The 70217-nt window shown below is 48.9% G+C and overlaps 2 protein-coding genes and 1 long non-coding RNA gene across 12 annotated transcripts; 1 reads left to right on the top strand and 2 right to left on the bottom strand.

The window, feature by feature from the left end:
* The first annotated feature begins 15928 nt into the window (after positions 1-15928).
* On the top strand, positions 15929-44484 carry B3GALT4 (beta-1,3-galactosyltransferase 4). Of its 9 annotated transcripts, XM_053296934.1 has the most exons (4): positions 15929-16056; positions 16936-17455; positions 36248-37655; positions 42950-44484. In XM_053296934.1, exon 4 carries the CDS (start codon positions 42996-42998, stop codon positions 44034-44036), a length of 1041 nt encoding a protein of 346 aa, XP_053152909.1. In that variant the 5' UTR covers positions 15929-16056; positions 16936-17455; positions 36248-37655; positions 42950-42995; the 3' UTR covers positions 44037-44484. The 9 variants fall into 9 exon arrangements, with proteins under 9 accessions (XP_053152909.1, XP_053152915.1, XP_053152918.1 ...); XM_053296935.1 differs by lacking the exon at positions 15929-16056 and having other exon boundaries at positions 16864-17455; positions 36248-37061; XM_053296936.1 differs by lacking the exons at positions 15929-16056; positions 16936-17455 and adding an exon at positions 23198-23669.
* Positions 28339-36320, bottom strand: LOC128345259 (uncharacterized). The gene is made up of 3 exons (XR_008316343.1): positions 35689-36320; positions 33392-33574; positions 28339-29899 (listed from the first exon to the last, which is right to left on the bottom strand). It is a non-coding gene; the product is annotated as an uncharacterized LOC128345259 (long non-coding RNA).
* Positions 44485-46004: 1520 nt separating the features above from the next.
* WDR46 (WD repeat domain 46) lies at positions 46005-69749 on the bottom strand. 2 transcript variants are annotated; one of them, XM_053296930.1, is made up of 16 exons: positions 69548-69749; positions 66387-66527; positions 66090-66170; positions 65886-65998; positions 59763-59850; positions 59595-59656; positions 58740-58844; positions 56148-56298; positions 53465-53600; positions 51996-52095; positions 51742-51895; positions 50169-50316; positions 49902-49996; positions 49278-49373; positions 47868-47981; positions 46005-46298 (listed from the first exon to the last, which is right to left on the bottom strand). In XM_053296930.1, the coding sequence occupies exons 1-16, from the start codon at positions 69608-69610 to the stop codon at positions 46182-46184; spliced, it is 1764 nt and encodes a 587-aa protein (XP_053152905.1). In that variant the 5' UTR covers positions 69611-69749; the 3' UTR covers positions 46005-46181. The 2 variants fall into 2 exon arrangements, with proteins under 2 accessions (XP_053152905.1, XP_053152904.1); XM_053296929.1 differs by having other exon boundaries at positions 66387-66530; positions 69548-69748.
* Between the last annotated feature and the right edge of the window lie 468 nt (positions 69750-70217).

Here is a 70217-nt window from a genome sequence, read left to right as displayed (position 1 = left end):
CTGGCTGAGTTGCCAGTGGAGGCTGCAAGAGAAGGGAAAGAGTCTGCTTCAACCCACCATGGGGTTATGGTTTATGAGGCTGGCTATGTAAGATATATGTTTATGAAATTGTGTTGTTGTGTATGTTTGCTTGTAAACCGCCCTGAGTCCTATGGGAGTAGGGCGACATATAAATCTAACTAAATAAAATCCCTGGAATGCCTCTGCCAGAGTTAAATGAGAAGTGAGGCCTCTTGCGTCCGCCCCTCTTCCTTTTAGCCATCTCTCTTCCTTTCTTTGAGGCAGAAAAAGATCAGAGTCACACAGAGGTCCAACACAGAGAAAGCCATGGTTTTGCATGTCTAGAATCCTAGAGCTAGAAGGGGTCTTCAAGGCTGTCTAGTCCAACCCCTGGCACAATGCAGGAAACCCAGCGCCAAAGCATCCTCAACATCTGTGAAGTAATTACTTGTCCAGTGAGGCCGTCTGTCCTTACCTCTGAGGACGGAGTGGTGAGAGGGCCCAAGGCGGCAGGGACGGGTGGCAGCCAGGGAGAGATGGAGGAAAGACTGCCAAGGGGCAGGAACTCAGCTCCAGTGGAGGAGGAACTGAGTCCTGATAAGACCAAAGGGGAGGCATGGGAGGATAACATCAGCAGCATGCCTCCTGAAGGAAGGGGGTCTGAGCAGGAGGAAGGAGAAGAGCGAGAGGCATTGGCAACAGCAGTAAGGGGTAATCAGTTACACAGGTAATAAAGAGGGGCGTTGGCTCCATAATTGGGGCGGGCGATGCATAGCCTGTGAGGAGGCATATAAGGAGCCGGCCAGGGATGAGAGAGGGGCTGGTGGAGAGTGTCAGGGGCCCCCTGAGAGGGGCAGACACAAGGAAGAAGCAGCCCGGCACAGAGGAGGCACAGGGTGACGCTCAATCCCCTCCCTGTCCCTGCTCTGAGGCTGGTCCCGATAAGTCTAGCCAGGCTAGATACATAAGAACATAAGAACGGACCTTCTGGATCAGGCCCAAGGAGGCCCATCTAGTCCAGCATCCTGTTTCACACAGTGGCCCACCAGATGCCGCTGGAAGCCACAGGCAGGAGCTGAGGGCATTCTCTCTCTGCCAGAGGCATACCTATAGTAGGGCAGGCAGGGCAGGCAGGGCATGTGCCCCGGGCACCCCTTGAAGGGGGGCGCCAAATTCTAAAATTAATTTTTTTAAAAAATGGGCCACCAAAAATAAAATGGCCACCTCGCATGCTCAAATGGCCTCTGTGGTGCCCTAGGCCATGCCAATCCTCACAGAGGCCATTTGAGCATGCGTGGCAGCCTCCAAAATGGCCACCATGCCGATCTTTGCAGGCCCGGACAGGACCAAAATCAGCCCAGGACGGGCTGCGGTGGTGAATTAAGAGGCCAGCAAGGAGAGGGGGGACCTTTGTAGACCCTCCCCCATGGCCTTTAGGAAGCCCCCCGAAGGGGCTACAGGTATTTTTTTTAAATTTAATATAATATAAGTCACTGTACACATATTCAGTTTGGCACTATGTACAGAGAATCAGGGTTTGTGAATACTGAGCTGAATGGTGAGTTTGTCTTTGAATCAGTGTGAAATCCTTAGTATTAAAGCTCACTGGGAGTTCCTTGCTCTCTTTCTCTCATTTTAACTGTCTTTCTGAAATACTAGAATATATTCCAAGCAGTGACACAGTTTACTCTGCATATCGTTTAATTATTTTCAGAGTATCTGGGGAAAGTCAAATTCTCCATTTATTTTTAAAACTTATGTAATAGTGATGCTGCAATGCAAAGTAGAGAATTAGACAGGCACTTCTGTTTAGTTTTCCAAGTATACCTCCACATAATATTTGGGTATTTCATGAGGCCCAGCGTACTGAAATTTGTAGTTTTCCAGCATTTTTGGTCTGGCTATGTCCAGTGCTAAATAGTTTTTGAAATATTAAAAGATTAACTAGCTTCACTTGTATTTTTGAGCTGATACTATGGTAAAGGTATCTGAAAGATCAGTGTCAGATGTCTGGACAGGGGGCGCAATTTCAGTGCTTGCCCTAGGCACTATTTTCCCTAGATATGCCTCTGCTCTCTCCTGCTGTTACTCCCCTGCAACTGGTACTCAGAGGCATCCCGCCTTTGAGGCTGGAGGTGGCCCACAGCCCTCCAACTAGTAGCCATTGATAGACCTCTCCTCCATGAAGTTATCCATAAGAACAAAGGAGACAGGGACATGTAGCTGGACATCACTCCTTCCCATTATGTGTTATGGTTTGTTTTTCAGTTTCTTCTATTCCCTCCAAGCTCTACAGGGGTTAAAAGGTAGCAATCACTTTGTTTTATAGCTGCTGCCTTCATTCGCACAAGGGAATCTTAAGTAGATTTAACTAAAGGTTTATTCAGCAACAACCTCATTTTCTCCTTCTTTGCCTCCCTTTTCCTATTGATGTGCCTCCCCCAGCACCCTCTACAGGATCCCTCTTAGGACAAATGTCCAAAAAAACAAACTTCAAAAGATTACTGAATACAACACTCTTACAGCCAGGTCTGAGGTAAAAGTTGTCTGCTACAAAGTTTTGGAGGGAAATTTACAATTTGTTGTGATTGGTTGTCTCCAGGCAGAGACAGAAGGTTCTGTCTGCCTGAAGGGGAAAAGAAACTCCCTGATAGGGATGTACATTAATCACATTGGCAAGTGTAAAGTGATGCACATTGAGACCAAAAAACCCAACTTCAAGCATACACTGATGGGATCTGAGCTGTCGGTGACTGACCAGGAGAGGGATCTTGGGGTCATGGTGGACAGCTAGTTGAAAGTGTCGACTCAATGTGCAGCAGCTGTGAAAAAGGCCAATTCCATGCTAGGGATCATTAGAAAGGGGATTGAAAATAAAACGGCTCATATTATAATGCCCTTATACAAAACTATGGTGTGGCCACACCTGGAGTACTGGTCACCACATCTAAAAAATGACATTGTAGGACTGGAGAAGGTGCAGAAGAGGGCAACCAAGATGATCAGGGGCCTAGAGCACCTTTCTTATGAGGCAAGACTACAACACCTGGGGCTTTTCAGTTTAGAAAAAAGACGACTGTGGGGAGACATGATAGAGGTCTATAAAATCATGCATGGTGTGGAGAAAGCAGATAGAGAGAAATTCTTCTCCCTCTCCCATAACACTAGAACCAGGGGTCATCCCACGAAATTGATTGCCAGGAAATTTAGGACCGACAAACGGAGGTAGTTTTTCACACAATGCATAATCAACTTGTGGAATTCTCTTCCACAAGATGTGGTGACAGCCAACAACCCGGATGGCTTTAAGAGGGGTTTGAATAACTTCATGGAGGAGAGGTCTATCAACAGCTACTAGTCAGAGGGCTATAGGCCACCGCCAGCCTCAAATGCAGAATGCCTCAGGAGTACCAGTTGCAGGGGAGTCACAGCAGGAGAGAGGGCATGCCCTCAACTCCTGCTTGTAGGCTTCCAGCGGCATGTGGTTGGCCACTGTGTGAAACAGGATGCTGGACTAGATGGGCCTTGGGCCTTATCCAGCAGGGCGGTTATTATGTTCTTATGTTATGTCAATAGAAATCAAAACACAACAGGATGTAGTCAATATTAATCCTGTTTAGAGTAGATTAGTCATGATAAAGACTGCAATCCTATAGCTGTGGCATAGTGAAATGAGCAGCAAGTTGTATTTCTGGTGAAGCAATCATATGGTTAAATCATATGAGGAGGAGAACAAGTCCTTTTACCCCAATTAATCGACTCCCCACCTTTCCTCTCTCTCTATGCTATTCTTGAAGCACTGAGAGCATTGGGTGGGTGGGTGGTGTTTTACATGAGTGACTCAGAAGGATTCCCTTGAACCAAAACTGTTATTCAGTAAGAAAGCTAGAGAAAGCTTATTTAGGTATGAAAGGGATTATTAAGGAGGATAAGGAGATTTCAGAGAAGTTGAAAGAGTTCTTTGCATCTGTCTTCACAGTGGAGGATACTGACCATTTACCCTCTCTCCAGAATTGAGTTTTTCAGGTTTAGCGGCTGAGGAACTGGGCCAATTTGCAGTGATAAGGGAAGATGGTCTAAACTGTCTCAAAAAGCTAAAAATTAACAAATCATCAAGGCCAGATGGCATCCACTCAAGAGTTCTGAAGGAACTCAAATGTGAAATTGCTGATCTCCTAGCAAAAATATATACAGTAACTTGTCCCTACAATCAGGCTCTGTACCAGAGGGCTGGAAAAGAGCCAATGTGACTCCCATTTTCAAGAAGGGATCCAGGGGGGATCCAGGGAATTACAGGCCGGTCAGTTTAACTTCGGTGCCAGGTAAATTGATGGAAAGCATACTTAAGGAAAAAATTGTTAAGCATATAGAAGAACAGACCTTGTTGAAGGAGAACCAGCATGGCTTCTGCAAGGGAAAGTCTTGCCTCACTAACCTTTTGGAGTTCTTTGAAAGTGTCAACAGGCATGTGGATAAAGGTGATCTGGTTGACTTAGTATACTTGGACTTCCAAAAAGCTTTTGATAAAGTTCCCCACCAAAGGTTCTTGAGTAAATGTAGCAGTCATGGAATATGGGAACAGGTTCATGTGTGGATCAGTAACTGGTTGAAGGACAGGAAATAGAGAGTAGGAATAAATTGACAGTTTTCACAGTGGAGGTAGGTAGGAAGTGAGGTCCCTCAGGGATCAGTACTGGGACCAGTGCTCTTTAACTTGTTCATAACAAATCTAGAAGTTGGGGTGACCAGCAAAGTGGCCAGATTTGCAGATGACACGAAACTATTTAGGTTAGTGAAATCCACAACGGATTGTGAGGAACTCCAAAAAGATCTCTCCAAACTGGGGGACTGGACAACAAAATGGCAAATGCAGTTCAATGTAAGCAAGTGTAAAGTGATGCACATTGGGGCAAAAAACACCAACTTCACATATACGCTGATAGGATCCGAGCTGCTGGTGACTGACCAGGAGAGAAATCTTGGGATCATGGTGGACAGCTCATTGAAACTGTCATCTCAGTGCACGGCTGCTGTGAAAAAAGCTAATTCCATGCTAGGAATCATTAGGAGGGGGATTGAAAATAAAAATGCTATTATAATGCCCATATACAAATCTATGGTGTGGCCACGTCTGGAATACTGTGTACAGCTTTGGTCACCGTATCTTAAGAAGGATATTGTAGAACTGGAAAAGGTGCAGAAGAGGTCAACCAAAATACTCAAGAGCCTGGAGCACCTTCCTTGTGAAGCTAGGCTACAGTATATGGGGCTCTTTACCTTGGAAAAGAGGCGACTAAGGGGAGGCATGGTCAAAGTGTATAAAATTATGCATGGAATGGACAGGGTAGACAGAGAGAAATTTTTCTACCTCTTTCATAACACTAGAACCAGGGGTCACCCCATGAAACTGAAGGTTGGGAAATTTTGGACCGACAAAAGGAAGTACTTTTTCACACAGCGCATAATTAATCTATGGAATTCCTTGCCATGGGATGTGGTGATGGCCACCAGCTTCGATGGCTTTAAATGGGGGTTAGACAGATTCATGAAGGACAGGTCTATCAATGGCTACTACTCTGGTGGCTGTGGGCCATCTCCAGCCTCAGAGGCACGATGCCTCTCAATACCAGTTGCAGGGGAGCAACAACAGGAGAGAGTGCATGCACTTACTATACCTCTTGCCTGTTGTGGTGGGCCACATCTGGTGGGCCACTGTGTGAAACATGATGCTGGACTAGATGGCCTTGGGCCTGATCCAGCAGGGCTGTTCTTATGTTCTTACGTTCTTCTAGTTTATATACAAAGATTTTTTTTTATATCCTCCTACAAATCAGAAAATAAAGAAGATTCTAACTGCCCCATAAGCCAGTGTGGTGTAGTGATTAGGTTGTTGTTTGATGAGGACTGGGAGACCCAGGTTGAAGCCCTCACTCAGTCAGATCACTGGGTGATTACCTCAAAGGATTGTTGTGAGGATAAAATGGTGGAAAACAAACCTGGGATAATGTACATGGAGTCATCTGCTCCTGCTAATCAACCTCTCTCTCTCTCTCTCTCTCTCTCTCTCTCTCTCTCTCTCTCTCTCTCTCTCTCTCTCTCAATTTAAACAACTTTACAGGCTGTTGTAAGGAAAATGATGGCTTTTAAAACTTTAGAAGCATTTTTAGTCCAGTATAAGCAAGCATGGCTGCTAGATTTCCTGTATGGTTTGGGGTGGATGATATCATCACAAACTATGCCATTGAGGTGTCCCTATGTGTCACTCACTACAACTGTACCAATTTTGGTTCAAATTGGTGAAGTGGTTTAAAAGTTAGCCCACTTGTGCCTCAAAAGTTTATGTGTCCACCATCTTAAATTGGGATGGATGACATCATCACATACTACGCCACTGAAGTGTCCCTATCTTTCACTACAGCTGCAGCAATTTTGGTTCAAATCGGTTAAGCAGTTCACAAGTTAACCCACTTGCGCCTCCAAAGTTTACACATCCGCCATCATTAACAATTGGTTAGACAGTGTATGACACCACCACAAACTACGCCACTGAGGTGTCCCTGTGTGTCAGTTACTGCAGCTGTACCTAATTTGGTTTAAATCGTTTAGACAGTACACAAATTAGCCCTCTAGCGCCTCAGATGTTCATGCGACTGCCATCTTGAATTGCAGTGGATGACACCATCACTCACTACGCCAGTTGGGCATCCCTATGTGTCCCTACAGCTGTAGCAATTTTGGTTCAAATCGGTTAAGCATTTCTTAAGTTAGCCCACTTGCGCCTGAAAAGTGTACTCATCCGGGAGAGTCCCCATCCCCCGCAATGTTTTTGCTCGCATGTTTGTAAAGTAAGTAGCTGGGGTGGGGGGTGGGGGGCTGCGGAGGGAGAGTTCATGAAGCCTAACTCAGTGTCCCAAAGGGAGGTACAAACCCATCTCTCCTTGCCTCGCAGCAGCGGCCAGGCGATTGACTTTAGTTGAAAGCGAGTGAGCCAGCTTCAGCCTGCTGCCTGGCCCTGCCTGCTTGCACGTGGCTGGAGACAGAGACTTTCGAGGGAACTGAGAGGCAGTCGGGACTCGGGAGGGACTGGAGTCCGTTCGTGTTTGTTTGCTCACTCATGCAAATTGAGGTGGGTGGTCAGCAGCCTGTGAATGAACAAAATGGAACGGCAGCAGCTTCCTTCCAAAGTATCATGATGTCTGTTAATTCCTCTAAAAATGGATGTGCCCTCTCTCACCGAATCCGTCTCTCTCCAAGTGTCCTTTTAAAAATGGTTTTTAGGTCCTCAACACTTAAATATGTGTTCAAACATATTCAAAATATGTTTGAATCAGGGGCGCAGCAAGGTTGGAGGGGGCCCAGAGACGAGATTTTAAAATGGGCCCCTCGCTGATATACACACACAAACACACTTCACAATATATCGTGCACGCACCCTCACATCCCCATTATGAATACGGTGAATATCTAGTTCGCATTGAATCTAGGTTTTTTTTACTCTCTGCTCCTGCCAATCTCCAAGAGACTCAACATAATTCATAGGGGGTGCAACATGGGTGGGTGGGGAGTCATGTGATGTGCCTCTGGGGGGCCCCTTGAGGCAGTGGGGCCCCAAGACGACTGCCTCCCCTTGCCTAATGGTAGTTATGCCCCTGGTTTGAATATAACCTCAATGTTTGCAAACTGTTTGCCACTTGCACTAATTGTATATCAAACATAGGCTTTTACAAAAGAGGAATGCTCCCGGCAGCTGGGCGGGGGTGGGGTGGATGAGAGGCTCAGTTCCTGCTGTATGATAATAAAATGAAGGTGCGAGGCTGAATCAATAAGTATGTTAATTCCTCTGGATGTGCCCTCTCTAATCCTCCTCTCTCCAAGGTAAATATGTTCCTTCTGCAAGAATCCAAGGAAAATCAATCCAGGGGTGATTTTCTAGGTAAAAACATAGCTTTAAAGATCACACAAGCCCCAACCCACCCCTCCCAAAATCAATACTAGTTTTACATTACTAGTGTACATTACTAGTATTAGCTCCATCTGATCAGATTAATCAGATTAAAAAAAAATAAACCAGAGCAAAAGAACCAAAGACATTCCTGCTCTTCAAAGTTGCTGACAAGGCTTTGCACTGTCAAGGGCCATTTGAAATGTGAAGGTTTTTAACATTAGACCTGAACAAAAGCTGGTTGCAACATGAAAATAATATGCACATCTAGAGAGATTATATTGTTTTGTGTTTCCTCTTCAGTCACTGGCTGTGATTTTAATTGTGCTGGAGAATCCCCGTTACCGTAGTATTCGCATATGGAGAGATTTCACAAAGCTGCTTCATTAGGTGATGGTGAGGGGGCTTGGCAGACTAGGTCTTTTTGCATGCAATGAGAATGTCAGCCTTACAATGTCAGCCAACATTAATAATAATGTTAGGGGGAAGTTGAGAACAGTCAATTAGTTTAGAATTATTAGGAAAAACAACACCAAAACCTAAGAATAGTCATAATATATTATGACAGTATAAGACTTTTGGACACAGACCTAAAAGTTGCTTCGCTGACAAGGGCATAGAATAAGGTATACCATGTCAGCGGCTACCTTTGTGCTGTCTCAGAAGCATGATTTTGGGGACTTCGTAGGGCAACAATATGCCCATTTATAGACAGCCATATATACCCCAGACAAAACTCATTTACTTTATCCAGTAATGAAACATTACATTACTCCCCACCCAAATGCCACACTTTCCCTTCTGCAAATAACTTTTAACAAGAAATCTTCTGGATCATTAGAGAAATCAAACACTACCTCTCTCAATTCACTGGAAAGCAATCTATTGATTTTTGGCTTCAATTAGCACTTTAAAATATAGTACAACCCACTGATGTCATCTGTAGTCCAAATCAAACGAGATTTTTTTAAGATAAATGGTATCTGTCTTTTGGTACCAACAGCTAGCATGAACAAACTAGTTCTACTAAGACACAGACAAACATTTATTATTATTATTTTTACATTTTATATCCCGCTCTTCCTCCAAGGAGCCCAGAGCAGTGTACTACATACTCAAGTTTCTCCTCACAACAACCCTGTGAAGTAGGTTTTACCCCTGTTGTAGCGTGTACTCTGGAAAATGCCCAGGTCAGGCTAACAAAGAGTGACCAGTTGTGAGTATACCTTACAACCTTACCTAGAGGAATTACAGCATTACATTACAGCAGCTACCTATTAAACCCATGGGCAGTGTTAACTGCATATATTTATTTATTTGTACATTTATATCCCACTCTTTCTCCAAGGAGCCCAGAGCAGTGTACATAGTTATGCTTCTCCTTATCACAATCCTGTGAGGTAGGTTAGGCTGAGAGAGAAGTGGCTGGCCCAGAGTCACCCAACAAGTATCATGGCTGAATGGGGATTTGAACTTGGGTCTCCCCCATCCTAGTTCAGCACTCTAACCACTACACTCTGGCTCTGAAAATGCTTATTATAATATTATTTTAATATGCTTATTCAGCAACAGCACAGACAGCATGATGCAGTCTGATCCCCTCTGGAAATTGTTAGTACAGAAGAGCAGTAGCCCAACTTTTAAAAGTGTGATCATCTTGATTGCAGTCAAGATTCAGAAGTCTCTTATCTTGACTTAACAATTTAATGGATTTTGTATTTGCAATCAAGATGATCACACTTTAAAAAGTTGGGCTGCTGCTCTTCTGTAGTAACAATTTCCAGAGGGGCCATGCTGTCTGATGCAGTAAGAACACAAGACGTCTTGTGGCACTTTAAAGATTAACTCACAGCACAGGCTTTCATGGACTAGATGAAGTGAGCTCAAGTCCACAAAAAGATTAGGCTACAATTGCCATGTTAGTCTTCAAGGGGCTGCAAGAACTCCTTGTTTCTTCTGAATTAGTTACCTAGCTATGTGAATTTAACAGTGGCGTAACTAGGGAAAACGGCGCCCAGGGCAAGCACTGAAATTGCACACACCCCCCCGCTGCACCCCCCGCCACCCCCCCCCAACATACATCTGACTGACACACATGTTTCAGAAAACTTTTATTTTAAAAATTTAAAAAATTACAAAAATTACCAATATCATACATGTGGTCAAGCTCCTATCTACCACTTCAGATTTATTTTTTAAAACTATCCAAATTGTGGGGCTATCATTAATTTGTTTGGATAGCTCAGGTTAAAATGCTGGAAAACGACAAATTTCAGTATGCTGGGGCTCACAATATGCTGGGGCTCACAATATGCTGGGGCTCCCAAATATTATGCGGAGTTGTACTTGGAAAAACTAAAAGAAGTGCCTGTCTAATTCTCTGCTATGCATTGTAGCATCACGATTACATAAGTTTTAAAAATAAATGGAGAATTTGACTTTTCCCAGATACTCTGAAAATAATTAAATGATATGCAGAGTAAACTGTGTCACTGCTTGGAATATATTCTAGTATTTCAGAAAGACAGTAAAAATGAGAGAAAGAGCAAGAAACTCCCAGTGGGCCTTAATACTAAGGATTTCACATTGATTCAAAGACATACTGACCATTAATAGCCATATTATTAAGACATCACATTTAACTCACTTATCACAAGAAGCAAAGTAAGAGCAAATGGATACAATCTTAGCTCATATTCAGCTCAGTATTCACAAGCCCTTATTCTCTTTACATAGTGCCAATCTGAATATGTGTACAGTGACATATTATATTAATTTTAAAAAAAAATTACCTGTAGCCCCTTCGGGGGACATCTTAAAGGCTGGGGGGGTCCTGCAAAGTTTCCCCCTCCTCCCACTGGCCTCTAGGGCCTCACAGGCACCATTTGAGCATGTGCGGTGGTCATTTTTTAAAATATATATATTTTTAAAAATGGCTGCTGAAAACAAAATGGCCACTGTGCATGCTCAAATGGCCTCTGCAAGGTGTGGCATGCCCTAGGGCCTCACAGAGGCCATTTGAGCATGCCCAGTGGCCATTTTGTTTTTGGTGGCCATTTTTTAAAATTATTTAATTTTAAGAAATTGCGCCCCCTTCAAGTGGCGCCCGGGGCACTTGCCCCCCTGCCCCCTATAGATACACCCCTGGAATTTAAGCAATTTACTTCTCATATACAGGTGAAACTCGGAAAATTAGAATATCGTGCAAAAGTCCATTAATTTCAGTAATGCAAATTAAAAGGTGAAACTGATATATGAGACAGACGCATTACATGCAAAGCGAGATAAGTCAAGCCTTAATTTTTTATAATTGTGATGATCATGGTGTACAGCTCATGAAAACCCCAAATCCACAGTCTCAGAAAATTAGAATATTACATGGAACCAAGAAGACAAGGATTGAAGAATAGAACAATATCGGACCTCTGAAAAGTATAAGCATGCATATATATTCAGTACTTGGTTTGGGCCCCTTTTGCAGCAATTACTGCCTCAATGCGGCGTGGCATGGATGCTATCAGCCTGTGGCACTGATGAGGTATTATAGAAGACCAGGATGCTTCATTAGCGGCCTTCAGCAATTCTGCATTGTTTGGTCTCATGTCTCTCATCCTTCTCTCGGCAATGCCCCATAGATTCTCTATGGGGTCAGGTCAGGCGAGTTTGCTGGCCAATCAAGCACAGTACACTGTATACTTTTCAGAGGTCCGATATTGTTCTATTCTTCAATCCTTGTCTTCTTGGTTCCATGTAATATTCTAATTTTCTGAGATTGTGGATTTGGGGTTTTCATGAGCTGTACGCCATGATCATTACAATTATAACAAATTAAGGCTTGACTTATCTCACTTTGCATGTAATGCATCTGTCTCATATATCAGTTTCACTTTTTAATTTGCATTACTGAAATTAATGGACTTTTGCATGATATTCTAATTTTCCGAGTTTCACCTGTACAAGGTACCTCTACAGTAATAGCTTCTCTCTCTCTCTTTTTTTTAAGTAGATGGGTATCATCAATCAGATAAGGAAACTATGGCAGAGGGCAGCTTCTGGCTTTGCACAGCAGTAAGCACAGGGAGGAGCAGGGTCCAATCTAGCTTTCCTGGCAAACATACCAGAATGGTTGTATATATGCCATGTAATGTGAAGCAGTGCTAGACTAGGACCGGGGAGACCCGAGTTCAAATCCCCATCCAGCCATGCAGAGGCGTAACTAGGGAAAACAGTGCCCGGGGCAAGCACTGAAATGGTGCCCCCCATGCCCCCCCGCCCCCCCAACATACTACATTATACTTCGGTTTTTCCTCACAAGTGCCCGCCGCCGCCGCCAAGCCAGGCCACTGACTGACCGCCAGGTGCCAGCAAAGCAATGGGGGAGGCGCGGGCAGCACGGAAGGGACCGCTCGTGGGGGAGGGGGCACCGACGCGCTCCCTTGACTGCTGCAGCGCTGCTGCACTGAGCAGGAAACATTTGTATTAACAAAAAATTAATAAAAAATAAAAAGAAAATTTGTCATGGCGGCGCCCCCCACATGACCAGAAAAGATGGCGCCCGGGGCACGTGCCCCCCCTGCCCCCCCTATAGTTACGCCTCTGCAGCCATGAGACTTGCTTGGTGGCTCTGGGCCAGTCACGTCTCTCTCAGCCTAACCTACTTCACAGGGTTATTGTGAGGAGAAACTTAAGTATGTAGTACACCGCTCTAGGCTCCTTGGAGAAGAAGGAAGAGCGGGATATAAAAAACGTAAAATAAAATAAATACTTGTATTTGAACTGATATTATGGTAAAGTTATCTGAAATATGGGTGTCAGATGTTTGGACGGGGGGGGGCGCAATTTCAGTGCTTGCCCTAGGCGCTATTTTCCCTAGATACGCCTCTGGTGAGAGAGTGCTGCTAAGTGTTGTCTAAGTGGCTGGAACCCCAGCAGGGGAGGGTCGAACTGAAACTACCAGGGAAGGTAGCAGTGAGGGAGTTGGTCCTACTGGAACCTGCTAGGCCTTGGGAGAGAAGGCTAGTGAGAACTTGTCATTTTATATTGTGTACTTTGTCCTTGCCAGCTGAACTTTTCAACTTTTGTTCCTGTACTTCTGTTGTTTTTTTTAATGTTTGCAACCATTTCTTCTCGTAAACATGTTCTTGTTTTATACTAGTTTTCTGGGTGGGGCGAGAGCTGAGTTAAAAGCAGCCTCCCCACGTCCTCCCCACCCATGCTCTGTGACTGTGAGAATTGCCTCGATGTGTCCCATTGTGTCCCAATGTGCTTCTGCCGCCCCCACCCCAGCACCTGCCCTGAGCAATATGGTTCTAACAACACTTAAATTACTTTGCTGGGCTGCCCTGATACTGATGCTTCCTCTACCACAATCTCTCCCCTTGCAGTGCATGGATACAGGGCAGGCAGGAGAGAACCAGAGTGAAAATAGTTTACAACCCGCTCACCCTCCTACAATGAATCCAAGTTATTCCAGCCCCACCAGACCTAAGAGTAAGAACATAAGAACAGCCCTGCTGGATCAAGGCCCATCTAGTCCAGCAGCATCCTGTTTCCCTCAGCAGCCCACCAGATGCTTCTGGGAAGCCCATGGGCAAGATCTGAAGGCATGCCCTCTCTCCTGCTGTTGCTCCCCTGCAACTGGTATTCAGAGGCATCTTGACTCTGAGGCTGGAGGTGGCCTATAGCCACCAGACTAGCAGCCATTGATAGACCTGTCCTCCATGAATGTGTCTATGCCCCTTTTAAAGTCATCCAAGCTGGTGGCAATCACCACATCCCCTGGAGGCTTTACAGACAGGGCTGCTACCCCGAATCTCCTCCGGAAGAGAGTGTGTGCGTTCAGACACCAGCCAAACATACCCCGAAGTCCATTCAAGATCCTTGGAAGCACTCCACACACACAGGGCTTTGTCTTCCAAATTCTAGCTTGTCTTAATGTATTTCCGGATATTTAAAATGCTGTTTTTAAGGAGTTTTTCTGAATATGTTGGAGCAAATAGGGAGGGGCACTGACGTAGAATCATTAACATGATAAGAGGGATACACTCTTTTAGGAATGCAGATATAGGCTTTAGAAATCTCTCTCCCCCCACCTACCCATTGGCTAGAAGGAAAATCGAATTAATAATAATAATAATAATAATAATAATAAATTAATTAATTAAAAAACACACGAAGGCATGCGATGTGAATCTGCATCAAAATAAAACCTGAGAGCAGGGCGGGAGGTGGAGGCTGCTTCCCTCAATGCCACGAGTGTAATTTGAAGTGGCTTCGCTCACCATTTACCCCACAGCATGAAGCCATGTGTGAATAACTCCCTGGAAGATTCAGTTCGGTTTATTGCGATCTTTGATCAAATACACAATCCAGATCAAATAAATCTACCCTGAGGGTAGATATCAATATAAACACACACACATGCATATACATGTTAAAAAATCACTTACATAGAATATGAATATATATATATATGTAACTGATTAAAAATAAATTAAATTAAAAAGAAAAAGGAGGGATGATTAAAATTAACCATTTCTGACACACCATGAGCGAATTTTAATCACAGCTGTACATAATTTGGCTACTGAGTGCGAGACATAAGTGTGTTTATCAGAAAGAAAGAAATTTACATAAAATTCATCCAAATTGTCAGGGTATCTAAGAATGAGAGGAGCAATATATTTGGAACGCAGCTCGCAATAGAAAGAACAGTACAGAAGCACTTGGCCAGCCGTCTCAATATTCCCACTTCCACAAGGGCACAGTCTCTCCAAATAAGGAACTCTCCTATACCTACCCTCTAGCACTGCAGAGGGCAGCACATCCAGCCAAGCCAATGTCAGGGCTCTTCTGTGTGCTGGATCTATCAGGTCATACAGGTATTTAGCTGGTTTTTGTGAGAGCTTGGTGGCTCCAAAGCTTACGAGGCTTGGTGCCTGGCTTAAATCTGACTGGCACTCCATATCAATAATACTCCTCTTAAGGATCACCAGAGCATTATCATAGGCCAGAGGGAGAAGCTATTCCATTGACAGCCGATATGATTTTAGCTTTTCTGTAATTAGATGCATCCAATGATTGGATTCCAATCAGAGGGATGTTCATCCTTGAAAATTAAGGGAGATAGGCCAGAAGGGGAATAAATCAGTTTCAACCAAAAGTTGAAGATATAAGTCCAAGCACAGGACTCCAAGCTTGACAAGCCTGCTTCCAAACGCAACTTAGCATTTGACACACAGCAGGGGGTTGAAAAGATGGCCCTAAGGAATTTAGAATGGACCCCCTCAAGTGAACGGAAATCACTGTATATACAGATCTGAGAGCCATAAAGAAGCTGGGGGGAACTCCCTTGGAAGAGAATTCCATCGATCAATTGTGTGCTGTGTGAAAAGGTCCTTCCTTTTGTTGGCCCTAAATCTGTACCGCAGCATGGGGCCTTCATACCTGCATGGCCATGAGTGACCACCCCACCACCACAGCCTCTACCTTCGGAGAGGCCTGCATGGATTGTATTTGGACTGGCAGAATTTTTTAAAAATGTTTAACAAACATGCAGGCCACATTGTTCATGTGAACTAGGACCTGCCCTCTGTCTACAACCACAGCTGGGAGAAGCGGGGTGAGGCCTAGAGAGAGGAGCGTATGACGACCCTGCAGTGCAGGGCAGTGTGGTTATCCAGTCTCTTGATATTTGGGGATGTCTCTGGGGAACAGGGGCAGCTTCTTAAGAAGTGTACGTGGTTCACAGCACACCTTTGTTCCCAGAGTGTTTAACCTCTTTCTTACAACACTGTATAAACCCTAAGGGGTGTTTCAACCCTTTCTTTCCTGCTCTCATTTAGCTGCCTCGGGGAAGAGTCAAGGGGCTGCCTAGGAGCATGTCTGGAAAGGCCACCCATTGGGCTGGTGCATTCGTTCTCCATTGGTCTCTAACCTCCCCTGCCCACACACCCCTCCCCCACCCTGGTCTTCACTGACAAGATGGCTGCTTCCTTGCTGGCTTCGGCCTATGGTTCTTAATGGGCCCCTTTGCCCTTCGTTTGGGGGCTGTTCCATGCAGGCAACTGCTTTATTCCTGAACTTTTTGGATTACTGCTAGACGTGAGTCAAAGGTTGGTGATTTGTTATCCGGTGTCTGGTAGCCTACAATCTGCTCTTCATTTAAAAACACACACACACAACCAAATCCTGGCCTGGTGTTGCAAAAGGCCCCAGTGGCCCTATGGAGGCTGCAACTGGGCCACCTGAGTTGAGGCTTCATGGCCTGCCAGGCCTCCTCAGGGGATTGAAGGCAGCGTTTGAAACTGGAAGGGGTTTAACACAACAGCAGCAGCAGCAGCATTTCAGAAAAGGCATTTAAAGTAAAGAGTGGCATATGCCTTATACAAATGTATATGCACTCCTGGCAGAAATTCGCAATCTTAATTCCTTACTGACCTTCAAGAGAGCCCTTAAAACCCTTCTGTTTGGCCTGGCCTTTCAGGGTTTTAATTAGTTTTAATTGTTTTAATGCTAACCTGGTTTTCAGGGTTTTAATTGTTCTGATAGTTTGTTTTTTAAGATGTTTTTAACTGGTGTTCATATTTATATTTCTGTTTTAATTGTTATTGGTTTTAATGGTTTCTGTTTTTCATTGTAAACTGCCCTGAGCCATTTCGGAAGGGCGGTATAAAAAACGAACGAATGAATGAATGAATGAATAAATAAATAATAAACGTGGTAGAGGGTACTGAGAAATCAGTTTAGTGGGCGGGGAGGGAAGAAATGAACAGGGACATGGCAGGAAGGAGAAATTAAATTAATCCAGAGAGTGTGGAGAGAAATGGAGGGGAAGGGCAGGAGTGGAAATCAGGACAAGAAAGAAGTGGGGAGATGCAATTTGTAGGTGGAAAGGCGGGGTGGGGTGTGGGGTGGGGACACATGTTTACCAGCAGCAAGCCCTGCTCGGTCCAGTGGACGTTGACATAAAAGTACAACCTTGAAACTTCTAGATTTTAGGCAACTTGCCAAGTTGTGTCAGCCGGGAGAGGCAGACTTTGGAATCCTATTTACAGAGGACAAGGGCAGCCCTCAGGCGCTCTGAAAAAGCCTGAAGTGTCTGCCTGCTTCCATCATGGCCCCCTACGGACTCCCCCTTCCACCAGAGGCAGCCTGTATGCATGAGTCTCAGTTGACATCTTGTTGGAGAGAGAAGCTGTCCATTCTGAGCTTGTGATGAGGGACTTCCTCCAACTCATGAGAAGCTGGTGCAAGACAGAGATCCCCAACTACGATCTCAGCACTGCTCCTCACGTGCTTTCAGCAAGACCCTGTCTCACACCAGCAGCCAGCCTGCTACCTGCAGGAGGACTGTCCTTGGAGAGCCCTGGTAGGGTGTGAAACCTGAGGAAATCCGCCAGTACGGGGCCGCCTTCCCCTTGATTTTAATGGGGATTAAAAGAGCCCTAAGGACAGACCAGCCTCTGCACTGTTTGTCTCCTGAAGAAGCAGAACTCCCTCACTTGAGGACAGGTGAGTCTCTAACTTGCTTTTCTATTAAAAGGAGAGGGACGGGTAGGAAAGGAGTAGAATATGAGCCAGCTGGGGTGGTCGGTACCATCTGGGGGAGACGAATGCACAGTGTGATTTTCGACATGGGCTACAGGTTGCCAGGAGTCGACACCGACTCGACAGCCCCCTAGAGATGGAAAAGAGGGGATAGCCTTGCAATAGTTTCAGCTTTCAGTATATCCTCATCCATTTTTGTCCTGACCATTGGGCCTGCAGCAGCCAAATTTATCATGGCTTTTTAAAAGCTTTGAAAAGTTTAAAAAACACAAAGACTACTATAAAATTGTATTAGTGTTGTCGCAGGAATGGAAATGGAAATTGGTAAGAACATCCTCCAAAGATTACTCCATTGAGAGAATACAAGTAGTTCAGTGTTACCCTAACCCTGACCCTAACTCTTATCTCCGTGATAAAACCTGTAGTTTTATCCCAGTGGTTTGGGGGTCAGGATAAAGATGCTGTAATTGCAACAATGCAATCACCAATTTTCCATCTTGGGGAGTGGGGGGCGGGGGGACACATTGCCAAAAACCACTGTGAGCATTTGTCTCCTGGGATAGCACCAACGGCCAAGGTTTGTGGGCCTGGCTCATGGACTATGGCTCCTGTGTTTTCTTTAAAGTGGGTGTTGGGTTATAGCAGCAAATGTTGGTTAAAATGAGAGGCCCTGTATTTAGGACCCAGAAGTCTATCCTTCTAACTATCCTTGTTGCATAACTTCAAGACTTGTGCAAGCAAATGGAAAGTGCAAGGTAGTGTGCAACTGTCTATATCCATACAGGTACATGACTTTCTTGTGTATGTGGAACTTTCTTGTGTTAGGGCAGCATTAGACTGGATGTCACCCACTGAATTCTTGAATCCTTGAATTCAGTCTGTGGCCTTCAGCAAGTCGCAGAATCCTAGAGTTGGAGGGGTCTTGGAGACCATCTAGTCCAGCCACATGCTTGATGCAGGACATCCAGAGTTAGAGTAACCCCAAGAGAAGTCTGGCAGGCTTCTGCCTGAAGACTGCTAGTGAGGGAGAGTTAGTGGGCCCCTGGCTTCGATGGTACCATAGGTTGATCCTGTCCCAGTTGGACTCCTGCAAAGTCTGTTCTATACGTGTCTGCCTTGGAAGATGGTTTGGAAACTACAGTTGTCACAGAACGCCACCACACAGGCAGGGGCGTAGCAAGGTTGGAGTGGGCCCAGAGACAAGATTTTAAAATGGGCCCCTCCCCTCACTGAAGCTCAGCTCATGAAGTAAAGAAATCTTAAATGAGGCTGAATAGTGGTAACAAAAAGCAGTAAAATTTGATCAGAGTATGTATGTATATATATAAATATAAATATATATATATATATATATATATATATATATATATATATGTATATGTATATGTATATATGTATATGTATATGTATATATGTATGCCACAATAGAACATAATCATAAATTATTTTTTTTAAGGTTTTGTAAATTGTGGACGATGCAAGTCATTTAATGGTACTAGAGAAAGGTAGCTCCATGTCTTAAAACTCACATCAGTTTCAGAGGATAAAGACAACTGAAGGAAGCCTGGGCGGGTGCGTGGCTGGGGGAGTCAGTCATGTGACTTGCCTCTGGGGGCCCCCCCAAGGTAGTGGGCCCCCAGACAACTGTCTCCCTTTGCCCTATTATAGTTACGCATCTGCACACAGGCATTCATGGGAGGCACAGGAGTGTGACACCTGTTCTGTATCAGGCTGCACTGGTACAGGATAGATGGGGCTGTAGCTTAGTGCTAGGACATCTGCTTTTCATGCAGAAGCTTTCAGGTTCAGTCCCTGGGAGCATCTCCAGGAGCTTTCCCAAACAGCAGGCTTTACTGAGGGATTAAGAGGAATGAAGTGCTGCGAGTCACGGATATTTAAAATTTGCTCCCCCCCCCCCCAAAAAAGTTGATTTTTTAATATCCTGGACATAAATCAGGCTAAGCTCCAATGTGCAATGAAAAACCTGAATTGTATATGGAGTGCTCCCTGATAGCTTTCAGGGACTTTGACTTATAGCTGGATAAATGATTAACTGTTTTAAATTGTTGCCCTGATTTCCAGGGATTTTAGCTGTTTTATTGGTTGTATTGTGTTTTAATAGTTTGATTTTAATTGTTAATTTGTTTTAATTGTTTTTCTCATGCTGTAAACCACCCTAAAGCCATTTTGGAAGGGCAGTATACATATCTAATAAATAAATTAATAATAATAATAAATAACTATGTGAATACACACTTGCCCTTCCATGGTTAAGCAAAGTAAAATCACTGTCAGGGAACGTGCCATGTATTTATTAATTTAAAATCTTTATACCCCACCCCTCCATTATACTTCTGCTCAAGGCGGCTCACTATGTTAACAAAATAGATACAATGTAAAATAAAATATTAATAAAGTTAAACAAGTTAAAAGAGCAGACTAAAACCACATTTAAAATTACAATTTTTTAAAAAAGTTTCAAATTAAATATGATTAATAAAAAGGTAAAAACTGAGAATTTAAAAACTAAATAACATACCAGATATAAGCAGCAGATAAAACATTTAAAAGCCTCTTTAAAAAGATGTGTTTGAAGAAATTGTTTTGTAAAAACACTGAGGGAGGGAGCATGGCGAAGCTCTTCAGGGAGGGCATTCCAAAGCTGAGAGGCCACAACCAAAAAGGCCCTGTCTCTAGACCCTGCCAACCAGATCTCTGTTGGTGGCAGGGCCATGAGCAGAACCACAAATCACACACTCCTCTTCATGCTGTCAGAGCAACTCCTAGCCCAATGGTTCCCAACCTGGGTTCCTCCAGATGTTGCTGAACTACAACTCTCATCACCCCAGCTTCAAAACATGTGGAGGAACCCAGGTTGGGAACCACTGTCCTAGCCGTTCATTGCATTTTCTTTATTTATATTTATTTATTTTTACTTTTATGTCTCGCTCTCCCTCCAAGAAGCCCAGAGCGGTGTACATGATTATGATAAATAACAACTGTGTGAGGTAGGTTAGGCTGAGAGATAAACGAGTTACCCAGTGAGTTTCATGGCTGAATTGGTGTTTTAACTCAGGTCTTCCCGTTCCTAGTCCAACGCTCTAACCACTTTACTGCACGACATGACACAACACTGGCTCTATTTGGAATACTAGAGCCCTACTGCCTTTGTGTTTGAGCAAGTCAGCAGTTCCAAGAGGTTCGGATTTGCTACAATCCCTACCCCCTGCCAAATCATTCCCTTCAGAGGGGCCTGGCAGGGGTTCTGTGGGAGCCCACACAAAAAGCCTACAGGAGATGAACAAGTTTGGTAGCAAGCATGAATTGTCCCATTTGCTAAGCAGGGTCTACCCTGGTTCACATTTGAATGGGAGACTGCATGTGAGCACTAAGGTATTCCCCTTAGGGGATGGGGCCACTCTGGGAAGAGCAGCTCCATGCTTGCATGCAGAAGGGTCCAAGTTCCCTCCCTGGCATCTCCAGATAGGGTGAAGAGAGACTCCTGCCTGTAACCTTGTAGAAGCCACTGCCCGTCTGTGTAGAAAATAATGAGCTAGATGGACCAATGGTCCAACTTGGTAAAAAGGCAGCTTCCTATGTTCCTAAGAGAAATGTATCAACAGCTATTAGTCACAATAGCTACATGCTACCTCCAGGGTGCTTTCCAGACTAGCTGCTGGAACAGCAGCAAAATGCCTCAGTTCGGGCAAGTCACATTCGGATCGTAAAAAGCCGGGGGAGCAGTCTTACAGCAACTAACAGCCCGAAAAAACAGCAACCTTTTCAGGCTGGATATACGACGTCCTTGCTCTGTATCGCAGCAATTAAATTCACAACAAGGCATTGGAGATGTGAAGGGCGCCCTGCTGTCTCCGTAGGGACTGCGGTGTCACGACGCAGGAAGTGTGGAAGCACACTTCCGAGATGCTTCCTGACCCCGTTGTAGGGTCTAGTCTGGAAAGCGCCCAGGTTCAGGGGCAGGGGAGCAGCAGCAAGATTGAGATTGTTTTAATGAAAGTCAGTTTAGAAATAGAACAACAATAAAGATCGGGGGCATGTCTTTATCTGACATTTGTGAGCTTCTCAGGAGCTTCTGGTGGGCCACTCAGAGAAACAGGGTGCTGGCCAGGGGCGTACCATCCATTAGGCAAGGGGAGACAGTTGTCTCCTGGCCCACTGCCTCAAAGGGTCCCCCAGAGGCCAGTCCTGCACACCCATCCCCCGCGGCTGTGGCGCTTGCCCGATTGCAGCTGGGCAGCCGGGTGGGCCACACAACGGCCGGCGGCCTCTGTGTGGCAAGGACGATGATGGGGGTGGTGGTTTCCCCTTGCCTTCAAAAGGCAAGACCAGCTGCACCTGTGCGCCCTCTCTCTTCCATACGGGCAGGTTAGGCCTGCCTGCCTGCCTGCCTCATGGCCGTGAGCAGCAGGTGTACAGCAGGCAATCATGTCATGCTCAGTGCGCGGTTAACAGAAGCTGCTCGCTGCCTTTGCCGCCTTCTGCGGGTGCTCCTCTCCTTGGCACTCCTGCATCTTGCTGTTCCTTGCTTCTCCTCCTCCTCCTCCTCGGCTCTGCCTCTCCCTCCTTCCCTTATTGTCGTCCCCCCCCCCCATCGTCTTTGGTGCGCATACGTGGTCACATTCCATGGACTCTCCCCTCTTCTCTCTTCTTCCACTCACACCTAGCGCTAGTGGTGTTCCAAGCCAGAGCTAGCAGCAGGGCCGCCTCCAGGCATTGGCCAAATTGGCCCAAAAAAATGGGGGTGCTGTAGGTTTGGGGGCACCTTCTGCTGACTGCTGCCTCCGCTATGGCGGCAGTGAGCGCCTGCTCTCATTTCACTTGCCCAGCCACCCCCCCCCCGATCAGGCTCAGCTGAGCTGCAGTGAGCCCCTCCCCCATCAACCCACCCGCTCGCTGTGTCTGGTGGAGGTGATGGACACGGGTGAGAGAATCCATCAGAGAGCTGATCGAGCGGGAGATCTTTATCAACCTCTGCTGACTCCGAATGGCAGGCGGAGGGGGGCAGACAGTAACTGCTGCAAGGGCGGGGGTGGCGTGTCTGGCTAGGACAGGGAGAGAGAGAGTGAGGCTTGCAGGAGAGCCTCCTCCAGCCCCGACTCCCTCCAATGTCTCCAAGAAAAAAATGAGGGGAATACTTTGTTTTCCTTCAAGAAATCCAAGAGGCCAGACAGGGGCGGAGCCACCACTGGGTGAATGGGTTCAAAGAACCTGGGCCGCCGCCAATCAGGGGCCGCCAGTGCGGCCCCAGACACGCCCCCCACGTCTGATGTCAGATGCGGGGGTGCTGGTTTAGCTCCCGAGTGGGGCCGCGTGGCCCTGTATGGGAGTTAAATGGCCGGCGCTCCACTCGCGGTGCGGCCAGGAGCGGCTCTTCCCTGCATTAAAGGCAGGGAAGAGCCGCTCCTGGCCGTGCTGTGAATGCAGCGCTGGCCTGGCCCTAACTCTCGAACGGAGCCGTGCGGCTCCATTCAGGAGCCAGACCACACACCCCGATGTCTGACGCAAGGGGTGGGGTGAGCAGAGCTGCTGCCGCGGCCGTCTACAGGCCACTGGCGGACTGACTCCGCCACTGAGGCCAGAAAGAAAAATGTTCCAAGTGAAGCTGGATACAGACCAGGCAGGCAGATCATCTGACGCAGAGGCTAGGACAAAATTGAAGGTATGAGCAAGTCTTTTTAAAAAATCGCAGGGTACAGGGAGTGCAGCAGAGATACACAGAGAGAGCCCAGAGCAGGCACAGCCTCCCAGGCGAGTTTGAGTCATGTGTGAAGCTCAGTTTGATCGAGCGCTCCTTTGCTGCCTTTTCACTCTTGCGAGATATTAATAGGTGGCGTCACTTTGCTCCCCTACTCCATCCCGCAGGAGGGACTTAAAAGGGACAACAAAAACTAATCACTTTTGCGAAGAGGATTTCTGGCAAAAAGGGGGCCTCACCTCATCTCACCTCACTGTGCAAGCTGCAAGCGGCGGCCAGGACTGGGAAGGCTAGAGATGCTTCATACTTCCTTCCCTTGTTAGCAGTAGGAAGCATCTCCTTTTAAGTCCCTACTGCAGGAAAGCACAGAGGAGCAAAGTGACGCCACCTATTAATCTCTCCCAAGAATGCTTAAGGACTTCTTGGCTCCAAATTCCAGCCCCAGGACTCACCAGCTTCCAGGTAAGCGCTGGGCATTCTGCAGTTGGTTGCCCATTCATCTTAAGAGCTTTTCAGGAGGGATTTGGGCTATGGCTGTGCGTGTTCAGTTCAAGCTAGATGGGAGTGATGCTGTTTTTTGTCCAGCAGCACTGGGAAATGATGAGAGCCCTTCAGAAGTGCTATGCAGCCCTTGGCATGTTATGTTTGGCAGTAAACAGGCACCAAGTATTATCCCTAGTTAAATGTGGGACCAAGCCCATATTAACAGCAGCCAGATCAAGTAAGCCCTCATCGTATTAAAATAGTGCCTTAATAGCTGTCAAATGGAGTTAACTCTGATATGCTTTTCCTGACCCTACCGGTAACCAGTGGCATCTTCTGAGAAATCATTCTCAAAACTGAAGCTTATCAAAAACTATCTGAGGAATTTTGTGTCTCGGGAAAGTCTCAATGGCCCTTACTTTGCTGTCCATTGAAAACGAACGAGCAAAGAAAGTGGATATACAACAGATCATAGACAACTTTGCTGAACTGAAAGGATGAAAGAGGCGATTGCATTAAGTTCTGGTTGGTGGTGTGGGATATCATAGTATATGGGTGGTGGCGCCAGTCAGTAGTGGACAAACTTTGGGATGCCTTTAACTAACACAGCAGAGTGTCCATTATTTCGTGCTGTGACTTTTTATTCTTTCTTTCTTTCTTTCTTTCTTTCAATTTTTATACCACCCTTCCAAAATTGTCTCAGGGCAGTTTACAAATAAAGCAAAGACTGTTAAAATCAATCAACAAATAAAGTATAAAATACCATAAAACAATTCAACAATAAAACAGTTAAAAAACCCATAAGATGAAAATAAGATTAAAACATGTTAAAAACACATTAAAATTTAAAAATCAAATCTCAGTTGAAGGCCTGGGAAAAGAAGTACGTCTTCAGGGTCCTCCTAAAAGCAAACAGAGAAGGAGATGCTCTTATTTCAGCAGGGAGAGCATTCCAAAGCCCTGGGGCAGCCACAGAGAAGGCCTGGCCCCGAGTTGCCACCAAATGAGTTTGTGGCACCCATAGTCGGACCTGTGCTGGGGATAGAGAAGGCCAATTACTCTCCCCCTGCTAAATAAAGAGAATCACCACTTTTAAAGGTGCCTCTTTGCTCAGTTAGCAGGGGACTGCTAACATTCTGAAAGTGGTTTACATTGAAGAAGGTTTCCTGACTCTCTCTCTCTCTCTCTCTCTCTCTCTCTCTCTCTCTCATACGCTTGTGTGTTTGCATCCCCCTGGTTCAGAAACAATTTTTGAACATATATATATATCTACTGCAATCACCTCATGTATTCATACAATGTCAGCCTCCCTTGGTGGGGGTACCCAGGGATATTTGTCCCCCCACCCCACCCCCTTGCCCAATTATAGTTACGCCCCTGCTGACCCCACTACTGCCCGCTGGAAAAGGGAATCTGCAGCCCGCAGGGTTGGGAAGAGGCCCTCCTGTTCTCTGCAGCGGGAGCCCGAGGGCTAGGAAAGAAGCCACCGTTTCCAAACGGGTTCTCTGAAGTGCGGCGCCCCATTGCTAAGCAACTGCTTGCTCCCCCGCCTGTCCCCAGCTCAAGACAGGGGAGAGCAGCGTCTTGTTCTTTCCAAAGGCCGCCTCCACGTTCTGATATCTCAGAAATCTGCAAGGCTGTGTTTTCGGGGAGAGAGGAGGAGAGGTGGAAAGCAGACAAACATTTGCTGCAGTGTGGTGTGGGTGGATGGGGGAGGGCTCCAATGGTGTGACTGGAGGCTGGAGCCACTTCCTGTGAGATCCGCCTCCTCCGAAACATCTGCCTTGCGAGCATTTGCCAAGATTCTAAAGATTCTGTTGCAAGCATTCAGTTTAGGGTGGAGGGCAGAATGCTGTGTGTATGTTAACACACAGAGCTGGAAGGGGCTTGGAGGCCATCTAGTCCAACCCCTTGCTTGTTGCAGGAAACCCAGAGCTAGAGCATCCCCAAGAGATGTCTGTCCGGCCTCTGCTTGAAGACCTCCAGCGAGGGAGAGCCCACCACCCTCCCTCCTGAGGTCACTGAGTCCATAAGAACAGGGGTGTAGCTAGGGGAGAGGGGGCCCATGTTCATCCCTCCCTTTGGCGACCCCCCCCAGTGAGGAAGATAATGAAGAATATAGGGAGGGATGGAGCTGGAGGGCCCTCAGGAGCTGGGGGGGGGGCATGTTCTTTCAACCCTTTTGCTCAATTATAGCTATGCCCCTGCATAAGAACTTAAGAACAACCCTCCTGGATCAGGCCCTGAGCCTCTCTAGTCCAGCCTCCTGTTTCACACAGTGGCCCACCAGATGCCTCTGGGGAGCCCCCAGGCAAAAGATGAAGGTGTGCCCCCTCTCTCCTGCAACTGGTATCCAGAGGCATCCTGCCCCTGAGGTAGCCTAGGCTACAGCCATCAAGACAAATAAGTTGCTGGCCATCACCACATCCCATGGCAGAGACTTCCTTCGACTGATTATGTGCTGTGTGGAAAAAGTCCTTCCTTTTGTTGGTCCTAAATTTCCTGGTGATCATTGTTCAGTGGCCCTTATCATTAAAACGTTCCTCCTAATGTTCAACCAGTGTAGTGTAGTGGTTGGAGTGCTGGACTAGGACTGGGGAGACCTGAGTTCAGATCCCCTGCTAACTGAGCAAAGAGGCACCTTTTAAAAGTGGCGATTCTCTTTATTCAGCAGGGGGAAAGCAACTGGCCCCATCCATCCCCAGCACAGCATCCCTCCAGTGGCTGTTGCTGGTGTCCAGCCTATTTTCTCTTTTTAAAATTGTGAGCCCTTTGGGGACAGGGAGCCATTTTATTTATCTATGTATATCTATGTAAACCGCTTTGGGAACTTTTTGTTGAAAAGCGGAATATAAATATTTGTCGTATTCGTCGTATCCCCATTCAGCCATGGAACTCACTGGCTAACTCTGGGCCAGTCACCTAACTCTCAGCCTAACCTACCTCACAGGGTTGTTGTGAGGATAAAAATAACCATGTATGTGGCTCTGGGCTCCTTGGAGGAAGAGCGGGATATAACTGCAAAAATAAATAAATAACCAGACTGATTAGATCTAGTCCTGCCTCTGCCGCAACAGGGAACAAGCTACTTCTTTTATAGCCCTGTGGATATTGGAAGACACCCCTCATATCCCCCCTGAATCTTCTCTTCTCCAGGGTGCTTTTCAGACTGCACAGGATTTCCCAGATGGCACCTTGAAATTGCTTCACGACAACTAGGCTTGCTGTCCGTTGACAAGGTCTTGCATAGGGGAACAGCAGGGTGCCATTCACATATCCAGAGCCTGTTTCCGATCTTACCTTGAGGTTTCAGGCTTAACACGCTGTATATGCATCGTGAAATAGTAGCTGTTTTTCTGAGTTTTGAGAACAGTTTGCAGGCTTGCTGGCAGGGTGTAGCTATAATTGAGTGGATGGGTTTAAAGAACCCTGAAGGCCCTGCAGCTCCACCCGTCCCTATTTCCTTCATCATCTCCCTCACTCCAAGGGGCTGCCAGGGAAAGGGGCAAACAGGGGCTCCCTCTCCCCTAGCTACACCCCTGCTTGCTGGGATTACTCAGGAGTATGCGATCTAGTTCAATGGGTTTTCTCCTGGGTAAGAGTGCTTAGGATTGCAGTTGTAGAAGTGTGGCTTGCTTTTAGGGGTGTGTGTGTGTGTGTGCGTGTCAATTGCTGTTTGTGTGTTTGCAAGAGTCCACTGCCCTTGCAGGGGAAATGGGGCAAGGAAAAGCCATCAGTCACCCCCCTCCTCTTCTCCCTCTGTGTGCAGATCCAGGAGTGGGAGTTGCTTCCTCTCCTCCCCATTTCTCTCTCTCCCCTCAGCGCCTCAGCGAGGGAGGAAGTGGTGTCAAATCCAAAGCAGCTAACTCTAACTGGCTTCATGTCATTAGAGCTAGCTGTAGGGTTTTATCTCACTTACATGCAGTCTGGAAAGTACCCAGGAGGGTGTAAAATCCCATGGCTTTAATCCTAATGTTTTGAAGCCACCATGGGGTTGAACACCACTTTCTTTGGGAGAGAGCAAGAGTTGAGTCATCCTCAACTTGACGGGTTTATCAGCCTCTGCATGCCCTGAGACAGGACCAACCAAATCTAAGCAGGCTAGTTTCTAGGAAGGCAGCTGTCAATCAATCTCCAGTTCCAGTCCTGTCTCGCTCCATTAGACAACTCTTGGTTCGAACTCTTGGTTGAGTAGAGGAGAGCTGGTCTTGTGGTAGCAAGCATGACTTGTCCCCATAGCTAAGCAGGGTCTGCCCTGGTTGCATATGAATGGGAGACTTGATGTGTGAGCACTGCAAGATATTCCCCTCAGGGGATGAAGCCGTTCTGGGAAGAGCAGAAGGTTTCAAGTTCCCTCCCTGGCATCTCCAAGATAGGGCTGAGAGAGATTCCTGCCTGCACCCTTGGAGAAGCCGCTGCCAGTCTGTGAAGACAATACTGAGCTAGATAGACCAATGGTCTGACTCAGTATATGGCAGCTTCCTATGTTCCTATGTTCCTATGTGCTCCTGCTCTGAAATTACATCAACACCCAGAAGAGCCACTTATGTCCTTCCCAGCGACTCCAGCATCTGGGCACCCTTTTTGATACCTGGAAAGCCACAGTTTCCCTGCCCTTGGAATGACAACAAAAATTGGCTGCTCTGATCAAACCTTTATTGAGCAAGCACAGAGTGGGCCTCATGATCCCAGCACAACTCATGGGGTCGATGATTGTCTGTTTGGAGTGCATCCCATGGACAAGGTGGCACTCCAGACCACTCCAATGGGTCATCCTGCCATTCCAAACAGCCATCAAGAAGAAGAGACATATGATGGTTTGACTCCCTTGCAGGGTCAAGGAATCCTTCCTCTGGTGGTTATCTCCAGCCATGGAGGAGGGTCTTCCTCTCGAAAGTTCAAGCAAGGTGGTGGTCACTCCTGACACAAGTCTCTCTGACTGGGGAGGCCATTGCTTAGGACAGCACACGAAGGAGGTTTGGAATTAGGAGGATTTGAAGTACAATATTCATTGGCTGGAGCTGAAGGCCATCCGTCTAACCTTGTTTCAATTTCAAGATCTTCTCCAGCGGAAACACGTCATGATCAGGACCAACAACGTGACAGCCAAGTTCACATGTCACAGCCAAGTCACATCACTGGGGCATGAGATTGTGTGTCCTGATGAAGGAGACCAACTCACTGTTTGTTTGGGCAGAGGACAATCTACTTTCAGTCTCAGCTGAACACCTGAGTGGTTCAGCAAACCTTCAATTGGCTGAGTCGACAATGGATAGACCCTGCAACATGGGCTCTGAATCCAGAGGTCTTCACCCAGATTGTAGACGTGATGGGAAGTCCAGTTGGACCTCTTTGTGTCCCCTCTCAGTGTTCAACTTCCCAGATTCTACATGAGATACCGTTGTTACCAGGCAGAACAGATAGATGTGCTCACATCAGCTTGGCCTCCTGGGCTGCTTTACGCGTTTCCACCTGTTGTGATCCTCAGGGCTCTCAACAAGAAGCTTCTGGCAGAAGGGTCGGTGATCATCCTGGTGGCTCCATACTGGCTGTGATGTCCTTGGTTCTCGGACCTCCTGTCCCTGTTTGTTCTTCCTCCCTGGTGTCTCCCTCTGCGAGTAGATCTCTTATCATAGGGTCTGCTGTTTCATCCAGGTCCAGTATGGTTACATCTACACGTGTGGAAGTTGCACACAGAACATTAGTAGACAGAGGTTACTCGAGAAAAGCTCAGGACCTGATTCTAGCTTCAAGGCGTCTTTCCACGTCTCACATTTGTCAAGTTACTTGGTCGGCCTTCTGCACTTGGGGGTGTAAGAACCATGTCCAACCTTCTTCAGCAGGAATATCGGAGGTCTTGGCCTTTCTCCAGTCGGGCCTCAAGATGGGACTATGTCCTAACACTTTGAGGCACCAAACTTGGGCTCTGTCTTCTGCCCTGAACATTTTGATACCAGGGTCCTCGGTCTTGCATCCCCACATTAGCTGTTTTCTATGAGGAGCTTCTAACATGCTAAATGCCCTCACAAGGACCCCCTTTGAGCTTCTATGGTCAGTTCCGTTGAAGCTGATGTCCTTTAAGGTTCTTTTCCTCATGGTAATAACTTCTGCAAGGAGGGTGTCTGAGCTGGCGGCCTTATTGGTGCGTAAGGAACTGTTCTTGTTTCAAAAGGACTCAGTAATCTTGAAATTGAATCTGATCTTTATGCCTATGATTATGAAACACAGAATTAACACAACAGGAGGTGGTCTTACCCACTTACCCACTCTGGATGTGCATAGGGCCATCAGGATCTATATCAGACATACAAAGCCTTTTGGTAAGTCAGATTCACTGTTTGTGTCCTTTCAGTCTTCATCCTTGGGAGCCAAGGTTACTAAGGTCTCCCTGGGCTGCTGGATCAGGGTGGCCATTGCCCTCACTTACGAGTCTCTCCACTTGTCTGTTCCCCAGGGAATCACAGCCCACTCTACTAGGAGTGCTTGTGCGTCTGCTGCCTTCTTGGCTCAAGCGCCTTTGGCCGAAATTTGCAAAGCAGCCACCTGGGCTTCCGTGTTACCCTTCATAAATCACTATAAAATTCCTTCCTTTCACACGGCCCAGGCTGCTATGGGGCGTACACTTACAGCAGGTGGTTTAGCCATCTGCTCCCCTCCCTGTTTTCTCAGCTTGGATACATCCTGTCACGTTGAGGATGACCTCCCTATACGATGGAAAAAGAAACTGGTAGACCTACTGTGAAGGGTTCTTTTTCAGGGTATGGGGAGGTACATAGGAAGTGGCCATATGCCGAGTCAGTCCATAGCTCAGTATTGTCTTCACAGACTGGCAGTGGCTTCTCCAAGGTTGCAGGCAGGAATCTCTTTCAGCCCTGTCTTGGTACTGTATGCTTTGGTAGTTTGTTGGTTCAATTAAAAAATCTTGTCCTATTAAAAAAATAATAATAATAATCTTGTCCTATCTTGGAGATGATGCCAGGGAGGGAACTTGGAACCTTCTGCTCTTCCCAGAGCGGCTCCATCCCCTGAGGGGAAGATCTTCCAGTGCTCAAACTTCTAATCTCCCTTTCATATGCAACTAGGGCAGACCCTGCTTAGCTAAGGGGACAAGTCAAGACCAGCTCTCCATCTGGCCTGCCCGCGGATTGGCGGGGAGGGGGGGTCTCTCTTCCTTTTTTCAGTCTTGCTTATATGGTTGATGGGATGTGGTACCACTCCCAGGGTAACAGTTTACCTATCTCTGTTTTTTGCAGAAACTATTGATAACTCTATGTGATTGCTAAGAGTCGATGCCGACTTGATGGCATTTAATCAATCAATCGATCAATCAATGACTGTTATCTGTTTTTCCCTGCTTGTATTCTCTCTTTGAGTTTCTCTTATCTAAAGCTTTACTGTGCTGTACAGTCCTGGAACTGGGGATTGATTGACAGCTGGCTTCCTAGAAACTTGCCTGCTTAAATTTGATTAGTCCTGTCTTGGAGCATGCTGAGGCTGATAAACCCGTCACGTTGAGGATTACCTCCCTATACCCTGAAAAAGAACCCTTCGTGTTAAGTCTACCAATGTTTCTTTCTCTGCTCTAGCACATGGGCAGCACCAGTCCTCTGGGGGCTTGCTTTCCCCCATGCCTCCCCACTGTTACTCCCCACTGTTACTAGTGCCAAGTTACTAGTAACTTACTAGTAACTCCCTGCATTTACTAGTGCATTCTGAGTTTCAAAAGTGGTTTGTGATATTTTTGAGGGGACAGGGAGAGAGTGAGAGAAAGAAGGAGAGGAAACAAGCCCCACGCACCTCCCACCGGGAGGGAGATGGCAAAGCTGGGGAGTTGTGGTGGGGTGGGGTGGCAGGGGAGAAGAGAATGAGACAGAGCGAGAGAGGCGAGAGAGCCACAAGGACAGACAGGATGTGTGGGGAACCTAAGAGGCAGAGATGGGGGTGGGGTAGGGGAAATGGAGCAAGCCTGCAAAAAAACCCAACAGTTTTTTGCTCACGCACTTACAATTTAAGCCTGAAACATCAAGATAAGATCTGATTCAGGCAGTGGCTGTGCGAATGTTCCCCTATGCAAGACGGTGTCAAAATCTAGATCGTAGATACGCACAGCGAACTTATACATTGCAAAGCAATTTTAAGCTGCCATCTGGAAAGTGCCCAGGTGAAACATACCCAGTCCTTCAACTGTTCCTCACAGGACTTGGTTTCCAGACCCCAACCTTCTTTACTGCCCTCCTTGGAATTCATTCTAATTTGTCTAGGTAAGGAAAAGTGTGCCGTCAAGTCAGTTTCAACCCTTGGCGCCCACAGAGCCCTGTGGTTTTCTTTGGTAGAATACAGGAGAGGTTTACCATTGCCTCCTCCTTCACAGTATGAGATAATTTGTCTACATCCAGTTTATTCACGTATTTCTTAAAGTGCAACACCCAGAACTGGACATGGTACTCAAGAAGCAGTCTTGTGTGGGGAAAAGTGGAATTATTGTCATGATGCTGGAAAAGGTGGTTCTATTAATGGAGCCTAAAATCTCTTTGGCTGTCTTTGCAGCTGCATTGCTGCTGAGTCACGTTCCAGTGAGGCATATCTGAAATACTGAGATTCTTTTCACAAATGCTACCGAAAAACCAAGATTCCCCCATCCTTTCCCCCCCCCCCTGTCTCCAGAACTCTGAATTTATTTCTGTTGAATTTCACTGTTAGTTTCAGCCCGTTTTGCATTCCATCAAGCTCATTTTGAATTATATTTCTGTCTTCTGAGATTTTAGCTTTGAGAAAGATTCCCTCCACCTTTTCATCTAAGTCACTGGTTTAAAACAAAACAAAACAATATCCTGCTCTTTAATAGTACCCGGCATCTGCCATCTGACCTTAGAAAATATAATATGATTTTTGTTTTTGAAGGGATGCTCCATATCAGATACAGCAGCCATTTTATATGCCGCTTTTTATATACCAGATCATTCAGTTCTATATACCAGATCACTCTTCCTCAGACATGCTGTTGTATGTTCCCGCCAGTTCTGCCCTGATGGTACTCAGTAGTGCAAAGGCTTCATGGGGGGAACATAGGAAGCTGCCTTATATCCAGTCAGACCATGGGTCCAACTAGCCCAGCACTGGCCACAGTGACTGACAGCAGCTTCTCCAAGGTGTTGCAGGCAGGAGTCTTTCCCAGCCCTATCTGGCGCTTTCCCAAATGGTGACTACTTTGGGAAGTGGGTATACATTCACATATCGGCCAGATTTAACCCTGAACTCCATGCAATATATGAGAGCACTACATATGATTCGGGTTTTCTCCTGCATATTGGAGTTTAGCTCAATTTATGTTTGGGGTTAAAAAAACAACACCCCACTTTTTGTGTCAGGTTGTTTGGGCAAATTTGAACTCGCATTAAAGCCTTGGAGTAAACCCATGGTGAAGCCTGCTGTCTGAGAAAGCTCCTGGAGATGCTGCCAGGGAGTGAGCCCAGGACTGGGACCTTCTACATGCAAGCAGATGCTCTTCTGCTGAGTTATGCCTCATCCCCTAAGAGGAATATCTGACAGCAGACAGTGAGCACATGCAGTCACCCATCCAAATGTAAACTAAGGTGGACCCTGCTTAACAAAGGGGGCAATTCATGCCGGCTACTGCAAGACCAGCCTCTTCTTGGAAATCTCCATTCTTTGCTGCTTTATCAGAAGCTACCCAAACCCACCACGTGGCATGCAGACAGTCAAGTCTTTGGGTGTGATCTAGCTGTCGTCTGGTGCTCTGTCTCCTGGTATCCTCCTTGCTCTATCTCCACTAGGAACTTCATCTCAAGTTGCAATTGTGTTTCACACTGTTCAGCTTCCACTTCCAATTGCTTCTCTCACATTGTTCCTTCCAACTGCAATTTCTTTTTTAGTTTGGGGGGCGGGGGGGGGAAGGTGACAAAGGGGAGAAATTATGCATGGTGTGGGGATAGGGAGAAATGTTTGTATATAACAGACCATTCAATAAGGAATAACTCCTATAGTCTTCCTCAGACATGCTATTATTGTATGCTCCCACCAGTTCTGCCCTGAAGATACTCAGTAGCGCAAAGGGCTCATGGGGGGAAACAGAGGAAGCTTCCTTATACCGAGTCACGCCATAGGGCCCACTAGCCCAGCTTTGCCCACACTGGCTGGTGGCGGCAGCCGCAGCAGCTCTCCAAGGTGTTTCAAGCAGGAGTCTCTCCCAGCCCTACCTGGAGATGCTGCATCTCCAGCTGGAACACCAATTGCGAATACGCAATGAATGCGCAAATGACTTGAAAGTTTTGTTGATCCAGAATCAGTCTGCAAGGGATGGGTTGTGAAGTGAAGCTGGGGTTCTCTGAAGCAGATGTTCTCGGGATTCCACTGCACCTGCCATGGAGATGCAAGTTCACTTCACAACCCATCCCTTGCAAGACTGATTCTGGATCAGCAAAACTTTCAAGTCATTTGCGTATTCGTTTCCCTCTCCAATCATCTTCTTTCCCTGGTGCACTTTGATTCAAGCCTCTTTTGTCCGCAGCACTCCTCCTCCTCCGTTCTTGTGAGCAGGGTCTCATGATGGGCCCCCGCCTTTTTCTTCTCTCCCCCTGCTATATGGGGGAACCCTGTGGACATGGTGGAAACCCAAACATTCCCAACATGCCCTTTCTCTCCCTCCTAGGCATATGATATCAGAAGAGGTTAGAGCGTTGGGCTAGGACTGGGGCAGGGTGGCAGGGGGGCACTGGGGTTCAAATCCCTGTTCGTCCATACAATTCACTGGGTGACTCTGGGCCAGTCACTGATCTCTCTGCCTAACCTACCTCACAGGGTTATTGTGAGGAATCATATCTTTTAAATGTTATAGATGCTTTTAATTCTTTTTTCATGGTATTTTTTATTGTAAACTGCCCAAAGATGAGAGTTTTGGGCAATGTAGAGACTTGTTAAATAAATAAATAACCGTGGACACTGCTCAGAACTCCACCTTGGTTAGCAGAATATAAATGTAACAAATAAATAAATAAAATCACACAATCTGATCAGGAGCCAGCGGCTTGCCAGCGGTGGGAGAGCGGGCTGATCAGGAGCCAGCGGTGGGAGAGCGGGCTGCTCTCCAGGGCCTGAAGGAGAGGTGTCCCCCTTTGTTCAACTACAGCTACCCCCCTGAAGTCTGTCATTCCCTAATCATTTTTTTAAAAAAATAATAATTAAAAAACCCTCCTAATCCCAGTGCTGTTGCCACACGTGATGGCTTTACCAGCTCCTTGCTGGGAACAAGAGTGGCTCCAGAGGGTGGGCAAGTGCCTTCTCAGACAAGTAGTTTGCCCTCCCCAATCCCCCTCCCACCAATTCTGTTTCAGAAATCTAACATGTGGGGCACAACTTGCACTGTGAAGGACTCTGCACTATCTCATGTCTCAGTGACTCTGGGCATCAGATCTGCCAGAAAAGATATAAAAGTACCATGAGAAAGAGGAAGTTGCACAAGAGCCAAGCTGAGCAAAAAGGGGACACTGGCAAGGATGATGGCCCTGCTTTCTTAAAGGGGAATCTCCTTTCTAAAGGGGAATTGTCATCATGGCCAGCAATGTCCCCTTTTGGTTCAGAATTACTCCTCCTTGTCTTCCTCTTACTCACTGCCCAACTTGGTTTCTTTTCTGCTTGGAGGCCGGTCACTAAGCCTGGCAACGGATCAGCCACAGAGAAAGAGGCTGCTGCTGGTTGCCTGCCTGGGGAACACCTTCTCCCCTTTTCAGTGCTTCTCTAGGGGGCTTCCCCCCTCCCAGGATTGCTCCCCTCCTAGGAACACTGGAAGCTGCTGCTGCCTTATACTGAGTCAGACCCTTGGTCCATCCATCTAACTCAGTATTGTCCACATTGACTGGCAGCATCTCTCCAAGGTTTCAGACAAGAGTCCTTCCCAGCCCTAGCTTTTTCAGATGGCGACTTTACTGAGAATTTACTTGGGGAGGGTGTGTGTGTGTGTTCACATATTGGCCAGATTTACCCCAAAGTCCGAGCAATATTTCAGAGAGCACTTCACACACGATGCAGGGTTTCACCTCCATATTGGAACCAAGCCCCGGGGGACTTTCCTGGTGGGACCTTGAACTTGCTTCACAGCATTGCTTGCTGTCTGTTGGTATGATCTAGGTTTTGATAAGGTCTTGCATAGGGGAACAGCAGGGTGTCCTTTGCACAGCCACAGCCTGTTTTGGATCTTATCTTGACCTTTCCAGCTTAACGGGTTGTATATGCATCCTGAAATAGTAGCTGGTTTTCTGAGTTTTGAGGCTTGCTGGGGTTACTCAGAAGTAAATGATTTAATTCAGTGGGCTTCCTCCTGAGTAAGAGTGGGTAGGATTGCAGCTGTAGCAGTGTGGCTTGCTTTTAGAGGTCAACTTTTTTGTGTGTGTGCCTGCACAAGGCCTTCCATAAATTAACCAAGTGGGGGAGGAAAGGGGGCAAAGGAAAGCCATCAGTCACCCTGCTCCTCTTCTCCCTCTGTGTGCAGATCCAGGAGTGTGAGTTGCTTCCTCTTCTCATTTCTCTTTCTCCCCTCAAAGCCTCAGCGAGGGAGGAAGTGGTGTCAGATCCGAAGCAGCCAACTCTAACTGGCTTCAAAACATTGTCGGATTTTCATCTCACTTCCTCCCAGGCAGTCTGGAAAGCACAAAGCAGCGCGCAATCCTCTTTCTGCATGGCAAACCTGCGGCATGGCAAACCTGCGGTAAAACCTGCTGTCTGGAGAGCCTCCCGATGCTGCCAGGGATTGAACCTGGGGCTTCCTGCGTGCAAAGCAGATGCTCGCTCTGCCAGTGAGCTCCCGCCCCATCCACGGACACAGAAAGCTGCCTTCTACCGGACTGGCGGCGGCTTTCCACCGGCGGGCGGGCGGGCGGGCTGGCCGGCCGGCGGTTGTCAGGCACGCGTCTCTCCTGGGACCTTCTGCGTGCAGAGCAGGGACTCCTTCCCAACGCGGAAGGCACGACAGCGCTCCGCTCACGTGCAGTCATCCGACGTCCAGGATGCCAACCAGGACGGACACTGAGCAGCAATTTGGAGACAATTCCTGCCCGCCGCCGCCACTCCAGCCCAAAAGTGGCCGCTGTCAGGGGAGCCTAGCGCCCGCCACCCCCACCTGAGCTTCCTCCTAGCCCCCAGCATCGCCCCCTTCGGTTAGGCGCCGCCAGGCCAGGCCAGGCGCAGCCCGGAGGGCAGGGTCCCCAACCGGCAGCGCAGCGCTCCTCCGGCCTTTCATAGGCGTCAAGTGTGCCTGCGCATTGCAGCGTTTCCCGCCCGGGATGGAGGAGGCAGCGGGGCACGGGCACTGCCGGGCAGCAGCCAGCCAACCAGCTTCTTTCGGGGCGCAGTAGCGAGGTGAGCCCCTTCTTCTTCCGGCTGCTTCTGCGGTTCTCGCCGGTGGGCGGGCGGACAGGCTGGAGCCGAGGAGCCGGAGCCCGGCTCGGCAGCCTGTGCCAGTCCAGAGACCGCGCTCGCCTGGCCGCGGCGGCGCTTCTGCTGCCATGATGCTCCAGAGAGAGCGAGCCGCTCGATGCTCTTCCGGTGCCCCCGCTCCCTCCCTCCCTCCCTAGGGCGGCCACGGGGGAGGGGGGCAGTGGGACACGCGCCCACCCGAAATTGGCTTCCCCCCCGCCCGCCTCCATGCCCGCTTCCGCACCCGCCCAGCCAGAAAGGCACCTCGCCCCTTCTGTGCCCCCCCGCCCAGCTCCCTGGCTCCTCCCCCAGCCTCCTCAGCATCTGCCAAGGCAACGAAGCCGCCCCAGTGCTGCCGGAGCTGGGCAGCCAGGCGCTGCAGTTGCCTAGGGCAGCCGCGGGACTCGCCACTACCTGCCAGGCAGAAGGGCGGGGGTAGGCGCCGGGGTGCTGGTGCTGCTGCTGGGGCCAGCCACGGACGTGGCTTCTGACTGCAGGACTAGCGTGCGGGTGGCGGAGGAAAGGAGCCCCTGAGAGGTAGGTCCCCAGGAGGAGGAGGAGGGATGGGATCCCACCGTGGGCGCCAGCCCCAAAGGACAGGATAGGAGCTGAGGGACCCTCCTCCTCCTCTTCCTCCGGCCCCCTCCTCTTTGAGGCCCTCCTGGCGAAGGGGCCTGCCTGTGCCTCTGGTGCAGAATGGACGGAGGGGTGGGGGGGGGTGAGTGTGTGGGGTTCTCTCTCAGGGGAAGACGAGGCGGGGAACTATCTGCCACTTGCCCACCCAGTGGCCCAAGGACTGGGGAACTATCTGCCACTTTGCCGACCAGGCGGCACAAGGCTGGTTCTCACAGGCAGGCTTGGCAGCACGGGCGATGCACATGGGCATCGTGGCACAAGGAAATACAATACTCCCCTTGTATTTCCTCGTGCCACGATGCCCATGTGCACCGCTGGTGCTGCCAAGCCTGCCCGTGAGAACCAGCCTTGTGCCGCCTGGTCGGCTCCTCTCAGAAATGCTGCCTGATCCCAGCAGAAGGCCCACCAGACAGGCGAGGCTCAGCCGAGGAGTCTCCCCTCCTCGCTGCCGGCTGGATGGGCTAAGCCGAGCCTGGGCAGAGGGGAAAGGCGCCTCAGCTTGAGTGGCCGCACCACGGGGGAGAAACGCAGGGGGCGCCGAAAGGCCAAAGTGGATGATTCCTGGGGCAAATGATGCCTCATCTGTTAGATTTCTGAAACAGAATTGGGGGAGGGGCAACCATTGGGCGGGGCTCCCACCTGCCGCCGCCCCCCCCCAGCCCCCTCTTGAATCGAATTGGAACCAGTGTGCTGAGGCTCAGCATCCGCAGCCTTGAGGCGGAGGAGCCCTGGGGACCGGGCGGGACGAGTGCGCAGATGTCAAGCCTCCCCACCCTCCAATGGAGCAGCAGATTTCGGAAAGGAGGCGGCCGAGGGAAGCCAGAGGCGTCTTAGGAGGGACGGTAGAGGCACCGACCCGTGTGGGACAGCAGCTGGGCAAAAGTAAAAAATCCTCAGCTGGGGCACCAGAATGGAACTGCCGGTATCCTAAAAATGCCCTTTTACAGAGCGACGTTGCAGCCACACTTCGGGAACACCGCCGACAGTTCTGCCTGCCACCTCTCAAAAAGAAGCCCTCCTTGCGTTCCAATTGTTTTGAGGGTGCGGGCGGGGGGTACAAAATGAGCTGGGGTTGGTGCAAAAGAGGCAACCCAGCCAGAAATGGTCGGGAGGCTTTCCTGATGATGAGAAAAGGCAACAGAGTTTGGGGGACGGATGGGGGATGTGACTGAGGCTTATAGCATTATGGAGGGAGTGAAGAAAGGGGCAGAGGCGGAGATAAGTGTGTTTCCCTCCCTCACATCCCCTCTGGGAGTGCAGCTAGGTAATTTTGGACCCTGGACCTGATGAGCTTACGGGGAGCTCCCTGCAAAATAAGCATCCTTGATCTCTGTACAGTATATCTACATTTTCACCACAAACCCACGGGTCTGGGCCAGAGTACAATTGGGCTTTATGCTCTCTCATACAGTACAAAACAATCTGGAAGTTTGAAACTGATTGCCAGGAAATTTAGGACCCACAAAACAAGTCTTTCCCAACCTCTACGTTGCAGCACATAATTAGTCAATGGAATTCTCTGCCACAGGATATGGTGATGGCCATCAGCTTGGATGGCTTTAAAAGGGGCTTAGACAAATCCATGGAGGACAGATCTATCAATGACTACTAGTCTGGTGGCTGGGGGCCACCTCCAGCCTCAGAGGCAAGATGCCTCAGTCTCAATACCAGTTGCAGGGAGCAACAGCATGAGAGAGGGCATGCTTTCATTTCCTGCTTGTGGGTTTCCGCAAGGCAAGGCTGGCCTTATTATGTGCCCCAGTTTAGAATATTTCCATCAAGACAAAAAGCTTCATTAAATATCAATGGTGTTAGCAGTGCGGCTGGAGGGCTATCTTATGCCACATCCTTTATGATAGAACGACATGACAACTTTAGCTTTGCAATCGTGGTAACATTTCTCATGGCATTTTGTCACCCTGTGGTTTGAGTTTATACGAGGATTGTTCAGGATTCTAATTCAGCCCCTGTGTTGTCAATTTCTAACAGGTTGTGTACAAATAGAAAACAATGGACAATTTATTAAATTGGTGTTACACAAGTCACACAAAAATTATTTTTCAGAAAGACTGTTGTCCTATCTTGAGTTATGCAGACCAAAGGAAAGGCATGATGACAAGACAGAAAGATTGACGCCCATGATTATCCTATGTTTGCCCTGTAAAGTGCATATCAAATAATGTGGAAAGGGTTGTTTGACAGTTGCTGGGCAGGAGGGAGGGAACAGGAGGGTGTGGGGTTTGTAGGTATTTCCTGTTAAAAAGATATCAGATATGAGCAGCTGTTACTTGGATAAGGCAAATAAAAAGTTGACCAAAAAACATAATAGAAATTTTGACTTGGGGTCCCTGCTAGGCTGCTAAATGCTACCCTGGATTCCTTGTTACTCTGTAGGAAATTCAGCAATTTCTGACACTGCTTTCAACATGTCAACAGACTTGGAACACAAACCTTTCCAAATCCAAAGAATCATCTAAGCTGTACCTTCATTGTACTGCATTGGGCCTTCCCATCTGAGGTGTCCCAAACACAGATAATCTCTCAGACTCCTTTAAAATATTTTCAAACAAAGATAAGTAGCTCACTTTTAAGAACTTAAGAGCTACTACCTCCCTCTGGGGCAAAACCTCATGGATTCCATCACATCTAGGAACAAACTCTGGTAGCTATCCAGACCCTCCTTTTGCAGAGTCTTTTCCAATAGGTCCCATTGGTAGTGGGAGGAGAAGACGACAAAAATTTTATTTCAGAGCCACAAGACATGGTGACAGCCAACAGAATGGATGGCTTAAAGAGGGGTTTAGATAAGTTCATGGAGAACAAGTGTATCAATGGCTACTAGTCTGGGAGCTATAGACCACCTCCAGCCTCAGAGGCAAGGTGCCTCTAAATACCAGTTGCAAGGGGAGCAACAGCAGGAGAGAGGGCTCAGAATGGCTTGCTGCATCTTCCCTAAACATTAATTATCCTGGTTCCTTGATCAGAGAGGCGTCAGGCAGAAATTAATCAGGGGCATCTCTAGGAAGTGATTAGGGAACCTGGACCTGTTAAATGTCTGCCTGGATGCATCCCTCCCCAGCCCAGTGTCCAGCTGAAAGACCAAGGAAAAACATGGGTGCATGGAGCCTCATTTCTTAAGCTGTCATCATATAACAGACTGTACAAAGTCTTTACAGCTTTTATGGTGCAGCGGTTCAGATGGGCACCTAACTAGTAATTTCCATTCTTTTTAACACATGAGCGAAAATGTAAATAATCTTCACTCTCATTTTAAAACTAAGGTTTTTGGATTACTAAATATTCCCCATTAGGGGATGGGGGCCGTTCTGGGAAGAGCATCTACATGCTTGCATGCAGAAGGTCTCAGATTCCCTCCCTGACAGCTCCAAGATAGGGCTGAGAGAGACTCCTGCCTGTAGCTTTGGAGAAGCCGCTGCCAGTCTATGAAGACAATACTGAGCTGGACAGACCGATGGTCTGACTCAGTTTAAGGCAGTTTCCTATGTCCCTAGCTTAGGCTCAGCTACAATCCTAGCCAGCTTTACTTGCAAGTAAAGGCCACAGAATGTAGTGTGACTGCCTTCTGCACAAAGGGAGGTTCGGCTCGCTCAGTCCCTAGGAGGAGCGGCTGGCATTAGAAGCCCTGGAAATCCGCCAAAAGGCCCTGGGAGGGACAAACTGTGCTACTGATTGGAACCTGACCATCCTGCTGCTCATCTGCACGTGGGTGGGGGAGGCGGGCGTTGGGGCTAAAGGAGGCAGAGTGCGCCTGTGCTAGGGATGAAGCTGGCGTGGCACAGCCTGGGGCCCCTGCACAGGAGGATGCAAGGATGGAGGAAGGGAAGGGAGGCAGTGCGGCAGCTACCGCAGCTTGAAAGGGAGGTGAGTCCTGGTGTCCTTAGAGATGGGAAGGGGGGGGACAGTTTTTCCCTTTTTAATGGGAATTCCCACCCCCATTTCCCCCCACCCCAAGCCTTCACATCTCTAGGGCTCCTCCATGACCCCTTCCTCAGTCCCTGGTGTGCTTTGCCTCCCTTCTGCCTCTGTCCCCTCCCTCTGCCATCCCCTGCTCTCTCATCATTTGGGTCCTGCCCCCAGCCCTCATTCTTCTTAAGAGAGCTGACACAGGAGGGGGATTATTTGTAGGTCCTGCAAGGCAGATGGCTAATTGAGGGGGAGGGTGGGGAAGGATGGCTAAATCTATGTCTATACAGGTCTATACAAAATCGCAGGGCAGTTTACAATTTAAACCAACTAAAACCTAAAAGTCATGTAAAAACAAATTAACATTTCCATCAATAGAACTTTAACACAGCATAGACCAAACGCCTGGTAAAACAGGTGTGTTTTCATAAGTCGTTTAAAAACAACCAGAGGGTGAGACACACACACACACACACACACACACACCTACCTACCTACCTACCTGACATCAAGACACGAGGGTGCTGGTTTAGCTCCTGAGCAGGGGCTGCACGGCTCCCATTTGAGAGTTAAATGGCTGCTGAATTTGCGGCGTGGCCAGGAGCAGCTCTTCCCTGCCTTAAAGGTGCCAGCCCCAGTCTAGCTCCTGAAGGGGCCACGTGGCCTCTTCGGGAGTTAAATGGCTGACACTGCATTCATGGTGCAGCCAGGAGCAGCTCCTCCCTGCCTTAAAGGCAGGGAAGAGCCACTCCTGGACATGCTGCAAACACAGCGCAGGCCAGACTCTTAACTCCGGAACAGAGCCGTGCGGCTCCATTCGGGGGCCAGACCACGGCCCCTGCATCTGACGTCAGATGCAGGGGGTGGGGTGAGCGGGGCCGCTGCTGTGGCCAGACACAGGCCGCTTTGGGCATTATTCCTTTTGGGAGTGTATTCCAGAGCACAGGACAACCCTAGAGAAGGTCCGGTTTTGGGTCACCACCAAGCAAGTTGGTGGCAACCCCTACCGGATTTCTATTGATGCTCTTAATAGGCGGTGGGGTTCACGAAGAAGGCAGCACGCTCTTAAATACACTGGGCCCAAGCTGTTCAGGGTTTTATAGGTAATAACCAGCACATTGTATTTTGCCTGGAAACTAACTGGCAGCCAGTGTAGTTATCTTAAAACAGGAGTGGTGTTTTACTCCTAAAACAGGAGTAAGTGCTCGCAGAGCAGTGGGGTGGAGAACCATCAAGAAGGCACTCTCACTCTCCCCCTCCCTCTGTTGCAGGGTATCGCTTCCGGCTGCCTCCTGACACACCTGCCCACCCTGTCAGATGGATCTACCCCCCTGCCACAAACGATGCCCACGCCGCCGGCTCTTGTGGTGGCTCCTGTCCGGCCTTGCAGTCCTCTCCGTGGCAAGTTTCCTGGTCACTGGCGGCCACGAAGAACTGCTCTCCCACTCGCTGCCTTTTTTCCTGGCCAGCAGGGAGCGCTCTGCCAATGACCCCATCCTGCCCTCCTCCGATGCCTTCCTGCTGCTGCCTCCCCCAGACACCTGCACCCCACGGCCCCCATTCCTGCTTGTTCTCGTGACCAGCGCCCCAAGCCACACACTCCAGCGACAAGCAGTGCGAGAGACGTGGGGAGGGGTGCGGTGGGCCGCGGGGTACCCCGTCCAGACATTCTTTGCCCTGGGGCTGCCCAGAGAACCCTCTCAGCAGGCCGCACTGCAGCGTGAGGCAGAGCAGCACGGAGACATTGTACAGGGGCGATTTACAGACACCTATGCCAACCTGACTCTCAAGACATTGGCACTCATGGGCTGGGCAACCACATACTGCACTGGGGCCACCTTCATCATCAAGGCAGATGACGACGTGTTCTTAAATCTGCCTGCACTGGCACAACATCTAGGGACACTCACCAATGCCCGGGGCACATATCTTGGCCGAATCCACTGGCGGGTAAGGCCCAACCGTGACCCCCACAGCCGCCACTATGTGCCAGCCTCCCTCTACCTGCCCACCATCTTTCCGCCCTACTGCAGCGGCACAGCCTACATCCTCTCGGGAGACACCGCAGCTGCCCTCCTGGGAGTGGCCCACCATGTCCCCCTCGTGCCCGTGGAGGATGCCTTTGTGGGCCTCTGTGCTCACCAGGCTGGCATCACCCCCCAGCACGAAGCCCACATGGCAGGCTCTGCCCACTTCCCTCCTGACCCCTGCTGCTACAGGGAGGTACTGTACAGCGTCCATGGAGTCATACCCTCCAAGATGCTGGACATGTGGCACAGCACTGGGCTGTGCGGTACTTGGCAACGAACTCTAGGGCTGCTCAGGTGCAAAACACTGGCTTGGCTGGCAGCATTGTGAGGGGCTGTAGCCTTCCGAGATCCCTAGGTGGGGCAGGAGACCAAAAGGCTAGCCCTGGAGAAGAGCACTCAAGCAGCCCGTCTCTGATTGTCCTATTGGCCCTGCCCGTCTCTTTGGTCAACGGAGGCTGCAGCTTCTGAGAGGGAAGACGTCAGCTTATTTATCTATCACTTGTCTCCTTGGGTTTTTCTTGGGCAGGCCCCCTCCCCTGCTTCACCAGCCTGTAGATGGTCAGCATTCTGCATCTGGAACCATCTGGCTGTCCTTTTTAAAGCAATGCACTCCCTGTGCTGACCCATCTCAGGCTTCAGGACCAAGGTTGAAACTGTGGCATGTGGTCCCTGCTAGTGGAGAAAAGGCAGGCTGGGCCAGGCCTTGGGGCGGCCACAGGAGAAAGGGGTGCCCACTCCCTGGAGGCCAGAAACAAAATAAAGGATGACAAAGGGCATACCTTGTGGAGAGTGACTGCTTTACACTGAACCTCTGCTTCAAAAAAGGCAATGAAAAGCTAGAGGTTAAAAAAAATGGCGCATGGTGTGGAGAGTGTGGATAGAGAGAAGTTCTTCCTCTTTTACAATGCTATAGCCAGGGGTCATCCCATGAAACTGACTGCCAGTAAATCTAGGATGGACAAAAGGAAGTACTTTTCCTCACCGTGCATAATTACCCTATAGAATTCTCTGCCACAGGACATGATGATGGGCACCAGCTTGGATGGCTTTAATCAGGGCTTGGACAAATTCATAGAGGACAGGTAGCAAAATGGCTAGTAGTCCTGATGGCTATAGGCTACCTCCAGGATGCCTCTGAATGCACCAGTTCCAGGGGAGCAGCAGCAGGAGAGAGGGCATGCCTTCATCTCTTGCCTGTGGGCTTCCCAAAGGTATCTGTGGCGCATCAGGGACTTCCGGCCATGTCCGGCCAATGGGGCGACAGGGAGGTACGCTGCTACCCTGGTCAGCTGGCTTTCTGAAGGATGCAGGCGGAGGGAAAGCGGCGGGAGGGGTAAATGCACCCTTCCCCGCTCTTAAAGTGGCACCCCCGCCGCCTTCGAACTGCCCCGCCGTGGTTCCGTGCACATCCCTATCTGGTGGGCCACGGTGTGAAACAGGATTCTGGACTAGATCGGCCTCAGGGCTGATCTGTGAGGATCTTATGTTCATCCATTCAGCAATCCATGGAAGTGCGTAGGATGAGCAGAGATATGAAGGGGGCAGCTCAAATCCCACAAAGGTAGTTTATAGGGTTCCATAAAGGCCATCATAGTTACTTATGATGAGTTACCTTTTAGTTACTTAATCTGGATATAAGCCTGTGGCTGGAGTAGCGTTTAAACTAACTAAGTGTTACAGGTAGGAAGAGAGGCTTCTCCAGTCACTGGCTCACACCCACACTAAGTTACTCATTAAGAGTCTTCTTGAAATGAATGGAAAAGTTTACTTGTCCTATTAATTTCAATGGAAGTCCTCCGTGTTTGTTTCCTGAAGCCTGTGAGTCAGGCTGAGGGGAGGGGTACTCTGAGCTCCAGCACACAGCCAGCCAATCACGAGCAGAGGAGGAGGCTCCCTCCCCTTCTGCAGCTGCTGACACACCACCTTCAAGCCAGCAATCCTCCAATGGGGAACAAACAGCGCGGCTGCAACATGGGGTGGCAGAAGGGCTAGGAGTCCCCGCTTTCTTCAAGTATTCCAAGGGGGGCTTGTACCCCCTCTGTTGGGAACCCTTGCACCAGGCAGTTTGGCACATTATGGATGATGTCTTTCTGCCCACCTTGTCTCTCCACTTCAGTAGACCTTCACCCAAAGCAGGGATGGGGCCTGCATCACTCTTGGGGCTTCTATGGTTGCTCATTTCAAGGTGCTTTATCACAGATACCCCATCTTGGGAGTATGTGTACATAACGTATGCACACACCCACACACACCACTTTCTGCTCCAAAGAATGAAACGTGGTCTTACCCCAAGGGAGAAAGGAAAAAGGTACTTTAATACAAATGGTGAACACAGGCTGGGCATCTCGCATGCACCCCTGCTTCAGCTCCGCCTACCCCTGAGGGAATGCCAACAAGTCCAGCCCTGGGCAAGCTCCTCTGGGGCACCTTTTGCCCCCACAGGGGGGAGCTCTTGCATTTGCCAACCCAACAGCTACTTCTGGAACCGATCCAATGCTGACCTCCAGGCTGGGGGTGCTGCCGTTTCGGAAGCTGCCTTCTGCTGCTTCTGGGCCTCCGTCTTCTCAGCAATGCTCTTCTGAATTGCACTCTGGGGGTGGTGAAGAGGAAGCAATAGTGGGGTGAGGGACACGACCAACCCTGACAGAAGGGGAACCTCAAGGGCTTGAGATGCAGGTGGGGAAAGAGACCCACAAAGAGACAGTTCTAGTCACTGGATCTTAAGGAGGACACTGTAGAACTGGGAAAGGGTGCAGAAGAGGGCAACCAAGATGATCAGGGACCTAGAGCACCTTCCTTAGGTAAGGCTACAACCTCTGGGGCTTTTAGTTTGGAAAAGAGGCGACTACGGGGAGACATGATATAGATTTATAGAATCATGCATGGTGTGAAGAAGGTGGATAGTAATTTTTCTCCCTCTCGCATAATATTAGAACCAGGGGTCATCCCATGAAACTTATTGCCAAGAAATTTAGGACCAACAGAAGGAAGTACTTCACACAAAGTATAATCAACCTTTGGAATTCTTTGCCACAAGATGTGGTGTCAGCCAATAGCCTAGATGGCTTTAAGAGGGGTTTAGATAAATCCATGGAGGACAGGTCTATCAACAGCTACTAGTCTGAGGGCTATAGGCCACCTCCAGCCTCAGAGGCAAGATGCCTCTAAGTACTAGTTGCAGGGGAGTATCAATCAATCATCTTTATTATGGTCAAAGACCAGCACATTGCAGGGGCGTAGCAGTAGGAGAGAGGGAATGCTTTCATTTCCTGATTGTGGGCTTCCCAGAGGCATCTGGTGGGCCACTGTGTCAAACAGGATGCTGCACTAGATAGGCTTTGGACCTGATCCAGCAGTGCTGTTCTTATTGTGGGCAAGTTGAACATGAGCCAGTAGCGTGATGCAGTTGCTAAAAAAGCGAATGCAATCTTAGGACGCATTAACAGAGGCAGGGTTTCCAGATCACGAGAAGTAATCATTGCACTCTATTCTGTGCTGGGGAAACCTCACTCTGAACACTGTCCAGTTCTGGGCCCCACAGTTGTTGACCAACTGGAACAGCTTTAGAGGAGGACAACAAAGATGCTGAGGGATCTAGAAGCCAAGTCCTACGAGGAACAGTTGAAGGAGCTGGGCATGTTTAGCTTGGAAGAAGAAATGTCTAAGGGGAGATACGAGAGCTGTCTTCAAATATTGGAAGGCCTGTCACACCAAAGAACAAGCAGACACTTTCTCTGTTGCTCTTCAGGCCACAGATAGAACCAATGGGTTGAAGTGACAAGAAAGCCGATCTACGACCATGGAGTAGTGGCAGCAGATTTAGGCCAGACGTTAGTAAGAATTTTCCGACTGTAAGCTGTTGGACAGTGGAACAGCCTGCCTCATGCAGTGGTAGGCTCTCTTCTCTCTATTTTCAGACGGAGGCTGGTCAGCCATCTGCCAGGGGTGCTGTGACAGGCGACTAGTAGCCCTCCAAGGTCCTTCCGACTCTTATTCTTGAATCTTATGAACAGAGCGGAACTGTTGTTTCCAAACTGGAGGCTGCATCCATTGGACTCTTGGGTCCAATTCAGCAGGGCTGGCCTTATGTGCTTTGGTCTGCAGAGATCACCCTCCAGCAGGACCTGGGACTTGACTTTCTCAAGGGGAAGAGACCTACCCGCTGTTCCTCTGCGGCCACCTTTTTCTTGCGCTTCAGCCGGCTGCCAGCTGAGTCCCGCCCCTTCAGCCGTCTCCGGGGAGAGAACTTTTCCTTAGCCTGGGGGTCATAGCCCTGCAAATTGAGAGAGAGAGGGAGAGAGAGAGACAGACACAACAGCATCAGTCCTGACCTATGCACACAACTTTCGCTCCCTACCACCCCAGATAATCCAGCAAGGCTGTAGCGGATTGTGGGTATGGAAAATTTCCTTTCCTTCTGACTCGGACAATTAATACTTAACTCACTGACCAGTCTGAGTCAGCTCTGCAATATGAGGGAAGACACTAGCGCTGAGTCACGCCTGAGAACCCTTCATCTGCTTGAGAAGCAGACTGGTTGGCTTAAAAATCTTTAACTTTCCAAAACCCAGAAAGAAAGAAAAATATTCTGGTAGGGTAGATCTCGCTGCCACCAAATCTCTCCTATAAAACCGAGCCGTCCCCAACAGGAATTGGAGTGATTAAAAATCCCAGTCTCCCTCCTCTTTCCCTTTGTTACTAGGTAAGAATGAAGCGGGGGGGGGACCTCACTCTCCCGTGCGTCTGCCTGCATGTGGAGCTAGTTGTTAATCTGGCCAAGCTCTCGAGACGTGTTTTGCACCAGAGAAATCCCCTGTATAGCGCCACTGCCCCCGCTCGCCCCCCATCGGCTGGGTTAATAACTACCCTTGGAGGCTTATAAAAGGTAAAGAACAAAGAAGAAAAAACTTTTATTCAATTACTACAGACTGATTCCATCTGAGGATTTTAGCTTTTTAGAAACACTTAAAGATAAAGATAGTTAATTTGTTACAAGAATACTTCAAGAACACCCTGATGATTCTGGGGAGGCAAACTTTAAAATGTAGTTACTTAGTTGCAAATAACAGATATTTAGGAAATGCAAAGCACACAAACCAAACAGAAATTCTAACGCAAATTCGTTCTAAGACACTTTCTCCTGCCCTAAACTTCCGAAGCCACTAGCCTTGGCTTCCTATTGCCTTGAACTCACCAAACTCCTGATGAGAATCAAGCCTCCTACAGACCTCTCACCTTGAGAGATTATCCTGCAGCCTCCAGCCATGAGGCATCCAACCTCATGCTAGTCTGCACTTTCTGCCCAGACTTCCTTTCTTGTTCCCAGAATTCCCAGCAACAGCTCTCTAGTCCCACCCACCTGTTGGACTGATTGGGTGAGCCATGAAGTTCTCCAGCCTGTCAGTCAAGACAAGGGTTCACTTCCAGTTAACATTTTAGAGGAAGGGAAGACTGATCACTACAAAAGTCAATATCTCTGCCAGCCACCCCCCACCCTCTGAAAGAGTTGTCTGTTGATGGAGCTGCCCAGTTGCCCACCAACCCTCCAGAATCCCACCAGGCTCCTCACCAGCCTCTCCGCCCGCTCCTTGCGCTGCTGCTCCATGCTGATGGTGTCAACCGTGCCCAGTTGCCCAGGGTCAAGCGAAATCAGTTCTGATGGGATCTGGTGGAATAAGGACAAACACAACACATTTAAGGAGGGGGGCCCTCCTTAACCAAGGCAGACCCTGCTTAGCAAAGGGGGCAATTCATGATGACTACACCTAAAGGCACAGCAGGGAAATGACTATTAGCAAGCCAGAGGTTGCTGGTTCGAATTTCCGTTGGTATGTTTCCGAGACTATGGGAAACACCTATATCGGGCAGCAGCGATATAGCAAAATGCTGAAAGGCATCATCTCATACCACATGGGAGATGGCAATGGTAAACCCCTCCTGTATTCTACCAAAAGACAACCAAAGAGTTCTGTGGTCGCCAGGAGTCAACACCGACTTGACAGCACACCTTATCTTACCACAAGATCAGCTCTCCTTCTCGACCTTTCACCCACAGGCTAACAAGCACCATGTTTGGGACTAGGAAAAGATTTCCTCCAGCAACCCTGTAGGGTTGTTTTGGGGTGTGTGTGTCCTTGAGACACCCCACCCCCAAGGTCCAATCTTCTTGGGTCCAGGGAACCCCCAATGTTACCTTCTCAAGCAGGGCTTTGACCTCCCACTCCTGCCGCTGCTTCCGGCTTCGGAAGGGGTTGCTCTCCAGGGCATCAAAGTTGGGCTCCCCGGCTCCTGCAAGCAACACAAAGCAGAGGGGCCGATCACAAAGCGTCCAAATGCCCCAAATCTCCCCATATGGCCATCCAGACTCTGCTTCCCCATCGTTTTAGAGCAGTCAGCCCCCGCTCTTCCCTCTCTGGGGAGTGGCCATGAAGAGCAAGTCCCCAGTCCTCTGCTCCCTTACCTGGCACAAGCAGGCTGGCAAAGCCCTCTTCATGGCCGACCCCCAACACATCTTCAAAGGGGCAAAAACGCAGGCTGTGGGCAGGGCGAGGCAGCCCGTGGCACAGGTAAGGCTTGGAGGGCGGGCAGACTGTGATATCCTTGTACACCTGGAGGGAGGGAGGAAGAGGAACTTATTTATTTACTACATTTACACCCCACTCTTCCTCCAAGGAACTCAGGGCAGTGGGCATGGTTACGTTTATCCTCACAACAGCCCAGCAAGGTGGGTTAGGCCGAGAGAGAGGTGACTGGCCCAGAGTCACCCACTGGGTTTCATGGTCAAGGGGAGATTTGGACTCGGGACTCCTCCCCAGTGCCAGTGCTGAGGAGCTCTACAGCACTGCCTCATCACATTTAGGAGCTAGGACTCTAGGGTTATCGAGAAGAAAGTCTCTTTAGAGCTGTAATGGGCAGGGGAACACCCGGCATCTGCCAGTTGCTGGGATGGCCAGACCTTGGACCGACCCTGCAAGGTGCTTCTGATGTCTATCAGGAAGAGCGCAGACTCCAAATCCCTTCACTCAGATGAGCAATGCATTAACCGTGGAGAGATCCCAGGTGATGCATTGGAAGACCTTGCGGGGGCGGTCACAGAAGCTCCCTCCAGTTAGCTCAGTAGCCCCTGCAAGATGGAACTGAGCCCATCCAATCCACCCCCTCTAAAAGCTCCCCTGAGGCATTCAGTGCCGAGTTCACTTTTTCTCTTTAGAGTTAAGGCTGAATGCCTCCATCAAGGACGCAGAGAAGACAACAGACACCGGGGCTCCTCATTGGAAGGCCCGGCAACCAGTGGTAGCCCCCACCGACCCCAAGTGTGGCCCCGTGACTAAGTGCTTATTAGCCCTGTGTGAAGCTTTGCTGAAGCTGAAGGCTCTACACCAGGCCTGCTCCGCTCTGCCCCGCCCTCCCCCAGCTGTTTTTGCACCTCAACTCCCATAATCCCCATCCACAGGGGCCCATAGCCAGGGATTGTGGGAGCTGTAGGCCAACATTTGTAAGGGGGCTGAAGTTGACCAGGCCTGCTCTACACAGTCCCCCCCCCCGCCCGGCACCACATGGAGGCAACGGTCAGCACTGGGGGGGCTCCTTTAAGGGAGGCGGCGCCCTCTTGAGCCCCAGGATCACCCTGAAGGGTGTAGCCCCTCCCAGCACGTGCCTCCTGGAGATCTTCAAGAGAGGGCTCCATCTGCCTCAGAGGGCCCCTCCCAGCACTGGGCGTGAAACTAGAGCAGAGGTCCCCAACCTGTGCTTCTCCAGATGTGGCTGGACTACAACTCCCAGCATCCCAAAACATTGTGACTGTTGGGATGATGGAAGCTGTAGTTCAGCCAGATCTGGAGGACCACAGGTAGGGGACTTCTATGCTAGAGGACGAGGAGCAAATCCGACGAGGCGGCAAAAGAGGCAGAAGCATGAGCCTGGAGAGAGATGCAGAAGAGAGCTTCAACAGGGACCCAGCCCTCACAAGCCTGGTGGTAGTGTGCAGACCAGAGAGACAGACCCCGCCCTTCCAGAGGAGTCCCCTGGGGTACCTGGACAACCTCCTGACAGGCAGCCCCAAGGAGCCCTCTCTGGCTGAAGTCGAGATGCCCGGCCCCGGTGGGCAGCAGCAGGGAGTGGAGGCGCCGATAGGAGCGCAGGTCATAGATGTGGAGCTTCCGGTCCAGCCCCGAAGTCGCCATGTAGCTGCAAGGAGGGAGGGAGGGGGAGAGAGGTTCATCAGGCGCCGGCCCTCCCCCTCCGCTCCACCGAGGACCCACAGCTCCTCCCTCTCCCGCTCACTCACGTCCCGGAGCCCTCGACGGCCACGGCTCTCACGGCCCCGTGATGGCACAGCATCCGGACCAGCGGCTCCTTGACGTTGGGGCTCCACAGCGTCACCGTGCCTATGCCGGAGAAAGAGGGTCAGTGCTGGTGCACAAAGCACCCAAGGCGTGAAGAACAGGGGCATTCCACAATGGGGTTGGGTGGCCATATTCAAGCTCTCCAAATCTGGGCACCCTAACTGGCATGTTTTTGTAAATTAGTTTGCAAATTTGCATATTATGCAAATGATGCAAAAATAACTGATGCACTGTCCAAACGTATTGGCTCTACAGACAGTATTGTCCTCCAATAGTTGGGGAGGATCTCTTTACCTGACCATTTACCTGAATTCCCAGACTTTATATCCCAACACTTTCCAATATATGTTCAGTTTTTAACCTTGTCTAATTAGCCGTGTGTAGTACTGTCATGGATTCCTTACCAACTGCAGACTACCACCTCGCTCCATTTTCCAATACCTGAATATGCTATTCATTGATGAATATATATGCTATTTATTGGTTCAAATATATTAATTTAAATATGCTAATTATTAGGGAAGGTGAAGATACAGATAAGATTGGTGAAGATACCAAATCAAAGCTCATGCTGAGGAGCTGTGCAGAGTGCATTTTCATCAGGACTAAATTCTACAATTATAGGGTCCTACAAAATGGACCCTAGGGATTATGGCTTTCATGCTTAAGCCTTGTCACCATTTACATCCCGAGATAAGAGCATAAAAAGTAACTCCCTAATGACTCCTTTCAGTTTAGAATACTAGCATAGGCTGGAAGAGAGCAGAGGGCAGGGAGAATTCATGGTGGCTTAAACCAAAATTTTAAAACACACAAACACAAAATAATATCTATAGAAAATAAATAAAGACTACACTAAGTTTGACGTATTAATAGCAGCAATAGAACAAAAAAAAATACACTAAGCATTTCCATTGAGGCTGCAATTCTATACACACTTACTTGGGAGAAACATCTGATTGAAATCAGTGGTGCTTACTTCTAAGTAGGCATGCATGGAAGGGATTGCACTATAAAGCCAAAAACCTTAAACATTACAATACACAGCCAGGCAGTGATTTACATCAAAATCAAGCTATCCTCTCAACGAACGATCCTAGAGAGATCCCCTGCTAACAACAACAACAAAAGGCAACATTCCTCAGAGAGATTAATTATTGTAAACCCCTCCAGCCTCCTGTGCTTCATCCACCTCTTTCTAAATCCAGCAGATAAACAGAGAAGTAAGGCACGTTTTGCAACTTAATTCCACTTCTACAAGGGATAGAGCTGAGCTATTTTATATTTTATTTTTTTAAATGAAGGCTGGGATTCTGGGCCAGCAAATGAGCTACCTGGGCACTGGGGAACATGCTTAAAATCCAGTATATGCCCAGAAATCTGGGAGAGATGGAAAGGGTGCCCTGCTCACCGTTGCTGTGCCCCAGGTGGACGATGGCATTGGAGGGGTTCTGGGCCATGACGGCAAGGCGCCCCCCTTTGGTGCAAATGGTGGCCACTTCCTTCCCCACAGATATATCCAAGTACTGCAGGAAGCCCGTCTCACTCTGCGCAGAGGAAGGAGGAAGACAAGAAAGAAAAAGGAGCTCTCAGTTCTGTTATGGAGATGTCAGCATTTAGTTTATTTTTATTTATTTATTTATTTATTTATTTATTTATTACATTTTATAGAGCCCCTGGTGGCGCAGTGGTAAAACTGCCGCCCTGTAACCAGAAGGTTACAAGTTCGATCCTGACCAGGGGCTCAAGGTTGACTCAGCCTTCCATCCTTCCGAGGTCGGTAAAATGAGTACCCAGAATGTTGGGGGCAATATGCTAAATCATTGTAAACCACTTAGAGAGCTTCGGCTATAGAGCGGTATATAAATGTAAGTGCTATTGCTATTGCTATATCCCGCTCTTCCTCCAAGGAGCCCAGAGCGGTGTACTACATACTTAGGTTTCTCCTCACAACAACCCTGTGAAGTAAGTTAGGCTGAGAGAAAAGTGAATGGCCCAGAGTCACCCAGCTAGTTTCATGGCTGAATGGGGATTTGAACTCGGGTCTCCCCGGTCCTAGTCCAGCCCTCTAACCACTACACCACACTGTTAAAAAATGAGGAGAAAAAGGAAGAAGCCACCAGCTCCTCTGCTTATGACGGCCACTAGCTTGGATGGCTTTAAAAGGGGCTTAGACAAAGTCATGGAGGACAGGTCTATCAAGGGCTATAGGCCCCCTCCAGCCTCAGAGGCAAGATGCCTCTAAATACCAGTTGTAGGGGAGGAACAGCAAGAGAGAGGGCATGCCCTCAACTCCTGCCTGTGGGCTTCTCAGAGGCATCTGGTGGGCCACTGTGGGAAACAGGATGCTGGACCGGATGGGCCTTGGGCCTGATCCAGCCAGGCTGTTCTGTTCTGATGTTCTCACCACACACCAGCCCAGTGCCATGCACTGACCACCAAACCCCCACAGGACTATTTGGCCTCACATACTTCTGGTAAAGAAGCTGGCCAGAAGTTTCTTTCTTAGAAAGCACTTTGACCAAAGATTATTTACAAACTTCTCTTTCTCCACAGATTAGGAATCTGCTCAATTCCCTTTCAAAACCCTCTAAGCCTGTGGTCACCAACACATCCTGTAGCAGTGAGTCCCATAGATTAATGCTGTCCTTTGTGAAGGTGGACTTCCTCTGGCCTGTCCTAAATCTCCGGCCAGGCAGGTTCATGGGGTGACTCCTAAGTGCCAGTACTATGAAAGAGGGGGAAATCTCTCTCTTGTTCTGTGGAACTCATTGCCACAAGCCTTCTTTTTCATTGTCAGCACTTGCAGGGTGCTGAGATGGCCAGGAGTTCAAGAAAACCACATAGGTGAGAGACTTTCCTACTTGGCTTGAGCCAGTGAGGAGAGCATCCAAGAGAGGCAGGAAGGGGCCAATAGCCAGAGGAAGGAAAGCTGGTCTTGTGGTAGCGAGTATGAATTGTCCCCTTCACTAACCAGGATATGCCCTGGCCCTTTGGATGGGTGCATTACATGTTGCATTTGAATAGGAGACTACATGAGAGCACTATAAGATATTCCCTTTAGGGGATGGGGCCACTCTGGAGAGAGTCAAGTTCCCTCCCTGGCTTCTCCAAAGACAGGGCTGAGAAAGATTCCTGCCTGCAACCTTGGAGAAGCTGCTGCCAGTCTGTGCAGACAATACTGAGCTAGACAGACCAATGGTCTGACTCAGTATAAGGCAGCTTCCTATGATTCTATGTGTCTGCTGTAAGATATTTGCCTAAGGCTGTAGGTCAGGGGTAGAGCATCTGCTTGCATGCTGAAGGTCCCAGGTTCAATCCTAGGCAGTATCTCCAGGAAGGGCTAAAAGAGAGTCCTCCCTAAAGCCTTGGAGAGCTGCTGCCAGTCAGTGTAGACAATCCTGAGCTAGACAGACCAAAGGTCTGACTCGCTATAAAGCAGCTTCCTATGATTCTATGGTACTGGAGAGCCACCAAATGTCATCACGTTTAGGGGGGGATTCTGACTTAGAGGCGTTCAGTCATAATCCCACAGATGGTAGCTTCGTCCCATTGGCTCCTCAGCCAAGCACATACACCAAATGTCTGAACCTGCGGTTCCTCTCGTACTGAGCAGGATTACTATTGCAACAACTATCGGAGAGGATAGTTAGGTCTTGTTTAGGAGAGGAGAGCTGGTCTTGTGGTAGCAAGCATGACTTGTCCCCTTAGCTAAGCAGGGTCTGCCCTGGTTACATCTGAATGGGAGACTTGATGTGTGAGCACTGCAAGATATTCCCCTCAGGGGATGAAGCCACTCTGTGAAGAGCAGAAGGTTCCCAGTTCCCTCCCTGGCTTCTCCAAGATAGGGCTGAGAGAGATTCCTGCCTGCAACCTTGGAGAAGCCGCTGCCAGTCTGTGAAGACAACACTGAGCTAGATGGACCAATGGTCTGACTCAGTATATGGCAGTTTCCTATGTTCCTAAAAGTCATCTACGTGGCCATCCCTCCTTATGATCTCTGGCAAGGGGGAGGAGGAACCCTGGCTGGCAGCCATCAGCAGGAGGAACGGGGCTGCCCTCGGGCGCGTCTCACTTTAGCCCTCCCTGCTCACCACTGTGGCCAGCAGGAAGTGGTATGGGAGGAACTCCATCCTCTGGACGGCGTGGAAGCGCTTCAAGCAGTTCAGCTCCACCCCTTGGTTGTCGTAGACGTACAGCCACTTGCGCTGAGCCACGGCGAACATGGTTTCTGTGTGTAGCCACCTGCAAGGGTGTAAAGGAGCGGGGAGGGTGACGAGGCCAAAGGGGTGCCCTGAGCAGGGCCAGGAGCAAGACAACTCAAGAGGGCTGCTTAAGAGCGTGAGCTGTAAGCCAGAGACTGAGACATAGATAGATATTAAAGGCTGTGAGCTGCCACTAGTATTCATTTCAAACAGAATGGGAGTGAGGAAATATACTGTATTTGCTTGAACAGAAGGCAACTCCGAATTTAAGACGATGCCTTAAAAGATAGAAGTTATATCTGTATTTACCTAAAAGAAAGAGAACTCTGAATCTCTCTCTCTCTCTCTCTCTCTCTCTCTCTCTCTCTCTCTCTCTCACACACACACACACACACACACACACACACACACTCACTCACTCACTCACACCCCTACACCTTTAACAGGAAACAACTGAAGAAAATCATCATCTTAGATCTGGGTAAATACAGTCCATTTCAACATAAATAGGAGCCCCGCACCCACCCACTCTGGCCAGCTCCTCAGATTCAAATCTCACTTTAGGAGGCTGGAAGAAAATTGATAAGATAGCATTTTCTCAATTTCATAGATAGAAATAATCTCCCATCTAAAAGCTTTAATTCAATACTCCTCTGGTAAGAAGCAAGGCATCCCTTACAATACTGATATTCACAAATTAAGTTAAGTCATAAATTAGACAACAGGCAAAAAACATTATTTAAGTCTCCTTGCCACCCTCATTTCTTTTATGCATATATTAACTGGTGAGCCACCTTAAGTGGCACAGTGGAGAAATGCTGGACTAACAAGAAGAAGGTTGCCGGTTCAAAGCCCCGCTGGTACTATATCGGGCAGCAGTGAAAGGCATCATCTCATACTGCACATGAGGAGGCAATAGTAAACCCCTCCTGTACTCTACCAAAGACAACCCCAGGGCTCTGTGGATGCCAGGAGTCGAAATTGACTTGACAACACACTTTACCTTACAGTTGATAGTGGATTACAAAGTGAAATGCCTGAGAACTTTCACTTTTTCATTGCTGTATACCTGATTCAACTTGAAAATGCTTGTTCCTATCAAAAGCATTTTTCTTTCTTTTTGAAAATAAAAGAAAAAGTTTTTTTGTTTTTTTGTTTTAAGGAAGAGGCCAAAAGATCGATGCTATTTCTCACCCTCTGGCCCTGCATGCTTTCAGAGATGTTCTAATAATACCAGACAGCCCGATAGGGTTGTTTTGAAACCGATTCAGAGGCCTCTACCCCTGCTAACTGGGCAAAGAGGCACCTTTTACCGTGGTGATTCTCTTTATTTAGCAGGGGGAGAGCAACTGGCCCTAGCCAGCCCCAGCACAGTACTTCCAGTGACTGTTGCTGGTGTATGTCTTATGTTTCTTTTTAGAATGTGAGCCCTTTGGGGACAGGGAGCCATCTTATTTGTTATTTCTCTTTGTAAACCGCCCTGAGCCATTTTTGGAAGGGCGGTATAGAAATCGAATTATTATTATTATTACAATGGCCTCCAGACAGGCTCGGGAACATCCCTAGGAGCTGCAGGGCCCGGGTTTAGGGGTGTGCACGGAACCGCACACCTGCGGTCCGGCACTGTGGAGGAGGACCCTTTAAGGGCGGGGAGGGTTTACTTACCCCTCCCACCACTTTGCCCCCTCCAGCGTCCGTAGTTATTGTAGAAATTGGGGTGGCAGGATACCTCCCCGCCGCCCCTTCTTGCTCCGCAATTCAAAAGGCTGCAACAAGCCTTCTGCGCACGCGGCGCGCTTCACGTCAACCCAACGTGATGGGTAGACCGGGCCTCCGACCGCCAGAGGCCGGGTCTACCCGCCAGTCTATCCGTCACGTCGGGTCGACATGAAGCTCGTGCGCCGCGCTGCGTGCGCAGAAGGCTTGTTGCAGCCTTTTGAATTGCAGAGCAAGAAGGGGCGGCGGGGAGGTATCCTGCCGCCCCAATTTCTACAATAACTACGGGTGCTGGAGGGGGCAAAGCGGCGGGAGGGGTAAGTAAATCCTCCCCGCCCTTAAAGGGTCCCACTCCACCCAGACCAGACTGGCCAGGTCTGAACCGGTCCGGAGGCCTTTACAATGGCCTCCGGACCGGTCCGGACCCACCCCTACCCGGGTTCTTTGAACCTATCCGCTCAATTATAGCCCCACCCCTGAACCTGGACATGCAATACACCAGGATTCTGCTCTCTTGAGATTATGAGTTTCATGCTGTTCTATTATTATTATTATTGTTTACACAGTCAGACAGGTGTTATTGACTGGTTTGTTTTATCCAGTCATCGAGTCCTTCCCAAGGACCTGGGATGGCTGAATTTTATTATCAATATTATCATTATCATTATTATTAGAAGGCAGAAAGTGGAAGACTCAAGGTTCCTCATCAGGGAGTGGGGCAGATCCAATAGGATCATGCACGAACACACACACACTCACACTCACGCAAGGTCAGTGATGGACTCCATAACGTTGATCTCACACATCAAGGCTTTTGTGTGCCAGTCGAGAGCTGCCACGTGGCCCCGACGCCCTCCCAGGAGGAGATGCCTGTGGAACAGAACAGAGGGGGGTGGGACTGGGGTCAGACATGGAGAATTGCATCTAGACAGATCTACGGTGCAGCCACATTTGGAGTCCCGTGTACAGTTTGCCGCCAAATCTCAAAAAGGTTATTAGAGCATCTTTTTAGTTTAGAAAAAAGGCAACTACGGAGAGACATGGTAGAGGCTTATAAAATATACATGGTGTGGAGAGAGAAGTTCTTCTCACTACACTAGAAACAGGGGCTATCCCATGTATCTGACTGCCAGGAAATTTAGGACTGGCAAAGGAACCTTTCACACCGTGCATAATCAATGGAATTCTCTGCCACGGGATGGGATGATGGCCACCAGCTTGGGTGGCTTTATGCGGGGCCTAGACAAATCCGTGGAGGGCAGGCCTATCAATGGCTACTAGTCTTGAAGGCTATAGGCCACCTCCAGGCTCAGAGGACAGGATGCCTCTGAATCCCAGTTGCAGGGGAGAAGGGACAGGAGAGGGGGCTGGCCTTCCTCTCTTGCCTGTGGACTTCCTGGAGGTATCTGGTGGGCCACTGTGAGAAACTGGGTGCTGGACTAGATGGGCCTGATCCAGCAAGGCTCTTATGTTCTCACGAGAGCCCCCTTACCTCCAGGTTTGCCCGCACTGAAGAAGGCAACATCCAGGCCGGCCTCTCCTCACCTTCCCAGATCATTCTGATGGAAGCAGAGGGCCCAGAGAAAGGGTGGGGAGGGAAGATACAACTATGCTGCTCACCTGCCATTGCGTGTATAGTTGATTCTGTAGGGACCAAACTGGTTCAACCGGAGTTCAAAATGCTGCCACGAGAGAGGGGGGGAGGGGGGAGTGGTGGTGGTCAGATGCTCAGGGGTCCACACCAGCCCTCCAAAGCCGCCCTCCCCCACCCCAGCCCAAATCCTCCACCTTTGCGCCGGCAGCAAGGTCGACAGCATCAGCAATGTCTGCCTGGGCGATGGTGCAGGTGTCTTCTCCAGGCTCCCCTTCCAGAAACCTGGGGACAGAAGATGGTGGGTGGGGAGGATCAGTGCCCAAGGAGAGGCAGACCTGAGGGTCAAGGCAGTCTGCCCAATCCTCACTTTTATTTCAGTATACTTATGCCCTACCCTCTCCCCTCTTACACACACACACTTCAGAGCAGGCTATGACCAGGGTTCCCAGATGTTGTTGATTACAACTCCTAGTAACCTCCAATGCAATGGCCTTTGGCTGGGGTTTATGGGAATTGTAGTCAACAACATCTGCAAATCCCTGTGACAGGGAACACTGGTTACAATACACAAACGTACAATAAATGTTTAACAAGACATTACAAGACTAATGTTATGAACCACACCACCCATTGAGATCATCTGGAGAGGTCTGTCTGCAGTTGCCACTGGCTTGTCTGGTGGCTATTCGGGGACGGGCCTTCTCCGTTGCTGCCCTGAGGCTTTGGAAAACACTTCCGGCTGAAATAAGAGCCTCTCCATCTCTTACAACTTTTAAAAAGGCAGTCAAGATGCATTTGTTCACCCAGGCTTTTAATTGTTTTAACTGTGTTTTAACTGTGTTTTAATAGTTTTAACATTTTAAATTTTAATGTGTTAATCTTTTTATTGGTTTTTATTGTCTTGTAAACTGCCCAGAGAATTCGCGTGTTGGGCGGTATAAAAATGTGATAAATAAATAAATGCATAGGAGATTACAAGCATCCCATTAAACACACACTAAAAGCAACAGGCAAAGAAATCTGCAGCAGCTGATGCCCCATCCTCTGGTGAAGAGGTGCTAGGGAAAGGAGCCTGATTCTGCCTGGCACAAACTAGCATAGATCTTGGAAGGCAGCCTAGACTTGGGGTGCTTGAGAAGGCCTGATGCTCAGTCACTAAGCTGTCTCATCTCTGCAGACTGTGGGTATCCCGGAGAAGGGTCTCCTCAGATGACCTCAGGGAAGGGGCAGGGTGGTACAGGAGAAGGTGGTCCTCAAGAGACATAGGAACACAGGAAGCTGCCTTATACACCATTGGTCCAGCGACCTCAGGTTTTTTTTATTTAGCACATTTCTATAGCACCCCATACAAAAATCTCTGGGCCATTTACAATTATTTAAACATTAAAACAATTAGAACGGATTAAAAAATCTAGAATTTACTTTAAAACTCCAAATTAAAAGCTTGATTAAACAGGTATGTTTTCAGATTTTTCTTAGAGAAGGGGAGGCTCTAGTTAAGTTAGGGAACACATTCCAAAATCCCGGGACAACCCTAAAAAGGCCCAGTTTTGAGTCGCCACCAACCAAGCTGGTGGCAATCGCAACCAGACCACCCCAGATGATCTTAATAGGCAGTGGGGTTCATGAAGGCAGCGGCGTTCCTTTAAATACCATTTAAGAGAGTTTTTATTTTTATTTATTTACATTTTATATCCCGCTCTTCCTCCAAGGAGCCCAAAGCAGTGTACTACATACTTAGGTTTCTCCTCACAACAACCCTGTGAAGTAGAGTTCATTGTCTACAGTCCAAGGTTTCAGGCAGGAGTCTCTCCCAGCCCTACCTGTGTAGATGCTGCCAGGCACTGAACCTGGGACCTTCTGCATACAGATGCCCTTCCACTGAGCCATGGCCCCATCCCCCAAGGGGAATCTCTTACAGCACTGACATATAGTCACCCATCCAAATGCAAACCAAGGCAAATCCTGCTAAGCAAAGGGCGCCATTCACACTTGCTTCCTCACAAGCACAGGTCTCAGGCTATTAAGGGCTCCACGAGTCCTTGGAAGCTCAGAAGCACACAAAGATTCCTAGAGCCAGGAGACAGACTCTACCCTGAACATTCAGAAGCATCTGTAAACTCGGCCACTTCACTGCTCACCCCAAGCAATACGTGAAGAAGCTGCAATACAGTTCCTTGGCGGGGCGGGCAAGGTACTTCTTCCTTCCTTCCACTGTGAACATCTCTCTCTCTCTCTCTCTCTATATATATATATATATATATATATATCAGGCGTACTTGTCGCTAATCCCATGTGCGGCAGCTCTCATGAGAGTTCACGAGTAAGCTGCCAGCAGGGCAAGAGGAAAGTGGTGAGGCGGGAAACAAAATGGCAGGGGGGGAAATGATGGCAGGGGCGGTGGGGGGTGCGAATGGCAGCGGCGGGCAGGGCAAGAAAACGGCAGCAGGAGGGTGGGTGGGGCAAGAAGGTGGCAGCAGCGGCGGGGGAAACTAGAGGTGCAGATGCTCTGTGCCCGGCACAGCTAGTTCTAAATTTATTCCACTTCTCTTCTTCCTGTTGCTTCTACCAATCCTGCTAAGTTTCCTCAAGAACCTTTGGTGAGCGAGGAAGCCCATGGCCTACAAGCAATCTAGCTGCAGTGTTTTGAACCAACTCCTCAGAGGTCTTCAAGGGCAGCCCCACAGACAACACTTTGCAGTAGTCAAGCCTGTATGTTATTAGCACATGCCTCACTGTGGCCCGGGTGGCAGTCGCAGTTGGCACTCCAGCCTAAGATGGTGGACAGTGGTTCCACTAACACCACCTGGGCATCCAAAGTGAGGGGTGGACCTTACAACATCCCCCAAGTGAGAACCAGACCCCAACTTTGTGCACAACAGGTATACTGGTCAAAGAGACTATTTGGTTTTTGGGAAGGCATGCTTCCCCGAGCCGGTCGACCTGAGCACCAAGCACAAAATTTCAACTCAGGCATAGCACTCAGCATCTTAACCATCTCATGTTTTTTTGTTTTTTAAGACAGAGTTTCTAGACGTTATGGTTGAACATGCAGGAGGAGAAGCTGGGTTAGTCTGCAGCAAGGATGGAGCTGTAGCTTAGTAGTACCGCCCCACTTTGCACGCAGAAGGTCCCCGGTTCACTCCCCGGCAGCATCTCCAGGTAGGGCTGGGAAAGCCCCCTGCCTGCAACCCTGGAGAACCTCTGCCAGTCAGTGTCGGCAATACTGAGCTAGATGGACCAAGGGTCTGACTCTGTATCAGGCAGCTTCCTATGTTTCCAACCACAGAGTTGAGACGCTGACGATGCTTTGGACAGAAGAGGCTTCAGTGCCTACAGACTGAAGCGAGATCTCCATGCCCGCTCTCTTGTCTTTCCTTGACTGAAATGAGAGACTTGAAAGTGTGTGGCTTATCTCCAGCCAGCTTGCTGCAGTCAGGGTGAAATGGCATCAGGCACGTGTCTGGGTCTGGATGAGATATCTCCAGAGCATACAAGGCGGCATTGTTAGCAGCACCAGCTGCAGCCGCTCCAGCAAGAGGCATTTTTCTGGACTCTGAACCAATCACAGCTTGCTACAAAGGCCTGGCTGAAAAGCAGAAGCTCAGTTAGGACGGCTGGTGGCCGATTGCCCGGTGGCCCATTTCTCTGCAAGACAGTTCGCCTTTTTCACTGGTTGGCTGGGAGGATCCGTCTGTGCTCAGCTGAACCCCGCCCCCGTCCCCCACACCAGACACATGAAAAAGGGTCGCCTTACTTGCTTAACTCATTCCTGCACAAAACCAGCAGAATCCATTACTCTTGGAGGAGAGCTGGTCTTCAGTAACGAGTGTGAGTTTGCTGTTTGTTAAGCATAGTCTGCCCCGATTTGCCCATTTGGATGGGCGGTGGCACATGTGTGAGCACTGTGAGATCTTCTGCATTGGGGGACGGGGCCATAGCTCACTGGAAGAGCATCTGCTCTGCATGCAGAAGGTCCCAAGTTCAATTCCTGGCAGCATCTCCAGGTAGGGCTGGGAAAGAGTCCTGTCTGAAACCTTGGAAAGCTGCTGCCAGTCAGTGCAGGAAATACTGAACTAGATGTACCGATGGTCTGACTCAGTGGAACGAACAACATGGGGTAGCACTTAAAGACTGGTATAAAAGTAAAAACAAAAAACCAAGAAGTGCTATCAAATGCAAACATCTAGAAGATTTTAGTAAAATAGATAAAAGGCAACAGAACTATATGCAAGGAATAATATGAAAGAACAATAATATAAAGACAATGGTAGTGCTACATGTTTTCATATTATGTTTTTGCCACATTACATCCATTTGTGCCTTGTTATGTCTTTACATATGGTTCTATTACCTTGTATTTATTTTATTTTTTATTTATTTATTCTATTTATATACCACCCTTCCAAAAAAGGCTCAGGGCAGTTTACATCAAAAACAAAAGAAAACCACAATTAAAATCAATTAACAGTTAAAATCTAAACTATAAAAACAGCATAAAACTAATCAACAGTTAAAACATTTAAACAGTTAAAAACCCTGGAGAACTAGGCCAAACACTTATAGCAGTTAAAAACAATTGACAACAAATTAAAAACGCTGGAAGGCCAGGCCAAACAGATGGGTTTTAAGGGGTCTCCTGAAGGCCAGCAATGAATTCAGATTACGAATTTCTGCCAGGAGTGCATTCCTAAGTCCCAGGGAACTACACAGAAAGCCCGCCTCTGAGTTGCCACCAGATGAACTGGTGGTAATTGGAGACGGACCTCCCCAGATGACCTTAACGTGCAGTGGGGATCGTGCAGAAGAAGGCACACTCTAAGATAACTCGGACCTAAGCCATTTAGGGCTTTAAAGGTAATAATCAGCACTTTGTATTTTGCCTGGGAAACATATCGGCAGCCAGTGTAACTGTTTCAAAACAGGCATAATATGGTCTCTCTGGATTGTCTCAGAGACCAATCTGGCTGCCGCATTTTGAACTGAAGTTTCCGAACTACGTACAAAGGCAGCCCCACGTAGAGCACATTACAGTGGTCAAGCCTGGAGGCTTAATGCACCACTGTTTTGAGGTCATCCTCTTCAAGGAATGGGTGCAGCTGTAAAATCAGCCAAAGCTGATAGAAAGCACTCCTGGCCATGGCCTTCACCTGAGATACCAGGGTGAGGCCTGGGTCCAGGAGTACTCCCAAGCTGCCTACCTGCTCCTTCTGGGGAAGTGTAACCCCATCCAGAACAGGAAGCTCTAACTCATCCCTCAAATTCTGAGCCCCTACAATGAGCACCTCTGTCTTGCTTGGATTCAGCTTCAATTTGTTATCCCTCATCCAGCCCATAACTGCCTGTAGGCAGGCATTTAGAGGATGAGTGCCATTTCCTGATGATGAAGATGAAAAGGAGTAGATTTGGGTGTCATCAGCATACGGATAGCACCCAGCACCAAAGCTCCTGATGACCTCACCCAGCGGTTTCATGTAGATATTAAAAAGCATTGGTGACAGAATGGAGCCCTGGGGGATGCCATATAACAACTCCTGTTTTGAGGAGCAACTGTCACCAAGCTCCACCATCTGGAATCTATCCAAGAGATAGGAGCAGAACCACCACAAAGTGGTGTCCCCTATCCCCAGTCCCCCCAGGCGATCCAGAATGATAACATGGTTGATGGTATTGAATGCCGCCGAGAGATCCAAAAGAACCAGCAGAGTCACACTCCCTCTGTCAATTCCCCAGTAAAGGTCATCCATCAGGCCGACCAAGGCTGTCTCAACCCCAAAGCCAGCTCTAAAGCCAGCTCGAAATGGGTCTAGATAATCCGTTGCCTCCAAATCCTCCAGACACTGCCTTGTGTCACCAGCCTTGATTTGTGCTGGCCAACACCCCCTCCTTCAGCAGCACAATGAACATAAGAAGCTGTCATATGCCAGGTCAGGCCATTGGTCCATCTAGCTCAGTACTGTCTACATTGACTGGCAGCAGCTTCTCCAAGGTTGCAGGGAAGAGTCTCTCCCAGTCCTACTTGGAGATGCTGCCAGGAAGGGAACCTGGGACTCTCTGCACGCAAAGTACCACTGAGCTATACAGCCCCATCCCCTCAGGGGAATATCTTACAGCACTCACATGTAGTCTCCCACCCAAATGCAAACCAAGATGGACCCTGCTTAGCAAGGGGGACAATTCATGCTTGCTGCCACAAGATCAGCTCTCTTTCCCTGGAAGGAGAGACCGGGCTCTTTGGGTCAGGGGGATGGAAGGCCCCTCAGTGTCTCCACAACTATTTCCCGGGATGTGTGCGGAGGGCGGGGGAGGAGAATTACCCAGGCTCCTCTAGCAGCAGCAGCTCCAACCGTGCCGCCTCCCTGGCCGCCATCTCCGCCTTCTCCTCCTGCGCAGCCAGCTGGTGCTTCAGCCGTTTGTTTGACACCTTCCCCTGCAGAAGGGCAGATGCAGAACAGGAGTCAAAGAGAGAAGCAGCCCAGATATCAGGTTGAGAGGCTCGAGGGCAGGCCGAAGCATCTCACCAGCTGGAGTTTGGTTCCGCGCTGGAACTTCTTCACCTTTTCGTGGCAGACGGTGGCAGCCCCAGGAAACGGATCCACCTTCTGCAACAAGACAACAGGGAGGAGGAGGAGGAGGACATGAACACCATTTCTGCTCCCCACTGCACAACAGAGGCTGACTCCGCCCCGCCCCAAACTTGCTTTGATCCCTGTTATTTAATGCTGCTCTCCTACTCCTCTGCTCAGCGGCTTCCCAGAGGAGCTGATCACGAAGAAAAGAACAGGCCATTAGAACACAGGGGAAGCTTCCCTCCTTACCCCCGAGATCCTGAACGTGTGGTCAGGGTCTGCCCCCTTCTTCTGCAGGGGTCTCCCATCCTGCGGGATGGTCTCTGCAGGACCAGCCTGCTCTGTCCCAGGTTTGCTGGCATCGCTCTCCCAATATCGCCGGGGCCGCTTCTTCTAAGGAGGAAAAGGAAGGTCAGGTGGCGGAGCATTGCCTCGTGGCTGGAGACCAGATGATGTTTCAAACACCGTGCAAAAAGCCAATGTGGTGTAGCAGTTAGTGTGTTGGACTAGGACCAAGGAGATCAACATTCAAATCCCTGTTCAGCCATGAAACTCACCAGATGACTCTGGGCCAGCCATTTATCTCTTAGCCTAATCTACCTCACAGGGCTGTTGTGAAGATAAACCCTTCTGGGCTCTTCAGAAGAATGGTGGGATATAACTGTAAAAATAAACTAGGCAAAGAGGAAGCCTTGGCCATTTTTATTTGGATCTAGGAGTCGGCACCAAAATTTAGGAGCCAGTCAATGGACACGTGACAAAATTAGCAGAATTAGGTGATGGATATTGTGATGGGCGGGAAAGTGAAATGTGCTTCTCTCTACAAGTAACCTACTAATAAGAGAGAAGGGGCTGCCTTGGGCAAATAGAGGTTTTATTAAATAACTCCACCTTTGAGATTACTAAAAGCCAGGCTTTTAAAAGTGCATCTTAAAGGCTCTTTTAAACCCCGGAAACCAATCTAGCCACTGCATAGTAGTCAAGTCTAGAGGTTACCAGAGAGTGCACCACAGCTCTGAAATCATTATCTTCAAGGAAAAGACACAGCTGCCATATCAACCAAAGTTGACAGAAAGCGCTCCTGGCCATAGCCCCAACCTGAGAAACCAGAGTGAGGCCTGGGTCCAGAAGCACTCCCAAGCTAAGTAACTGTTCTTTGGGGGGCAGGGGAGTGCAACCCCATCCAGACCAGTAAGATCTACTGTGTCCCTCAAAGTATGACCCCTTACCATGAGTACCACCATCTTGCTTGGATTCTATTCCAATTTATTATCCTTCATCCAGTCCATTACTGCCTGTAGGCAGGCATTTAGCGGGGCTATGCCATTTCCTGATGATGATGTGGAGAAATAGATGTGGGTGTCATCAGCATATTGATAACACCGTGCTCCAGATCTCCTGATTATCTCACTCACCGGTGGTTTCATGTAAAGCATTGGAGATAAGATGCTCTGATGCAGCAACAGGGAAGCAACTGACCCTGTCCAACCCCAGCACAGCATCCCTCCACTGGCTATTGCTAGTATCTCCCTTGTGTTTCTTTTCTGATTGTGAACCCTTTGGGGGACAGGGAATCCTTTTCTTCTATGTAAACCACTTTGAGAACTTCTTTGTTGAAAAGCAATATATAAATAATAGCAGTAGAAGCAGCAGCTCCACATGGAAAAAGTGTCTGCCAGTCAGGAACGAGGTCATGATCAGTGTTCCCTGTAACAGAGATTTCCAGATGATGTCAACTACAACTCCCATCATCCCCACTGCAATGGCCTTTGACTGGGAATTGTGGGAGTTGCAATAGGACACAATAAATCATCATAAAATGCAATAAAAGACAGAAGCAGGCAATATAAGCTATATGCAAGATAAAACAGCAGTCAGGACTAGAACTAATTAACAACGGAAACCAGTTTTTAAAAGCTTCTTTTAAAAGGAGGATTTTAAGTTCTTCTTAAAACTAATGAAGGAAGGAGATTGATAGGTGTAAACCCTAGACAGCCTTTCTGCTGGGGCGTGGAGGCTGCTTAGTAGTGAGGGACTGTTATTCAAAGAGCTGCCCCACCCTCTACAATCCTGCCCGTTGATTCCAAGGGCCTGGCTCCATGTCCCACCATCAGCAGAAGTGCCACTGGCAGCTATGTGGGGCAGGGCCTTCTCGATCGTGGCACAGAGACTCTCTCTCTCTCTCTCTGCTCCCTCTCTGCCAGTGTTGCAGAGTCACATTACGACAGTGGCATTTTCCATGGGCCAAAGACCTGAAGAACAACTGATGTATTTCCCCCTCCCCCCTACAACCTCATTTCTTATTTTGGGTCTGCCTCAGTGTTCCCTCTAACAGGGATCCTCAGATGGGATTCCCTGCTGCCAGTCAGAGCAGATGATACTGAGCTAGATGGACCAATGGTCTGATTTGGTATAAGGCAGATTCCAATGTAAGGAGAGAAGCTTATCAACTGCTGCTCAAATTATGCAGTCGAGTTTCCTGCATCTGGGGAAGTCGCAGGGGTCAGCACACCCGCAGTGCAATGGATGAGCCTTGGCAGCTGAGCACAGAGCACCCATATTCATAGGCAGCATACTAGGGACCACACTAGGGACCAGCAACAGAAGAAAGACACTGCCTTTACCCCTTGAGCTTCTCCATGGCATACAGTTGGCCAACGTGGGCAACTGGATGAATGCTTGACCTAGCCCAAAAAAGTAGTTTTTCTCATGTTCTTAAAAAGGATTAGACAATCATCTATTAGCCGGGTGTGTCTGTGTGCGTGTGTATACAGAGAGGGGAGGGGCAGTTCCCTATGAAGCCTATGCAGATGCAGTGAAGAAATAGGAGCATGCTGGAGCCAACCAAGGAGGATCCATTGAGACCCCAGAGGAAAGCCCACAAGCAGAGAGGGCTTGAAGGGAAGAAGCTCACTCTTTCCACCTCTGAAGGCAGACCCTTCATCCAGGTATCCATGCCGACTAGCCACTGACAGACCTCTCCTCCTCACCACACACCCCGCTTTGGGAGGCATCTCAACAGCACCTCTCATCACACCTCTGGGCAGCAAACGCTACAAGCTCTTCACTAAAACCTTTCACCAATCCCACACAGTCATTGGGGCAATTAAGCCCCGAGTTGCGCCTCAGGGAAGGAGCCAGCCAGCCAGGAGACCCTTCGTCGGCTGTACTGAGCAGTTGTCTTGGTGTGTGTGCTGGGGGGGGGGGTGAATCTCTAAAGAACAAGAGGTGGGTTACCCAGGGCCACACGCCATCAGGCTTCACCATGAGCAGGAAGAGCAACAGCAAAAGGGCCACCGCAAGGATGCCCTGCACTGGCTGGGCATGATCCCAACAACCCATCCACACTGAGCTTTTGCCCTCTCTCAGGGCGTGGGAAAGCAGTCATGATATGTAAAGAAGTTCCTCACCACCGTCGCCGCCGCTTCTTCTTCTTCCCCAGCACCAGCAGCTGCTACCTGGGCTGACTCCATTCTTGGGACTTCTCCGGTCTCTGTTTCGCTAGCCGCTACCCACGTGGAGGCTTCACACAGAACCACACTTCCGGGTTCCTCTTCCTTTGCCCAATCTCAGAGCGCAAGGCGCGCCTCCCTCCAATCAACCCCGGAGGAGGACGCGCCGGAAGTAAAGCCGCCGCCGTGACTCTCCGCCAATGCAAACGTCCAAAGAAACAGAGGCGGCCATGTTGGAGAAGGGCAGCCTCCAACCCCGTTTTTAAAGCGGAAGGTGCCTCGGCCATTTTGGAAAAGGACACCGTGCGCAACCACGGGCCGCCGCTTTGGATTGGGGGAGAGAGGCCGGAAGCGATTTTTCTTTATCGGCATATATGGTGATTTAAGATTAAGATTGAGCGAGAGTTGTCCAGAGAGAAGGCGCGGAGTAGGGCTGAGCGGCGGATGGAGGAGCAGCCAGTGAGGGAGGGCCGCGGCGGCGGCGGCAACAAGGAAAGAAGACAGACGAAAAGGAGAAGCGACATTGAGCAGCGGCCTCCGTCGCCCTGCCGAGTCGGAAGAGCGCACCGAGGGCGGGGAACGGGGGGCGCAGATGTCCAGCGCAGGGCCAGCTAATTATTAAAATTGA

This window comes from Hemicordylus capensis, chromosome 2 (assembly GCF_027244095.1).
Source record: "Hemicordylus capensis ecotype Gifberg chromosome 2, rHemCap1.1.pri, whole genome shotgun sequence".
Taxonomy (NCBI): domain Eukaryota; kingdom Metazoa; phylum Chordata; class Lepidosauria; order Squamata; family Cordylidae; genus Hemicordylus; species Hemicordylus capensis.
Note: the sequence above shows the minus strand (reverse complement) of the source record. Positions and strands in the feature narration are given on the sequence as shown.

What these genes read in the sequence shown, in the direction of transcription:
- B3GALT4 (XM_053296940.1), top strand. Translation starts at nt 42,996, where the DNA reads ATGGATCTACCCCCCTGCCACAAACGATGCCCACGCCGCCGGCTCTTG.
- WDR46 (XM_053296929.1), bottom strand. Translation starts at nt 69,610, where the DNA reads ATGGAGTCAGCCCAGGTAGCAGCTGCTGGTGCTGGGGAAGAAGAAGAA. An exon ending in CTGCTGCTAGAGGAGCCTGG is followed by an intron (nt 59,851 to 65,885) that starts GTAATTCTCCTC and finishes TTCTGTCCCCAG; the next exon opens with GTTTCTGGAAGGGGAGCCTG. An exon ending in AGGAGCGGGCGGAGAGGCTG is followed by an intron (nt 47,982 to 49,277) that starts GTGAGGAGCCTG and finishes CTCAATTTGCAG; the next exon opens with GGCTATGACCCCCAGGCTAA.